This window comes from Pan paniscus, chromosome X (genome assembly GCF_029289425.2).
Source record: "Pan paniscus chromosome X, NHGRI_mPanPan1-v2.0_pri, whole genome shotgun sequence".
NCBI lineage: Eukaryota > Metazoa > Chordata > Mammalia > Primates > Hominidae > Pan > Pan paniscus.
Window position 1 is genome coordinate 93,271,943 of NC_073272.2, and position 72,089 is coordinate 93,344,031.

Genomic DNA, 72,089 nt, shown 5'->3' on the forward strand with positions numbered 1-72,089 from the left:
TGGATCCTATCCCCATGGAGCCCAGCAAACTAAGATCCACTGGCTTGACATTCTTGCTGCCAGCACAGCAGTCTAAAGTCTACCTGGGAAGCTCGAGCTTGGTTAAGGGAGGGGGGTCCACCATTACTAAGGCTTGAGTAGGCAGTTTTCCCCCCACAGGGTAAACAAAGCCACTGGCAAGTTCAAACTTGGTGGAGCCCACCAGAGCTCAGCAAAGCCGCTGTAGCCAGACTGCCTCTTTAAATTCCTCCTCTCTGGCCAGGGCATCTCTGAAAGAAAGGCAGTAGCCCCACTCAGGGGCTTATAGATAAAACTCCCATCTCCCTGGGACAGAGCACCTGGGGGAAGGGGCGGCTGTGGGTGCAGCTTCAGCAGACTTAAACTTTCCTGCCTACCAGCTCTGAAGGCAGCAGTGGATCTCCCAGCTGAGCGATCGAGCTCTGCTAAGGGACAGACTGCCTTCTCAAGTGGATCCCTGACCCCAGTGCCTCCTATGGGGAGACACTTCCCAGCAGGGGTGGAGAGACACCTCATACAGGAGAGCTCTGGCTGGCATCTGGCAGGTGCCCCTCTGGGACAAAGATTCCAGAGGAAGGAACAGGCAGCAATCTTTGCTGTTCTACAGCCTCTGCTGGTGATACCCAGGCAAACAGAGTCTGGAGTGGACTTCCAGCAAAATCCAGCAGACCTGCAGCAGAGGGGCCTAACTATTAGGAGGAAAACTAGCAAAGAGAAAGAAACAGCATCACCATCAACAAAAAGGACATTCAAACAGAAACCCCATCCAAAGGTCACCATAATCAAAGACCAAAAATAGATAAATCCACGAAGATGAAGAAAAACCAGTGCAAAAAGGCTGAAAACTCCAAAAACCAGAATGCACTCCTTGCTGGCAAGGGAACAAAACTGGATGTAGAATAAGTATGATGAATTGACAGAAGTAGGCTTCAGAAGGTGGGTAATAACAAACTCTTCCGAGCTAAAGAAGCATGTTCTAACCCAATGCAAGGAAGCTAAGAACCTTGAAAAAATGTTAGAGGAATTGCTAACTAGAATTATCAGTTTAGAGAAGAATATAAATGACCTGATGGAGCTGAAAACCACAGCACAAGAACTTCCTGAAGCATACACAAGTATCAATAGCCTAATCGATCAAGCAGAAGAAAGGATATCAGAGATTGAAGATCAACTTAATGAAATAAAGCATGAAAACAAGATCAAAGAAAAAGGAATGAAAAGGAATGAACAAAGCCTCCAAGAAATATGGGACTATGTGAAAGACCAAACCTACGTTTGATTGATGTACCTGAAAGTGACAGGGAGAATAGAACCAAGTTGCAAAATACTCTTCGAGATATTATCCAGCAGAACTTCCCCAACCTAGCAAGACAGGCCAACATTCAAATTCAGGAAATACAGAGAACACGTGTCACAAAGATACTCCTCAAGAAGAACAGCCCCAAGACATATAATCATCAGATTCACCAAGGTTGAAATGAAGGAAAAAATATTAAAGGCAGCTGGAGAATAAGGTCGGGTTACCCACAAAGGGAAACCCATCAGACTAATAGCAGATCTCCCTGCAGAAACCCTACAAGCCAGAAGAGAATGGGGGCTGATTTTCAACATTCTTAAAGAAAATAATTTTCAGCCCAGAATTTCATATCCAGCCAAAATAAGCTTCATAAGCAAGGGAGAAATAACATCCTTTACAGACAAGCAAATGCTGAGAGATTTTGTCAAATTGGATAAAGAGCCAAGACCCATCGGTGTGTTGTATTCTGGAGACCCATCTCACGTGCAAAAACAAACATAGGCCGAAAATAAAGGGATGGAGGAATATTTACCAAGCAAATGGAAAGCAAAAAAAAAAAAAAAAAAAAAAAAAAAAAAAAAAAAAAAAAAAAGCAGGGATTGCAATCCTAGTCTCTGATAAGACAGGCTTTAAACCAACAAAGATCAAATAAGACAAAGTAGGGCATTACATAATGGTAAAGGGATCAATGCAACAAGAAAAGCTAACTATCCTAAAGATATATGAACCCAATACAGGAACACCCAGATTCATAAAGCAAGTTCTTAGAGACCTACAAAGACACTTAGACTACCACACAATAATAGTGGGAGACTTTAACAACCCACTGTCAATATTAGACAGATCAATGAGACAGAAAATTAACAAGGATATTCAGGACTTGAAATCACCTCTGGACCAAACGGACCTAATAGATATCTACAGAACTCTCCACCCCAAATCAGTAGAATATACATTCTTCTCAGCACCATATCACACTTATTCTAAAATTGACCACATAATTGGAAGTAAAACACTCCTCAACAAATGCAAAACAACGGAAATCATTCTCAGACCACAGTGCAATCGAATTAGAACTCAGGATTAAGAAACTCACTCAAAACCGCACGACTACACGGAAACTGAACAACCTGCTCCTGAATGACTACTGGGTAAATAACGAAATTAAGGCAGAAATAAAGGTGTTCTTTGAAACCAATGAGAACAAAGACACAACGTACCAGAATCTCAGGGGCACAGCAACAGCAGTGTTTAGAGGGAAATTTATAGCACTAAATGCCCACAGGAGAAAGCAGGAAAGATCTAAAATCGACACGCTAACATCACTATTAAAAGAACTAGAGAAGCAAGAGCAAACAAATTCAAAAGCTAGCAGAAGACAAGAAATAACTAAGATCAAAGCAGAACTGAAGGAGATAGAGACATGAAAAACCCTTCAAAATGTCAATGAATCCAGGAGCTTGTTTTTTGAAAAGATTAATAAATAGATAGACTGCTAGCCAGACTAATAAAGAAGAAAAAAGAGAAGAATCATGCGGACGCATAAAAAATGAAAAAGGGGGATATCACCACTGATACCACAGAAATAGAAACTACCATCAGAGAATACTATAAACAGCTCTATGCAAATAAACTAGAAAATCTAGAAGAAATGGATAAATTCTTGGACACATACACCTTCCCAGACTAAACGAGGAAGAAGTTGAATTCCTGAATAGATCAAAAACAAGTTCTGAAATTGAGGCAGTAATTAATAGCCTACCAACCAAAAAAAGCCCAGGACCAGACAGATTCATAGTCAAATTCTGCCAGATGTACAAAAAAGGAGCTGGTATCATTCCTTCTAAAACTATCCCAAACAATAGAAAAACAAGGACTCCTCCCTAACTCAATTTATGAGGCCAACATCATCCTGATACCAAAACCTGGCAGAGACACAACAAAAAAAGAAAATTTCAGGCCAATATCCCTGATGAGCACCAATGCGAAAATCCTCAATAAAATACTGGCAAACTGAATCCAGCAGTACATCAAAAAGCTTATCCACCACCATCAAGTCAGCTTCATCCCTGGGATGCAAGGCTAGTTCAACATACACAAATCAATAAATGTAATCCATCACATAAACAGAACCAATGACAAAAACCACATGATCATCTTAATAGATGCAGAAAAAGGCTTCGATATAATTCAACACCACTTCATGCTAAAAACTCAATAAACTAGGTATTGATGGAACGTGTCTCAAAATAATAAGAGCTATTTATGAGAAACCCACAGCCAACATCATACTGAATGGGCAAAAGCTGGAAGCATTCCCTTTGAAAACCGGCACAAGACAAGGATGCCCTCTGTCACCACTCCTATTCAACATAGTATTGGAAGTTCTGGCCAGGGCAGTAAGGCAAGAGAAAGAAATAAAGGTATTCAAATAGAAAGAGAGGAAGTCATGTTGTCTCTGTTTGCAGATGACATGATCATATATTTAGAAAACCACATTGTCTGAGCCTAAGTCTCCTTAAGCTGATAAGCCACTTCAGCAAAGTCTCAGGATACAAAATCAATGTGCAAACATCACAAGCATTCCCAGACACCAATAATAGACAAACAGAGGGCTAAATCATGAGTGAACTCCCATTTACAATTGCTACAAAAAGAATAAAATATCTAGGAATCCAACTTACAAGGGATGTGAAGGACCTCTTCAAGGAGAACTACAAACCACTGCTCAAGGAAATAAGAGAGGACACAAACAAATGGAAAAACATTCGATGCTAATGCATAGGAAGATCAATATCATGAAAATGGCCATGCTGCCCAAACTAATTTATAGATTCAATGCTATTCCCATCAAGATACCATTGACTTTCTTCATAGAATTAGAAAAATCTACTTTAAATTTCATATGGAACCAAAAAAGAGCCAGTATAGCCAAGACAATCCTAAGCAAAAGGAACAAAGCTGGAGGCATCATGCTACCTGACTTCAAACTATTCTACAAGGCTACAGTAACCAAAAGAGCTTGGTACTGGTACCTACACAGATATATAGACCAATGGAACAGAATAGAGGCTTCAGAAATAATGCCACACATCTACAACCACGTGATCTTTGACAAGCTTGACAAAAAACAAGCAATGGGGAAAGGATTCCCTATTTAATAAATGGTGTTGGGAAAACTGGCTAGCCATATACAGAAAACTGTAACTGGACCCTTTCCTTACACTTTATACAAAAATTAATTCAAGATAGATTAAAGACTTAAACATAAGACTTAAACCTTAAAAACCCTATAAGAACACCTAGGCAATATCGTTCAGGACCTAGGCATGGACAAAGACTTTATGACTAAAACACCAAAAGCAATGGCAACAAAAGCCAAAACAGACAAATGGGATCTAATCAAGCTAAAGAATTTCTGTATAGCAAAAGAAACTGTCATCAGCGGGAACAAGCAACCTACAGAATGAGAGAAAATTTTTGCAATCTATCCATCTGACAAAGGGCTAATATCCAGAATCTACAAAGAACTTAAACAAATTTACAAGAAAAAAAACCTTCAAAAAGTGGGCAAAGTATATGAACAGACACTTATCAAAATAAGACATTTATGCGGCCAAAAAACATATGAAAAAAAAGGGCATCATCACTGGTCATTAGAGAAATGCAAATCAAAACCACAATGAGATACCATCTGATGCCAGTTAGAATGGTGATCATTAAAATGTCAGGGAAAAAAAGATGCTGGAGAGGATGTGGAGAAATAGGAACAACTTTATGCTGTTGGTGGGAGTGTAAATTAGTTCAACTATTGTGGAAGACAGTGTGGTGATTCCTCAAGGATCTGGAACCAGAAATACCATTTGACCCAGCAATCCCATTACTGGGTATATACCCAAAGGATTATAAATCATTCTACTATAAAGACACATGCACACGTATGTTTATTGCAGCACTGTTCACAATAGCAAAGACTTGGAACCAACCCAAATGCCCACCAATGATAGAGTGGATAAAGAAAATGTGGCACATAAACACCACTGAATACTATGCAGCCATAAAAAGGATGAGTTCATGTCATTTGCAGGGACATGGATGAAGCTGGAAACCACCATTCTCAGCAAACTAACACAGGAACAGAAAACCAAACACCACATGTTCTCACTCATAAGTGGGAGCTGAACAATGAGAACACATGGACACAGGGAGGGGAACATCACACACCAGGACATGTCGGGAGGTGGGGGGCTAGGGGAGAGATAGCATTGGGAGAAATACCTAATGTAGATGATGGGTTGATGGGTGCAACAAACCACCATGGCACGTATATACCTATGTAACAAACCTGCACATTCTGCACATGTATCCCAGAACTTAAAGTATAATTAAAAAAAGAATACAAATATAAAAAATGTACAATTATTCCACGTCAATTATAAATCCAATACAACTAAAGAGTGAAGATTTACATGCACTGATATAGATAGTACTTCAAAATATAATAAATGAAATATGAAAGGTATAAAATAGTAATTATCATGTTTAAAGACATATACATACTTTTTCATATAAAGTGTCAAATTTCAAATAAAGTTTTAAATTATTTTGTACTTTTCAATATATCTTCCAAATTTTCTACAGTGAACACATTTCATAATCAGAAGATTTAATAAAACAATATAACTTTTAGTAAAGCACAATGCAAAGAAAATATGCTTGATCATCTTCAAACTCAGGTAATTAAGCATAATAATTTAAAAATTACAAATATAATTGAAGAGTTATATTGAGAAAGCCACTTGCAAACAGTAACTTTTAATAACAGTACTATGCGAAGTAACAGCCTAATTATTATTATATTTTTCTTTATAAATTTGTGTTATGCAAAATTCAAAACTATAAATAATCTAGGAGAATTTATATTAATGGATTTCTGAAAATTCTTAGCTCTATGTTGCTTTATTCAAGAGGTAAAATTTTGGAATGTACCATTGCATAATAAATAAGTCTATTTTTACAGCAAATTAATGCAGGTATACCTGGTACAAGGTGACTTAAACCCTTCCTACTTCTGAGCTGGAGGCAAACATACACTTGGATTCATTCTTCAAGTGTATTTTTCCTCAAGTGAATATTAGCTTCACTGAAAATTTCTGATAATTTTTACTGTTGCTCTATAATAGCTGTATGATAAAAATATATCATAAGAACTAAACTACATAGCAATAAATAAAGATTTTTTAGAGAATTTGTTGTGTTCTTCATCTCAAAGAAAGGTATACTTCTAAGTACTATGTCTTTTAATACTAAAACATTTCACTTTTGACATTTTGAAAATATAATCTACAAAAAACACAAAATGTAAAATTTTAAGTAATGCTTAATTGTGTTGAAATATTATACTGTAGGTTATACACTCTGCTTCTTCAAATCATGTTGTTTTCTGAGTTCAGATATTCAAAGTATTTTCCAGATATTGAAAACTCAGCTTTTCCATCTTATAAATTGTTGGGCCAAGATCTGTCAGCCTTTCAGTTTGCTGTCATCCTAGGCTCCAACAGACTCTTCTGTTTAGTGTAAATCTCATTTCTGAATTAGAAAAGCATGTAACTTAAATCCAGCAATCACACAGTTATAAATGAACCTGACTTTTTTTCTTCATGGGTTCCACTTTCAAGCACTGTATTTCAAGAGAACTAAAGGAAATAAAGCACTGAAGGAAATAAATAGTCTTTGGGAACTTCTTCAGTTTGGGTTGGAGTGTCAGATTTAAAATGTAATTATCTTACCTTTAGAGGGATGTTTTTTATTTTCCTCTGGTCTACGTGACATTCTTTACAGACCTTATTTTCTGAATATTCAAAAAGGAAGGGATCAGGAAATCTCATTTTAACATCAGCTCCTATCTTCTTCAACACCTTAATTTTGAAATATTTTGTTCAAATAAAATATAAATTATAACTTCAAAAAGTCAGCACATGCTCAGTACTTTAAGGAGTTTTTTCCTAAATCATTTTTCTCCTTTCCCATCTTTGCCCCTCCTTTTGTTTCTCAGCTTTACTAGTTAGCTCAGAATCCAGATTCTCCTTATTCAAAACCTCATCACTTTCAGGACATTCACTTTGCAATCTGTAGGTATAATCCCACATCTTCACACATGGGCTGGTGGGCTCAAACACCTTATAAAGTGAAGATATATACCTTTTCCCAGAGCCTGCAATTCCTGATAAAAAATCAGCTTCTATCTTATCGAATCACCCTGAAGCTTTTTAAGGGCAAATGAACTGGCATTGCCAGATAGTATGGCACCTCCAGGCTTGGAGCACTCCAGGCTGCAGAATAGGACATTTGCATCCTTTGACTGTGTTGTCACTTTCTTTGCTCAGCTCGGGTACCTTCCATTACCATTTCAGTAGTCTCTGCTGCTGCTGCTTAGAGATGTCTCTTGTTATCTGAGTCTGCAACATTAAACAAAAAAGACCTAATATTTAGAATGACTAGGTGGATGCTCAGAGCCCAACTCAGGAGGGAAATGAGCTCATTAACAAGGAGGTGGTCTGGACTGCAAAGGAAGATAAAGAGCGGGTGGAGGAGCAGTCTGGAGGAGGAGGTGACCTTTTCCTTGGGCCAGGGGCAACTGGCCTAGACTTTGAGTCACAGCAACAAGAAACATCAAACCATAAGGAAGGTGCAGAAGATGACCCATTGAACACTTCTCACTATCTCAGCTTCCCTTTAGCTTAGTTCCCAGCGGGCTTCTCCTTCTAACATCATTCATTGTCTGAGCAAGTGTGATGGGCAAACATGAAGCCCAATACATGTGCCATTCCAATGAGTTTTCTGGCTCTGCCCATCTTTCTTAACATGCAGAGGTGGTTGAAGCATCCACTACCGGCTGATTGCATTTCCAGTATCCCAACTTTACTGATGCATAAATCTTCGGCTCTCTGCAAGCCTGCCCCATCCCTAGATCTAACTTTAAAGTTAAAAAGAACAGTAATAAAACCTTACCAAGAGATAAACTGGGAAAAAATACACCAATCCACAAAAGAGCATATCTTAGTATAGTGTGCTTCTGAGTGATTTTCATCTTCTGCATTTCTGCTTCTATTTTGCAAACATTCTATAATAACATGTATTCCTTTAATATGGAGAACACAGAAAGGGAAGGTGCTAAATACTTTTGCTAAGAGTTCTAAGATGCAAAAAGGATATTGCATCCTATGTAGAAGTTTTAAGGGCTCTGCTCTTTGTGATGTCTGGCAAGTACAGTATATATCCTATTTGGACACCTATGCATCAGGAGCCAGGTACACTATATTTGTTACATTCTTCATTTTGGTTTTGGCATATAAGTAAATCTGCCATATCCATTCTTCGTGGATGCAAAAATCTCAGAAATAAAATAGGCACTGTAAAAACAATGTTATGGGCCGGACGCAGTGGCTCATGCCTGTAATCCCAGCACTTTGGGAGGCTGAGGTGGGCGGATCACCTGAAGTTGGGAGTTCGAGACCAGCCTGACCAATGTGGAGGAACTCTGTCTCTACTAAAAATACAAAATTAGCTGGGTGTGGTGGCACATGCCTGTAATCCCAGCTACTTGGGAGGCTGAGGTAGGAGAATCACTTGAACCCAGGAGGCGGAGGTTGCACTCCAGCCTGGGCAATAAAAGTGAAACTGTCTAAAAAAAACAAAAAAAAACCAACAAAAAACACTGTGGTATTGCTAAAAACAATAATTTGCTTCCTGATGTTGTGAAAAATCATAAAGCAAACCTAACTATCTGAACACATGTGGTGGGTTAAATATGACATTGGTTTTAATATTTTTACATTATAGAAATTGGGGAGTGACTATTGTTAAGCAGAATAAAAGAGAGATGCTAAACTATATATGGTAGGGTATGGAAGACTATTATAGATCATTTTAGGCCTAGAGAGTCAGAAATTCTAAAATCCTCTCTTACTTCGGCTACAGTTTCCTATGAGATTTTCAAGGAAAACATTTGTGGACTGGGAAACGGCAAATGTGAAATAAGGTACCACTTTATTATATGCTGTGCTTCTTCCTTTATGTCCAGTGCAAAGCTCCCTGGTAAACTGAGTTTAAGTGTGAGAGAACCTCCTCACACTTATCTCAAACCATCTTAGGATCTCTTTGTGACCAGCTTCATGGTGAAGAGATGAGAGCCTGGTGTCACTGTAAGAAAAAATGAGTCAAGGTAGTGTGACCTCCTTCCAAGTCAAGGTGAAGGGTGGGTCCATAGCTTGTCTTATACATAACTGGTGTTGTGAGTGAGGCACTCCTGCTCTCCTTCCCCTCTTCTCTCCAGTTCCCTTTGCCACCCCCCCCCACATTCCTTCTGTTACCCACCTTCCTCCCTTTCTCTTTTTCACCTCTCTCTTCTTTCTTCTCCACCCCTCCTTTTTCCCTCCTCCCTTACCCACCTTCCTCCCTTTCCCTTTTTCACCTCTCTTCTTTCTTCTCCACCCCTCCTTTTTCCCTCCTCCCTTACCCATCCCCATCCCCTTCTACCTTTCCCTTCTTTTCCCTCCATGCCATGTTCCTTTTCCTTGTTCCATTGCTCTCCAAAATCTTGAATGAGTGTCCTCCAACAGAAAAGCTAAGATGTGGGAAATACATCAGAATGTTAATAATAGTTATCTTTTTATTAAATTGTCCTTTTCCTTGTGATCCTCTACTTTCTTCTATGATAAGCATCCCTCTTTTATAGTCAGGAGAAAAGGCTAGATTTTTATAGTATAACACACTTTAATATTTATTTATTTTAGGTTGCAATACAAGAACATGAAAAACAGTATCAAATGAAGTGATCATTTTCAGTGAAAGGGAAGGTAGAACACAATACAAAGAAAACACGGTATCTTTAGTTTACAATTACACAATATAAGATGAAGAAACTTTTTCAAAAATACTATGTTATATTAACACCTCAGTGGTAAACAATAACATCATTATGATTAAATTTATAGGCCACTATATGTCACATACACAAGGTCTCAGTTGAATCAAATGTGGTCTTTTCACATTAGATGTATGCTAATCTTTTTCAAGCAGTCAAACTTCAAAATACACTGTTTTATTTACTATAAGTACTGGATTTCTATAGCAAACTAATGAAGGCACAGCTAGTGCAAGCAGATTTAAACCCTTAGTCTTATGGGCTGGAAAAAAGAAAAAAATAAAACACTTGCATTGGTACTTCATGAACTTTTTTTTTCAAGCAAATATTTGTTTCAGTTAACAATTCTGACAGTTTCACAGCTACAGTCTAACAGAAACATGACCAAAGGACATCACAAAAATCAACACTGTGTAGCACCAAACTAACATGCTTTAGATAATTGACAACAGCTTACATATTTTGAAGAATATTATACTACAACAGCCTAGATAGAATAAACTGGCACTTAGACACTTTTTAGGACTATTTTTAAAATATAGACTACCAAGAAACCACAAAAACATGACTATAAGGAATAATAGTGTTCAGGTTACAGGTCAGGGTTTTACTTTTTTCAAGGCTGTATGAATCTGCTTCACTTCTTGAGATTTTAAGATTCTTGAAAAATCTTTCAGATTGACTTATTTTCTGTATTTCTTGTTTCCATAATGCTTGCCAAATTGATAGTAGGTACCATTGACTTCTCCAGTATAGTAATAGATTGATTTCAGGATGACATTATCATGTAAAATCTGCCCAATTTCAAAGTCCTCATCCAGGATAGCATCTTCTCGTGGTTCCAGCTTCCCAATCATAGGAATCTCAGGAGGACTAAAGAAGTTGAAGAATGATGCATTAGGAACCACTCTTGGCTGGATTTCAATTTCTCCAGTAGCAGTTGTGCGACTCTGCGTAGTTGTCACAGTAACATCTTTTCCTCTTCTCCAGTCTATCTTGCAGCCTTTGCAATCTTCAATTTCCCATCCCCAAGAAAAGAAGGGATCATTGTGATCTGGTTTTGACTTTATTATATATGTCTTCACCAGCACCTCATTTCTGAAGTATGGGTTGGGTAGAAAATGAAATTCAAAGGTGTAACTTACAGGCTGGCCAGGTTTTGAAAACTTCAGGCTAACATCCGACAAGAACTTCAGAATGGGCTCATCATACTTCTGAATCATAGGCCCGAGCTTGTCAACATTCTTTAAAACAATCAGCCAATAGTCAGGAATGCCTTTAGGGTCTTCTCTTTTAGGCTTTCCCTTCCTAGCTCTTTTAAGATCTACACTGTCCTGAAGCCTTTCCTCAGGAACTCTTTTATGAGCCTCTCTTACTGCAGCCCTTGCCTTAGCCTCTGTTGCTTTAGGCTGTTCTTTATCATCTGCCTTTACCTGGGGGACTTCTTTAGGATCTTCTTTTACTTCAGGGGTTGCCTCCATACAGTCTTTAGAATCTGCTTTTTCTTCAGCCTTTACCTCAGGAATTTCTTTAGGAACTTCCTTTTCTTCATCCTTCACCTCAGGAATTTCTTTAGGAACTTCCTTCTCTTCAGCTTTCACCTCTGGGTTTTCTTTAGGGTTTTCTTCTTCCTCACCCTCTAAGGGAGGCATTTCACTAGGGGTGTTATCCTGCACCTCCTCATCACTGCTGAACTCCTCATCCTCTGAATTCCATTCACATTCTTCTTCTGTAGGCTCGTATTCTGCATTGATGATTTGAAACCGCCTATCATACAGAGGCTTGTTGAGTTCAGCATATTTTCTTTCAAGATCATGAATTGCTTTTAAGAACAGGGTATCTACCTTGTCACATTCATCTTGAATGTTTCTAAGCGCTTGCACACGATTTCTAACTGCCTGAGGCAGCCTATCCACGAAATTTGTTCCCAACGGAGCCCGTCGCGCCCTTCCGGAAGGCTCAGGTACCCTCTTCTTTCTATACAAGCGGCTGCGGCTGCTAGTGCTGCCGCTGCTGCTGCTGCTGCTGCCGCTGCCGCTGCTGCTGCCACTAGTGCTGCTGCTGCTGCTGCTGTCACTAGTGCTGCTGCTAGAGCTACTGCTGTCAGATTCTTCCCCAGAATCACTAGTCGAGCTAGCCATCTCCTCTTCGGCAACCCCACGGGCGACAGGTTCCGAGACCATTTTAAAATCTGCTTCTGCCATCTTGCAAGCCTACAAACTATACCAGGGAGACCGCGCGACCAGAGATGGGCAGAAAATGACTCACGGATGCTTGAGTGGCGGCGGCGGAGGCCCGGGCTGCGGAGGTGGCAGCGGCGATGGCAGCAGCGGCGCAGAGCGGAGCTGGAGCTGGGGATGCAGAGGCCGGCGCTGAGGTGGCAGCGGCAGTGGAGGCCTGGGCGACAGCGGTGGCGGCAAGGCCTCTCCCGGCTGCAGCTACAGAGTGCCGAGATGTACCGCAGCCGAATGGCGCAGTATGAGACCCCGAGATCTCTTCTCGTTTTAGATCGCGAGCCCCCTCCCCTTGCAGTCAGACCTCCCGTTAATTTCGTTCCCAGTGTGCCTTTAGTTCGCTCCTCATTTGCTGGTCCACCTTAATTGACAAACCGTACGCCCAACGAACGGCCAAACGCCACTACTCCTGGCTCCGCCCACCTTCCCAGACGTCGCTCGCTGGCTGAGGTGCGACCCCCTGGAAGGTGTCCCCCTGCCCCCCAAAAAGTCTATATTTATAGTTTTATAATTAAAAAAGAAAAAAAAAGCGTAGACATGAGGTAAAAATACCAGCCATAGTTCCTAACAAGGGCAAAAGAGGCGTGTCTTCCTTCTCCCATCCGCCCACCCTGAATTCCCGTTTAGTTTGTCACGGGTCTCTTGACAAAAAGCTGTAAAAAAAAAAAAAAAAAAAAAAATTGAATGAAAATGGTCCAAATGGCGTCATTGGGTAGTGTGACTATGGACGATTTAAAAACAAAACGATTTTCTCTAAATATTCTATGAGCATGCATTTTTACACTGGATAAAAAAGGGGAGAGTCGGTTATTGGCAGAGGAGGGAGGGACTAGACAGCAGGCGTATTGCATTCCACGAAGCTGATTTAATAAGTGCTGTCTGTGATGTTTGGCAAGCCTGGTTTATATCCATCTACAAGGTTTGCGAACCCATGTTGCCGTGAGTCAGTTACACCATTTTTATTATATTTCTCTTTTTAGGCTGGCATATTATATACCCCAACCTTGCTGCTAACTTGCCACGTAGCCCTTCTCAATGCTTGTAACAACCTTGTAGATAAAACAAAGAGGTATTAAATGTTAGGTAGTATTGTTTTAAAAGCAAATGATTTGCGTTATACTTTTGTGCAGCAGGTTTCAATTCCAAGAACAGTGGGATGGGAGGGGGAATTTGTGCTAATGAATGTGCATCTTCTGTCAGTGTATGCGATGTCATCTGCCACCAATTTCCTTCTAATGTTGTAAAATTCTAGCCATACTATAGTATGATTTACAAGTCCAGTAATATGTGAATAAACTTTTGCAAAATGAAGTTTAAAAACGGGTATTTGTTATTTTTATTTACAGGATTTTTTTTTCTGCTACAGAACAACTCCCTTGGTACAATAAAAAAGACGAGTATTTACTTTTCATTGAAAGGTAAGGATCATATTTAGCACATTTTAAAGAATGACAAAAATTACTCATCTCCATCTGAATAAAAGTTTACAGGATACAGTCATTTAAAGATTTATTTTAGAGAATTATCTTGATAATTCTATGGAAACAGGAAAATCCACAGAGGTAATTTGGCATACTAATGTAGACAATTACATATTTAACTGCATTAACTATCTAAACCTGGTCATAGAATACAAGTGGTAAATTAAAATATGAAATATGATAAATTATTCATTTCAAATGAGGAAATGTATTAGATTAATCTTTATAGAATTTGTGCTTTGTCATGTAATCACGTTTTTTAAAAGTTAGGAAACGCTTTTCTGTTTCATAAATGCATTTACTTTTATTGTTTATCTCTAATTGTCAAAGTCTGTGAACATTACAAAGATAAAACAATATAGAAAATTCCAACAGTAGTAAAAACACACAATCTTAACCACCAAATGATAAGAATTACTAGCATTTTGATGCACTTCCTTCCAGAAATTTCCTTGTGCATATACATACCTGCCTATTTATGTATACTGCTTTATCTATGTGACACCATATTATGTTTTGTAATCTTTTCATTTAATTTATCAATTACTAGTGGCTATATTTTCATGGCAAATGATCGACATCTTATTTTTAAGTAAGTGCATATTCCATGGAAATAATTGCCTTAATTTATTTGACCAGATTCCTGTTATAGGGTGGCCATTTCTATACCATCTCTCCCCTTAAATACGTACTATTTTCCTGCTATAATCAAAGTGTCCCTGGATACCTAAAGCATGTATTTCTATGCACTTGTGAAAATTGGTCATAAGATAAATTCCTAGAAATGGATGGCTTGGGGATGGTCATTTCATATTATGAAATTATTATTGTATACATATTGCCAAACTCTCTGCAGAATTATTATCACAATTTACAGTTCCAACAGTGCATAAAGTTCATTTTTTTGTTATTCAACTAATATATTTTTGTGCCTGTCATATGCCGGGCAAATGTGGTAGAGGATTGTAGTATAATGGTGAATGAAATTTACTAAGTGCATATCCTTTCGTTGAATAATTTTAATCAAAACATATGTTATAGAAACAATGATTTACATCATTGGTGTTATACCATAAATATTGTTCTGAAACTTACTGTTTTTATTTTAAATTATGGAGATTTAAAAAAATGTATGCTCTTATGTTTTAAACTTTGTAGCATTAGGAATTAGTATTTTAGAGTCAGTCACGAGTTAGGGATCCAGATTTTTAAAATATTTATTTTTATTAGCTAGCTAATTCTTCTGGTACCATTTATTTGGTAATCTTTCTATCTCCTGCTTACTTGAAATGCTATTTTGATCACATTAAATAAATTGCTTGGGTCTGTCTCTAAATTCTTTTCTGATCCATTGGTCAGACGTTTTCTGCAAACAACTAATGAGTCGGTTTTAAGATAACTTTACATTTTGTGAAGATGATATGTGTTCATTGATAAAGTCAGACAATACATTGAAATACAAAGAAGAAATTAAAAGTAACTCAAAATACCACTGAGAAGTAATCACTACTTACATTTGTAATCAACATCTCCAAATTAATTTATCAATATTATGTATTCGTATTTCTTAGATTAGTGGTAAGATTGTCTTTTCATATATTTATGTTTTTTTTGAGAATTGTCTATTCATATTTTTTTTCCACTGAATTAAGCAAGAAATTAATCAGTGGTGAAATCCTAAAGGTAAAATGATTTTGGCCTTGACTTACTTAAGACAACTATGATTTCTTCAGGAAATAATGCATGATATTGGGCAAATGTGACTAAATTACTTTCAGTTACTTTCATATTAAAATTTGTTGGTTTTTTTTTTTTGGATACTTGCGGGGTTTTTTGGATGCTTTTCAAGGATTACAGATTACTACTTAACCACTCACACTGATCCTGGAAAAGTTTGGAATGGAACATGGAGATGAAAAATAGAAAAAAGCTTACAAAAACATCATGCAAAAATAATGTACTAATCAACAATTGTTATTTTCAATTTGGAATTATTTTTTCCAGATATAGGCAATGAAAATGGTTGAAAGTAGATGACTTTTTCTAATCACAATTCTCTACTTTAGTTGTGTATACATAAGTATCTTGTAACACACTTATTTTTGTAGCCTTTTTTTTGGTCAATTAGTTTATTTAATTTTATGTAGTAGGTATCTAAAAGAAAATAAGCTTTTTCTTCATAATCAATTTAATTGATGCATTATATCCTATTTGTTCTACTGTGAAATATAAGTATTAGTTTTATCATATCATATGCTTGTTTTTCTTAATAAGATTAGATATAAATTATTTGCATAGTGATATGTTTTTTGTTCAATTAACAGATGATTTTTTGGGGGGGGCTAAATGTTCATGCTTCTACATGAGATGATACATAACACAGAATCTGATAGTATACTCAGACTGAACATAGTATATTAACATCTGTTGATACCTCCCTTAATATGAACATACACACAATCCCTTCCACCACCCACTCCTACCACACAAACACACAAGGTATATAATGACAAGTGTAGCAGCATTATCTTTTTTTGTAGGTATCTAAGAAGCAAAGCATTGCAAGTTCATTTATTTTTGAATGACTTCCTCCTGTTCTTCTTGGACAAGTTGTATCTGAATACACAAGTTAATTCTTTTTTAAAAACCATTTTATTGATGGATAATAGGCACACAATAAATGTGTGTATCTGTGAAAGTATCACCACAGACAAAATAATGAAAATTGTGTCATCCCTGAAAGTTTCCTCATATGCCTTTGAATCCCTCCTCTTGTCCCTAGATATTCACTGATCTGTTTTCTGTTCCTATAGATGAATTTGCATTTTCTAAAATTTTATATAAGTGGAATAATGTAGTATGTTCCTCTTTTTGCCTGTCTTTGCAGACGTATTTTGAAATTTACCCATGTTGTTGTGTGTATCAGGAGTTTATTTTTCCTGTTTACTGCTGAGTAATTATTCATTACTTGGCAATACTACAATTTGTTGATGGGCATTTTTGTTGTTTTGAGTTCTGGGCTACTACAAATAAGGCTGCTATGATCATTGGTATATAAGTTTTGTATGGACATATGTTTTAATTTCTTTTAGAAAAATACATAGGAGTGGAATGACTGGATCACATGGTAGGCATATGTTTCACTTTTTAAGAAATTACCTGTTTTCCAAAGTGGTTGTTTTGCATTTCCACCAGTAGTGCTCACATTTGATATGGGCAGTGTTTTAAAAGTTAGCCATTCTAATAAGTATTCAGTAGTATTTCATTGTGATCTTAATTTATATTTCTTTGATGACTAATGATGTTGAATACCTTTTCATGTGCTGATTTGCCATCCACATATCTTTTTTGGTGAAGTGACCATTTGTATTTTGTCCATTTAAAAAAAAGGATTGTTGTTTTATCATTAAGTTTTGATAGTTCTTTGTATACTCTGGATGCAAGTTCTTTATCAGTTATAGCTTCTGCAAATATTTTCTCTCAGACTGTGTATTTTCTTTGCATTCTCTTAAGGGTGCCTTTTACTGTTTTTAAAGAGGAAACGTTAGTAATTTTTATATTGATACATCATATTTTGGGGGCACATGTGATTTCAATACATGAATACAATGTGTAATGGTCAAATCAGGGTAATTGGGATAAGAAGTTTGCAATTTCGATGAAGTCCAGTTTATCTTGTTTTTCTTCTATGGAGCATACTTTGTGTGTCATCTCTTAGAAATCTTTGCTTAACCCAAAGTCACAATTATTTTCTTCCATTTTTTTTAAGTTTTATACTTTTAGGTTTTGCATTTAGGTCTGATACATTTTTGCAAAAAGTACAAGGTATGGATTGAAGGTTTATTTCTTTTGATATAGATATGCAGTTGTTCCAGCACTATTTGTTGAATAGACCGTCTTTTCACCACTGATTTGCCTTTGCACATTGGTCAAAATTAGCTGTCCTTGTATGTGTGGGTCTATGTTGGAAGCTCTGATCTGTTCCTTTGTGTACTGATTTTAATGACACAATCGGTAGTTATCCATTTGTTAGATGCATTTGGGAAAGAATGAGAACAAAATTGTGTGATAACAGAATTTCATTACAATGGAGACAGTCACAGGAGCTGGATCTTCATCCTTGACCTTTCACTTCAGCTCCCAACTATGTGAGATAAAGGGTCAGATAACAGCAGTAAAAACCTAGAAAATAAATAACAAAAAGAAACATAAATGTTCTTCTATTTTGTGGAGTTGCCAGTGTGTAGATGTCCATAGCCCAGCCACAAGAATGGTAGTTAGCATTATTCAGGAGCACAAATAATGCCCTTGTTTTTCTCACTCCTGATAAAGAGAGACCTGCTTGCAAAAATGGAAATATTGAATAGAAAGTATCTTTAAGCTGTTAATAAATTATAGTTAAAAAAAGAATAGTAATAAAACATTGGTTGTTATGATGTTACTATTATTAATAGTAACAAATAAAACATTGGTTGTTTTATAACATTTCAAACCATAGCAGTGGTTTTCAAACAAAAATATTTCATTTTATACTTATTCCCATAATACGGATATACTCAAATTAACAGAATATGGTATGTTGTTATAGATTTTTATTTTTTAAGGAAACATTTCTGAATTGCGTTTCTAGCAATATACCCTTAACTGCATGGAGTTTAAAAGGGAAGTTTAATGCAACATAAGATAAGGAAAATTGTTTCCCAATTTGGATATTTAACATAGCGCTATTTTTTAAAGAAATTTTAATTGTCGTGTAAAAATTACATATATTTTGCCATATAACATGATGTTTTGGTATATGTATACGTTGTTGAATGACTAAATCAAGCATTTTAACATATATATTACCTTAAATACTTATTTTTTTCTGGTGAGAACACTCAAAATCTCTCTTACCTCATTCCTGTCTAACTGAAATGTGTCTTTTTTTTTTTTGAGACGGAGTCTCGCTTTGTTGCCCAGGCTGGAGTGCAGTTTGTGATCTCGGCTCACTGCAACCTCCACCTCTCAGGTTCAAGTGATTCTCCTGCCTCAGTCTCCCGTGTAGCTGGGGCTTCAGGTGTGTACCACCACTCCTGGCAAATTTTTTTTTTTTTTTTTTTTTTTTTAGTAGAGACAGGGTTTCACCATATTAGCCAGGATGGTCTCCATCTCCTGATCTCGTGATCCGCCCACGTTGGTCTCCCAAATTGCTGGGATTACAGGCATGAGCCACTGCACCAGGCCATGTTGTTTCTTTTGACAGTATCTCCTCAAACCCCCAACTCCCAATTGTCTAGTAACCACCCATTTTACTCTTTGTTTCTATGAATGTGACATTTTTATGCTCCACATGTAAGTGAGATCACATGGTATTTGTCTGTGCCTGGCTTATTTCACTTAGCATATTGTTCTCCAGATTTGTCTATGTTGCCACAAATGACAAGATTTCCCTTTTTAAAGTCTGATCAATACTTTACTGTGTATACATACCATATTTTCTTTATCCATTCATCAACTGATGGACACTTAGGTTTATTCCATATCTTGGCTATTGTACCTAATGCTGCAATGAAAATGGGAGTACAGATATCTCTTCAATGTATTCATTTCATATCCTTTGGATATATCCTCAGTACTGGGATTACTAGGTCATATGGTAGTTCCATTCTTACAGTAGTTTTGAGGAATGTCCATACTGTTTTCCATAATGGCTATACTAATCCACATTACCAGCAACAGTTTACAAGGGTTAACTTTTCTCCACATCCTCACCAACACTTACCTTTCGTCTTTTTGATAATAGCTGTCCTAACAGGCATGAGATGATATCTCATTATGGTTTTAATTTGCATTTACCTGATGATTAGTGATGTCAAGTATTTTTTCATATACCTATTGGCGATTTGTATGCCTTTTGAAAAACATCTCTTCAGATCTTTTACTCATTTTTAAAAAATTATGTTTTTTAAAATTACTGAGTTGTTTGAGTTCCTTATATATTTTGAATATTTAACTCCTTATCATATGTTTGGTTTGCAAATATATTCTGCCATTCCATACGTTGCCTCTTTACTCATTTACTTCCTTTATTGTGCAAAAACTTTTTAGTTTGATGTGATGCCTTTTGTCTATTTTTGCTTTTGTTGCTAATGCTAGTTTTGAATGTACAAACAGCGTACATTTTTCAAAAATGTAAAACCACATCACGGAAGAATACTTTTACAAGGGTAATCAAGAAGTTTTTGCCTGTAGTACTCATCTGAAGAATTTCCATCCTACAGTTCAAATAAAGCAAGCCTTTTTATTGCAAGTTTGAAAGTATTTTATTTAATTTTACTATAAAGGAAGGAAAAATCCAAAGACTTTGAAAAATGGACAATGTTTACAATATATATAGACATATCTTATGTGCATATGATATATATGTATATATCTTATATGATATCTTAGATATATTCTATCTATCTATCTATCTATCTATCTTTGCAATGGCTATTTCCCCATTTTGCAATTTATTTGGACAAAATGGAGGAAGCCCAAAGTGACATTTTCTGCTGATTTTTTTCCAGACTATCCAAATATATTTAATTAATTTCATTAGGTACCTCCTCTCAGAAAAAAATTAGTTGTTCTCCATTCTGGCAGATGTTTCTATGAAAGTATATGTTTAGTAAGTAGTATAGACTAATGCTTCAGCAAATCTAGTATTGATACTTTCAAGATGATGATAGCTAACACTTCACAGTTCTCTAAGAAGTGAGTAAACAAACAAGATGTCAATGAACTAATTGTTGCTTTTGGTTAAAAAATCTGCTTGTCAGAGAAAGAAGAAATAGAGGCCTACATTCTCTAGATTCATTACTTTGATTTAGCAACTGTCTTAAAACAGGTGTAAACAAAATTTTAAAATTATAATATTGACCACTTTTGTCTGTCTTCTCTTATAAGCAGCATTTGTCTATCTAAAAGAATAAGCATTTTTTTGTTTGTTTAGAGGTAACTGGATACCTTAATTAAAACTGTTTCATTATCTACATCATGAGAATGTGTTTAGCCTTCTTTGTAAGAAAGATTAAATATGACATGACAAGAGAATTACATAAATGATTAGACTATCTGACCAATCTGCTTGTAGCAGCCCCCAAACTGCCCCTTAGCCTCTCAGATATGCTATACATAGTTCTTTGAAAGGTCTTTCTGAAAACACTTATATCCTTGCCCTAATCCCAAATTTTTAGTGATACTTCACTGTCTTGAATCAAACCAGTGTATAAGTACAAGCTGTGTCCTTTACCCTCCAGTGACCTTGGGCACATTTCTTAACTCTCTATGCCTCAATTTCCTCATCTGTAGAATGGGGATAATAATAGTACCCATCTCACAGAGCAATGGTGAGCTTGAAATGACATAATACATGTAAAATTCTGATAACATAGTGCATGTCCAAACAGTTTTTACTAAACTTATCTTCTCCAGGAATAGTTACCCAGTGGAACATAGTTCTTTAACTCTTTCTTTCCTTCAGAGCTTATTTGCTTGGAGTGTATTACATTTTTGTGAGCTTTATGATAAACATTATAACAGAACCACATAGGTCATTTATTGTGTGTACACACACATGTTCTTTTCCTATGTATATTTTAAATTTACCTAGGAAAAGGACCAAGATGTTTTCTTATTTATAATCCTCTGTCCTTGCTCAGAGTATTGCTCTGCACAAGAATACATTTAGTACTGTACTAATTAACTTCTTAAACAAATGAACTGGCTTCCTTACAGCAGTACCATTTTTTCTTTTTTTGAGACAAAGTTTTGCTCTTGTTGCCCATGCTGGAGTGCAATGGTGTGATCTCGGCTCACTGCAACCTCCATCTCCCGGGTTCAAGCCATTCTCCTGCCTCAGCCTCCCAAATAGCTGGGATTACAGGCATTCACCACCATGCCCAGCTAATTTTTGTATTTTTGATAGAGACGGGGTTTAACCATGTTGGTCAGTTGGCCTCGAACTCCTGACTTCAAGTGATCCACCTGCCTCGGCCTCCCAAAGTGCTGGGATTACAGGAGTGAGCCACCGCGTTCAGCCAGCAGTACCATTTTTACTTGCTGTTCAAATAAAATTCATTTTTAGCCTTTAGTTGCACTCTAATTTTATTTAACAGTTGTCTCTTAATTGTGCCTGATTTACTAATGTGTAATTGTCATGCAACAAATTACATTAGTTTACTAAATTTTCAGGTTTTAAAGAATTGGTGTTTTACCAACCAACTTCTAAATAGTAACACCTCACAAACTATTAATAGTTAGGAGGACACACAGAGTCTTCAGAAGAAAAATTTTGAAATCTAATGATGATCCACATTTAATATTAAATTAAAATGTCTGTTTATTTAACCCTTTCATTTCATTAGTATTTTCTTTCTAAAGGACAGTATTTTAGATAAGTATTGCAAAATTGCTTTACATGTAATGAGCATTTAAAGGAAAATATAGATCAGATTACCAGAGCTTATTTTAATAAACAGTACTCTATCTCATAAAATGGCTACCCTAATAACCCAGTTACTTTTATTCTTATCAGAATCTGTTGCTTGAATTAAGCATAATCAAACTTGCCACATTGCCTTTTCCTGTCTCATAAATTATGGAAAACAACTTCCCTCCAATTTCTTTATTGTTTGAAAGATGCTTTTCTTTGGAAAGTCAAATCATATTTCTATTATAATCATAAAAATTATGCATGCTTGTTTTTTGAGGAACCTCCATACTGTTCTCCATAGTGGCTGTACTAGTTCACTACTTAAAGTGTATAAGAGTTCCCTTTTCTATGCATCATCACCTGCATTTGTTAATTTTTATCTTTTTTATAATAGCCATCCTAACTGGGGTGAAATGATATCTCTTTGTGGTTTTGATTTGCATATCCCTGATGATTAGTGATGTTGAACATGTTTTCATATATTTGTTGGCCATTTGCATGTCTTCTTTTGAAATGTCTATTCAGATAATTCGCCAATTTTTGAAATGGGTTTTTTTTTGGCTGTTTTGAGTTCTTTGTATATTCTTGATATTAATTCCCTGTTGTATGAATACTTTGCAAATATTTTCTCCCATTCTCTAGGTAGACTTTTCACATTGTTGATTGTTTCCTTTGCTGTGCATAAGCTGTTTAGTTTGATATAGTCCCATTTGTTTACTTTTGCTTTTGTTGCCTGTGTTTTTGAGGTCTTATTCATAAAGCCTTTTCCCAAACCAGTGTCCTGAAGCATTTACTCTATGTTTTCTTGTAATAGATTTATAGTCTTGTGTCTTACATGTAAGTCTGATCCATTTTGAGTTTATTGTTGTATAGGCAGAGAGGTGGGGGAGTCTAGTTTCAGTTTTCTGCCTATGGTTATCCAATTTTCCCAGCACTATTTATTGAAGAGTCTGCCCTTTCCCAATGAGTGTTCTTGGAATCTTTGTCAAAAATCAGTTGGCTGTAGATATGTGGATTAATGTTTTGATATTCTGTTCTGTTCTATTGAACTACGTGCCTCTTTTTATGCCAGAAGTCAATTTTTTTTAATACAAAAATCAGTTATTGAAACATTTAGATGGTTGGGAAAATGCCAGAAACCAGAGCTTAAGGGCATATCTGCCTTGGTAACTTAGAACAAAAGAGCTGGTTCTCAATATGTAAAAAAGATGTCCATAATAGAGTTTCAAATGAAAAAAGCAAGTTGTGAGACAATATCTATTATTTGCTCCCATCTATATAAAAAAAGTATAGATGCATATATGTTCTGTGCATGTGTGTTTGTTTTCATTCACATAGAAAAATGTCTGACAATATATACACCAAACCAGTGAAATTAGATTGAAGGAAAAGCTTTAACTTTGTATTTTCTATTCTGAATCACGTTTTGAATTTTTAAAACAAGCATATATTATTTTTATAATTAAAAAAACATTTAACACAATAATGAATAACATTGTTTGTTTAAATTGGGTCATTATTTGGTCAAAGTTTATATAGAAAGCTGAAATAGTGTTTCAATTACTACTTTTGCAAAAGAGGAACTATCTTTCACTTGAACAGCACTCATACTGGCTGCTCTGAGGTATTATCATATATGGGTGCCATGTAAATTGTACAATTTTTAAAGAGCTTATGCTTTATTCTGATTGGTATTTGAAGCTTTTATGCATCGTTGTTCTTTCCAAAAAGCATGGTATTTTCTTGGGATGACAATAAATTTATCAGAGGCAGTACTGTCCTCCTCTCCATTATGTTCACAGTCTAAGTTCTGTGAAATTACTTTTAATTGTTTCTTCTTATTTCAAAACTTCTATTCTTTTTCTTATTGACTCGTACAGCTGTTTTTAATGGAGAAAAATGACTCTTGCTTCTAGAGACTTTTCTTACCTGAAAAATGAAGATCGTGAGTTGGCTAACCATTCTTCTGAAAAGTTTATTTTTACTCTTGTAGGAAAAAACTTGAGCCAATTTCTACAAATGTCTATCTTAATTTTATGATCTCCTTTTTTCCTGTAGTTTTGTGATGATTTGAAGAAATTTCAACCTATAAAATATTGCTCGATCATAAAATCACTAGGCAGATTGCACTTTTTCTGCAAATGATGTGTACCTAATTTAGCTGCAAATGATCTATGCATGCTTATAAGTTTATAATATGCTTACCAAGAGATTCTGTTTAATTCAGTAAGACTTATGCTTACTGGACTGAAATTTGAAGTCATTGGACCAAAGTTATTATAAAATAGTAAAAAGAAAAATTAATAGGATGCAAATTTCAGAGAGATAGCCATGAAAACTGATAGAATATTCTAATAATTGTTCCCTTCTACACTGTCTTACGTTCCAACCATCATTTCACTGTTTAGACTTCTGTCATTTCCCACATGGATTATTCACCTCACCTTCTTCATTTATCTTCCAACCTCAAGCTCTCTTGCTTCCCTTCCAGCCTACATACTCTGAAATTAACCCTTTTGCCAGGAATGCTAGCTCATGCCTGTAATCCCAGCACTTTGGGAGGCCAAGGCGGACAGATCACTTGAGGTCAGGGGTTCAAGACCAGCCTGGCCAACATGGTGAAACTTGGTCTCTACTGAAAATACAAAAATTAGCTGGGCGTGGTGGCAGGCACCTGTAATCCCAGTTATTCGGGAGACTGAGGCAGAGAATCACTTGAACCTGGGAGGCGGAGGCTGCAGTGAGCCTAGATGGCGCCACTGCACTCCAGCCAGGGTGACAGAGTGAGACTCCATCTCAAAAAAAAAAAAAAAAAAATAACCCTTTTAAAATGTAATTTTCTTTATATCATACCCTTCTCTAAAATCTGCAGTCACTTCTCATTTAAAGCCAGAATGACATAGGGATAAGAACATCAGTTTTGAAGATTTAAATTAGAGTTTAAACCTTGGCCTGACACATAGCCTCTAGTAGGTAATTTTATACAACTTAGATTCCAGAGTCAAACATACCCACATTTACCACTTGCTAGCTGTGTGGCCTTGGGAATTTACTAAATTTCACAAATACAAAGTCTTCTTTTCAGTGAAATGTGGAAAATAATACATAGCTATGTCAATTAGGACTTTTTAGTTACAAGCAACAGAAATAGACTCTGGCTAACTTATGTAATATTTAATTCATTGGAAAAATATCAGGGTCTCACAGAATCAATGGGAGGCTAGTGAGTCAGGTGTGGAAACAGGCAGAAACTGAAGTAGCCCCGCAGACCACGGAAACAGGGAATACAACATGGCCCCATAGCCAGAATAGTCTAATCATGATGTTGAGGCTGAGATAAACTGGAACGTCAGTCATTTTTAATTCAATTACTTGCCACTTGGCTATAGGAGGATGAGGCTGCTGGTCATAGTCTCACTTGACTACTCTCAAAAGAAAACAAGAGTGCCATGAGACAGAGGAAATGGATTTCCAATATCTAATGTACAAAAGATGCCCACTAGGCATGTGACCCACCAGTCACATAATAGTGCTTAGTAAAGGGCTATTTTAACAAGTCTAGACTCATTTATCAGACATTCATGGCCATTCACTGTCTGGCCTCAGCCTACTTTTCCAAACTTAATTTTCCTCTGCATGAGCCCTGAATTTTCCTATCTGCTTTTCTCACTCAGCTCATTCCCACTGCCTGCAATGCTTTTGACCTGTTACTTTGTAAAAGGATGTATGACTGCACATGCATGTTTAATAGCAATGTAATTCACAATTGCAAAAATGTGGAACCAACCTAAATGCCTATCAACCACTGAGTGGATAAAGAAAATGTGGTATGTATACAACAGCCATAAAATGGAATAAAATGGCCTTTGCTGCAACTTGGATAGAGCTGGAGGCTACTTTTCTAAGTGAAGTAACTCAAGAATGGAAAAAGAAATATCGTATGTTCTCACTTATAAGTGGGAGCTAAGTGTGAAGATGCAAAGGCATAAGAATGATATAATGGACTTTGGGGACTCGGATGGAGGGGTGGGAAGAGGTGAGGGATAAACAACTACATATTGGGTACAGTGTACACTGCTCAGGTGATTAGTGCACTAAAATCTCAGAAATCACCACTAAAAAATTTATCCATGTAACCAAAGACCACCTGTGCCCCAAAAACTATTGAAATAAAATTTAAAATGTTTTAAAAATTTAAAAAGATGTGTGATTGACACATAATGGTTATACATATTTACGGGTTACAACATGGTGTTTTGGTACATGTATATATATTATATAATGATCAACTAGGGCAATTGACATATGCATCACCTTAAACATCATTTCTTTGTGATGAACATTCAGTAACCTTTCTTCTAGCGATTTTGAAATATACAATGCATTGTCGATAACTCTAGTCATCTTACTATGCAATAGAACACCAGAATCTATTCTTCCTAACTGTAACTTTGTAGCAATGACCAATCTCTTCCCATCCCCCGACTAACTCACTACCTTCCTCATCCTCTGGTAACCACTAATCTACTTTCTACTTCCATAAGAACAACTTTTTAAATTCTACATATTAGTGAGACCATGTGGAATCTTTCTGTCTCTGGATTATTTAACTTAACATAATCTTCTTCAGATTCATCCATGTTGCTGCAAATGACAGGATTTCACTCTTTTTATGGCTGAATAGCATTCCATTATGCTTGTATATCACATTTTCTTTGTCCATTCATCTGTTGATGGACATTTAGGTTGATTCTATATCATGGCTATTATGAAAATTGCTTCAATAAACATGGGAATATAGATACATCTTTGATATACTGATTTTTCTTTCTTTTTTTTTTTTTTGGCGGAGGGATATACACCAGGCAGTGGGATTGCTGGATCATATGGTAGTTCAATTTTTAGTTTTTTAAGGCACCACCAAACTGTTTTTTCAAAATGACTATACTAATTTACATTCCCATCAGTAGTGTGTAAGGATTGCCTTTTCTCCAAATCTCTCATGTTTTAATATTCAACTTATCTTTTCTAAGACTTAGCTCTCCTTTCACTGGTCCCCAAATCACTGATTTTCTGTTTCCTCATTTTCTTTTAATCATGTATTGCTTGTTAGTATCTTTTTTGAATAGTAGTCTTGTATGTTTGTCTAACTATTTATGTGCCTTACTTTCCCCATATAGATTATAAACCCCTTGAGAGGAGAGATCATGTATCATTTATTTATTTGTTTTCTTGAGAACCCAGTGTTATGTATGTAGTAGATGTTCATTAACTTATAATAAATGTTTTTCATTTCATTTCACTTTCTCAAAATCATTTTTGCCAAATGAACTTATGATGAATGAATGCAAGAATGTGAGTCATTAATTTAAATCAATACTAATTTAATTACCTACTGTATATGTAGCACTATATTGATTGCTTTGTGGGGATAGAAAAAACAAACTTGAAAATTGCTTTAGGAGTAGCTCACAATCTAATTTAGGAGAGAAAAAAATACAAGTATGAGACACCCCCAGAACAATTATATAAATAAGTAAAATAAATACTCTAAAAATTTTAAATATCAGTGCTAAGGATATAAGAAAATGTAAAAGCATGACTTAACTATATATATATGTGGTACAAGCAGATTGCTTTGTCTGACATAAAGGGATTATGTTGGAACATATAGAGATGGTATTGGAGAATACAAGGGTTATAAATTTAGATTTAATATAATAGGTAACAGCAATCTTTTTTTTTTTTTTTATGAGACAAAGTCTCCGCGGCTGGAGTGCGATGGCGTGATCTCGGCTCACTGCAACCTCCGCCTCCCAGGTTCAAGCAATTCTCCTGCCTCAGCCTCCCGAGTAGCTGGGATTACAGGCATCTGCCACCATGCCCGGCTAATTTTTGTATTTTTAGTAGAGACGAGGTTTCACCATGTTGGCCAGTCTTGTCTCAAACTCCTGACCTCAGGTGATCCTCCCACCTCGGCCTCCCAAAGTGCTGGGATTACAGGCATGAGCCACTGCACCTGGCCACAGCAATCATTTTTTAATTAATTTAAAAAATTTTTGGTAAAAGTAATAGTTGATTAAATAAAATAAAGTTCACCTATCCAAAGGAATACTAATCCGCTATCAATAGTGATAAGTATTTATTGACTTAGAAAGATGATCATGATATAGTATTTAGTCATGCAAACAGGTTACAAAATATTATGTATATAAACTTGTTTTTTTAAATAAAGGGTATAAATATGCATTAAAATATCTGGAAGTATAATCAACAAGGTATGTTTACATATAAGTAGTGTACTCCATGGTTATTTTTTATTTGTGTTTTTTTTTCAGCAGATATTTTTGGTTGAAAAAATGCATATGTAAATTTAAAGACACTACAAGTTTTCAAGGACTATAGTGATATGAAGATAGAACGTGAGGTAGATTGCTTTAGCACCTATGCATAAGGATATCAAACGAGCAAGACTTATTTGATGAGACAATGGAAAGGGCACATTTAAGAGATGCTTTGGAGAAAATCAGTTTTACTAGGTTTCTAATTTAATGTGGGATTAAGATAAGGAGACTGAAAACAACACTGAAGTTGTGAGAAACATAGGAAAATATAGGTGCCACTAATAGGTATGGGAAAATTGAGAAGGAAAGCAAGAGGTGGAGGAGTTAACTTTTGCCAGGAGTAGTATAAGAGGTAACCAACTATATGAGATGAAAACTGGAAAAAAAAAAAAAAAGGCTTAGAAGTCAGGGCTGGAGATATAGACTTGGGTGTAAAGAGTGTTAGTATAGAAGTAGAAATTATGAAAATGGGTGCATACGGTGAGCCTAAAAAAGCTAAGTAAGGACTTAAGAAAATCCACTAAATTGTTTTTATTTACTGCATCCCTGTGTGTTTTTTAAAAACCTTTATTGAAATATAATTACATACCATAAATTTCACTCATTATATGTGTATAATTCAATAATTTTAGCAAATTTATAGAGAGTTGTGGGACCATCACCATAATTGTTAGAATTTTCCTGTCTCCCCAGAAAGTTATCTAGGGCCTGTTAGCAGTCAATCCTTGTTTTTACAACCAGGTTTAAGCAAACACTCTTCTGTTTTCTGTCTATATAAATTTGCCTTTTCTGTACATTTTATCTAAATAGAATCATACAGTATATTCCTCATTGTGCCTGGCTTCTTTCACTTATGTTTCTGAGGTCCGTCCATGTTATAGCATGGATCAATAATTTTTCTTTTTAATTGATGAATACTATTCCATTGTATGACTGTATCACATTTTATTCATCCATTTACTAGGTGATGGATATTTGGACTGTTTCCAGTTATTTTTGTTATTATGTGTAATGCTATTATACATGTTTACATACATGTATTTGTGTAGACAAATGTTTTTGTTTCTCATGGATATATTTCTAGGAGTAGAATTGCTGTGTTGTATGGTATATTTGTGATTAATTTGTTAAGAAACTACCAAAATATTTTCCAATGTGGCTGTACTATATGACATTACCATCAGCAAATGCACTGTGGGCCACTTTCTGTGCGTCCTCATCAACACTTGGTATAATTTGCCTTTTTTATTATGGCCATTCTAGTGTATGTGTAGTAGTTTCTTGTTGGACTTCTGATTTGCATTTCCCTAATATATTTTCTTTGAAGAAATATTTATTCAAGTTATTTGCCAATTTTTAATTTTTTGGTCTTAAAAATTATTGACTTGTAAGAGTTTTTCAAATATTCTGGATATGATCAGATGTATGATTTGCAATATTTTCTCTTATGTTCTTTTAATGATGACTTTTGAGTAACACAAGTTGATGAAGTCCAATATATAATTTTTTTCTTCTTTGAAACATGCTTTCAATATTTTACCTAAGAACTCTTTGCCCAACCCCAACTCATCAACATGTTCTCCTATATTCTCTTCTAGAATTTTATAATTTTAGCTCTTACCTTTAGATCTTACATTTAGGTCTGTGATCTATTTTGAGTTAACTTTTTATATATGGTGTGAAGTGTCTAATTTCTTTCTTTTCAAAAAAGATGGATACACAAATGTCCATTTGTTGAAAAGATTATCCTTTTCACCACTGAAATGTCTTTGTCCTTTTGTAGAAAATCAATTGACCATAAATGTATGCATTTGTTTTTAAACTGTCAATTCTGCTCCACTTATTTATATTATATGTCAACACCACATTGTCTTAACTGTGGCTTTATAGTAAGTTTTGAAATCAGAAAGTATGAGTCATCCAATTTTACTCTACGTTTTCAAGATTGTTTCAGCTATTCTGGATCCCTTGTACTCTTATACGAATCTTCCAATCAATGTGTCAGTTTTAGATCAACTTGTCAATTTCTGTGAAGAAGCCAGCTGGTATTTTTATAGGGGTTGGATTTAATCTATTATTCAAACTAGGGAGAATTGCCATGTTGACAGTGTTGATCCTTCCAACCCAAGAGTATGAAATGTCTCTTCATTTAGTTAGATATTCTTTAATTTCTTTCAGTAATGTTTTGTTTTTCGGTGTATGAGTCCTGATAGAACCTCTGAGCTAAATGAGCTAAGGGTGGGGAGTTATGGGAGCAGCTGTAGGCCACAGTTACCTACTATTCTTATCCAAAAGTCAGAGATTTTTCAAGCATAAATGCTTCTTAGATGGAGGTATGTTTTTGGTTAATTTCCAGAGTACCAAAATGGTTGCTTTTGTTAATTTTGTCCAGGCTTATACAGGTTGAATATTCCTTATCCAAAAGACTTGGGACCAGAAATGTTTCAGATTTTGGATTTTTTGGATTTTGAAGTATTTGCATTATACTTACCGATTCTATAGCCCTAATCAAAAATTCAAAATCCAAAATGCTCCAATGAATATTTCCTGTGAATGTCGTGTTGCCACTCAGAATCTTTTGGATTTTGAAGCACTTTGGATTTCTGATGTTCACATTAGGTATACTCAACCTGTAATTCTTCTGTGGGAAAGGATTTCCTGATCTTCTCATCTGGTCATAACTGGAAGTTCTGTCATCTGTGTATTTTTATGAGAATTTATGTTCCAAGTGCTTCTAGCTCCAAATGCTCAGTAACATAGTATGTATTGAGATGCCAATTCAGTCAAAAAACATGTTAAACTACCACTTGTCTTATAAAGACAAAACATTTAGGTTACTGAATAGTTTCCTTTTTTTGCATTGAATAGACTATGTTTAGCATGGTGATGAAACAGTTACTGAGATTGGCTATGTAATTTAAATAAACAAACAGATATATTCCAGCACTTCTTATATATTCAATACCACAGGAAATAATGGGTGAATAAATCATCATTGCTTCCCTAAGGATCCTGTAGACTAGGTAGTAGTTATGTGCTGCTATTGAACCATTATGGCACTGTCATATTTTTAATTATGTAGTTACTTGTGATTTATTTAATATGAACATCCATAAAATCTATGAGGTTAGGAACCATGATTGTATTGTTTACTTCCATGTTGTCAGCATTTCCTAGCACAGTGTTTGGAACATAATAGACACTCCATAAATATTGTTTGAATGAATGAGTGAACAACATGTCATGGAAATACAGGGTAGAAGGAAATTAATTCCTACTAAGAGGATCAGAAAAGTCAGGGATTAAAGGAAAGGTTTCCAGCCAAAGGAAACAATATGATTGTTTAAACTCAAAGAGTTAGAAAAGACCCAGAAATATTTGAGGAACTGTAAGGTATTTTCTAGGGCTGTAGCATAGGAGTTATAGTGATGAGTCAAAAAGAAAAGAGAATAAGAGGAAGAAAGTTAAGGGGAGATGAGTTTGGAGAAGCAAGTGGAAGCCAGGGTCTTTCTGACAAACTAATGACATTTTAAAAAGTCAGGGTTTTATTTTAAAGTAGGTAACTAGAGTTGGCAGTATGGAAGATGGACTGGACAGAGAAAAGAATAAATAATATGTATGCAAGCTGGGCAAACCCAGTGTACAATATTTGTATAGCCATCTGTATTATGTATAGGAGCTTCCTAAAAGCTTGAGAGAGAGAGAGAGAGTGTAATGTCACTGAGATATATATTCTTTAATTTCAAAATTTGCTTTGGAATTTTTGTTAAATAGAGCCACATGGTCCTCCCTTTATATCCTTGTGACAGCATGATAATTCTTAATAATAATAATTCTAACAATATGAAATTACATCAGTATGACACGTTTGCCTTTTTGAAGTGTGCCCCTATTAGTACTATATTTGATTTTCACAAAAACCCACAAGGTAGAGACAGCATTTTTCATTTTACCAATGTGAAGACTATCCTAATAAAGACTAAAAGATCAGCCTATGGTTTCATAACCATTACAAGTTAAGATGCAACATTAGAACCCTTTTTGAAGTCCAAACCCCTTCTAAAGGTAGCATTCATCCATGCATTTTAGTACTAATTTTATTGCTTTTGCTTTTTGTAACTAATGTTTCTTATAGAAGTTTTATAAGAAAGTTTTAACTTTGAAGTAACAACAAGGTTAGCATTTGCTTCTTTCAAATTGCTCTTTTGAACTATTTCCACAGTGTAAAAGGTTGAATAAAGAATTACCTAGATAATAGATTATGAATATAATATTTGTTAAAATTAAAATGTTATTATCCAGTACAATAAAGCACCTGTATTTTAGACCTTTTACAAAACCCAAGGTATATTTTTTTTAAAGGGAAAGAACAAGTGAGCACAGAGAAAAAATAACATTTGGTTGGCAGCACAGGGATCATCTTGTATGTTTAGAAAGTGAGAGTAAGATCAAGAGAAGCAGAGGTAGAAATGCAAAATGCAGATGAAAAATGTCAATATTACTGAGCATCTTTTGAGAAAGATGATATTACATGCTTGTTTATAATATTTTCATATGGAATATCTTTTTTTTTGCAGTAAACCACTTTGAAAATATTCTCCAGTTAATATAACACAATGAAAAACTTCTGCCATGGGATTTTTACAATTAGTAGACTTTATACTAAACATTCTTGAGATCTCTTTAAAAGTTGATTGCTTGTACTTTTAAAATTCGATGTATCGTGTGAAATCAATACAAAGGGGTCAGAAATTCAAGGTGAAATTAGGAAAAATTTAAATCCCCAGTAAGATAAAACACCTGCAAAATTAACCCAAGAGATGACTGGTGAGTAGATAATTCAGTTTGGAAACACCCAGAGTTTTGGTTGAGTCTGAAGGAGACACAAATAGACCGTGATTATAAATTGAAAAAGTAAAATCTAATCATTTAACAGGAGAATGAATTATCAGAAAGAAAACAGCTCTATTAGGGAAAATCAGAGAGCTAGTTGCAGGTTTCCAGCACTGTCTGGGAAAGAGGGTGTCCAGATTAGTAGATTGGAATATTCTAGTCCCTATCTCAATGATGGAGATGGGTAAGTACATCAAATTAAACCTTGAGGCAGTGATCATTAAAAAAATCTACTGACTCTCTTTTTAATGATTCCAGGCTCACCAAGGAAAACTCTGATTATGATTTTAATGTATGATATACATACAAAAGTATGTATATCCTTTAATAGAGATGTAATATGCTGGTTATCAAACTAAACATTCCTGTGTTTATAATATTTCCCAGTATAAGCTATTGCATGGGCATTCTAATTTATACTTAAATATCTTATGACTTTAGACAGGGAGAATTAGCCTCACTACTCTTGGTGCTACTGGGACACTGCAGAATAATAGTGTCTAATTGGAAGGAAATAAATATGTCTATATAGAAGGGCATGTTGGTGACAACATCCATCTGTTTGCAGTTGGTAAAAGAACTAGGTGATGATAGAGAATATGCATATTTTTCCTATTCTCTGTATTGTTTTTATGTGAAATTTTTCCTATGGCAATGGTTTTCAGACTTTAGTTTCTATCATAATAACCTGAAGACATTTTGTTTTTGTTTTTTTTTTTCTGAGATGGAGTCTCACTCTTGTCGCCCAGGCAGGAGTTCAATGGCGCAATCTCGGCTCACTGCAACCTCCGCCTCCTGGATTCAAGCGATTCTCCTGCCTCAGCTTCCCGAGTAGCTGGGATTACAGGCGCGTGCCACCACGCCTGGCTAATTTTTGTAGTTTTAGTAGAGATGGGTTTCACCACGTTGGCCAGGCTGGTCTCGAACTCCTGGCCTCAGGTGATCTGCCCGCCTAGGCCTCCCAAAGTGCTGGGATTACAGGCGTGAGCCACCATGCCAGGCCCCTGAAGACATTTTTTAAATTCCTAGGTCTTATTCCCAGAGATTCTGACACACTTGGTCTGGGATGAAACACAGGAATCTGCTTTTTTTTTTTTTTGAGACAGAGTCTCACTCTTTCGCCCAGGCTGGAGTGCAGTGGCGCGATCTCTGCTCACTGCAAGCTCCGCCTCCCGGGTTCATGCCATTCTCCTGCCTCAGCCTCCCGAGTAGCTGGGACTATAGGCGCCCGCCACCACGCCTGGCTAATTTTTTATTGTATTTTTAGTAGAGACGGGGTTTCACCATGTTAGCCAGGATGGTCTCGATATCCTGACCTTGTGATCCACCCACCTTAGCCTCCCAAAGTGCTGGGATTACAGGCGTGAGCCACTGCGCCTGGCCAGGAATCTGCATTTTTAAACATCACTGTATAATTCTCATCCTGAGGGTTAATGAACTATGAGCAGCACTTTTATACAGAGGAAAACTTTCTTAAAAGGATAGTTCACTGCTGGGCAAAATTTCATGGGTTTCTGTTAGGTTTCTGTTAACTGACTGAATTGGTAACAGTCTAACCAGTTCTAAGCCTGTGATTGGTCAGAGCTGTGTATTCAAACTACAACGAGCGTTGAGGAGTTACCAGGCAGCTCGATAAAAATAACTGATTTGGGTTGGGGCCAGGGCAAGACAAAATGGCTGCCACCTTCACCCGCCGTATGCTTGGAGGTGAAGAACAGAAAATAAAATCCTCTGAGGGGGCCCTCTCTGTTCAATAGCAGAAGCAAACAGGTAAGTGTCGATGCCAAGGAGTAGCTTGGGAGACAGAATCCCATCAAAATCGCCATCATCTTCTCATAGCCACCTCAAAACAATTTAAGTAAAAACAACGCGTCTCTTATGGAAGTGCAAGTTTCCTTTCCAGTGTTCTTTCTCTCAGACCCGGATTACTGCCTCTAAAACTTCTCTGATACAAAATCTTGGAGCTTCTTCAAGAAATGAGCAATTATTTAATTGAGTATATGCAGTTAGAATAGGATTCGGGACATAGGGGGAGGGGAAACTAAGAGCTGGAAATTGCTTAAGAGTAGTATAGGCGGCCGGGCGCAGTGGCTCACGCCTGTAATCCCAGCAATTTGGGAGGCCGAGGCGGGGGGATCTCGAGGTCAGGAGATCGAGACCATCCTGGCTAACACAGTGACACCCCGTCTCTACTAAAAATACAAAAAATTAGCCGGGCATGGTGGCGGGTGCCTGTAGTCCCAGCTACTCGGGAGGCTGAGGCAGCAGAATGGCGTGAACCCGGGAAGCGGAGCTGGCAGTGAGCCGAGATCGCGCCACTGCACTCCAGCCTGGGCGATAGAGTGAGACTCCGTCTCAAAAAGAAAAAAAAAAAGGTAGGGTAGGCTAGGGTTACAACCAGGAAGTGTCCGAACTAGAGTTTGAATTAATCAGACTTCAAAGTCTATATACCCCTTCCCTTGATTTTTCTAATTTTAATGTGTATAAGAATCAACCGGAGACCATGTTGAAAATGTAAACTCATGACAAGTTCCCCCAAAATTATGATTTAGTAGGCATTCTGCAAAATCAAAAATCTGTATTTTTAACAAATATAGGCAAGTTATATATATATATATAATATATCATAGGCAGGTTAATATATTAAAAATAAAATATGTTTTTAATAAAAATAAGACAGGTGGTCAGTGGGTATTATTTGAGAAACACTTTTTCAGAGCAAAGTTTCTCCAACTTTTTAATCTCAGGATTCCTTTGCACTGTTACAAATTACCAAGAACCTTAAAAAGCATTTATTTATGTGGTAAATAATATCTGATATATAGTAGCTATTGATATTTGTGGTATTAAAAGTAAAACTGAGAAATGTTTACAATATTTAACCCGTTTGAAAATACCAAGAATAAACCCATTACCTGTTAACCAGGTAACACTTTATAAAATATAACTGTATTTTCCAAATTAAAAACATTTAGTGAAAACAAGATATACTATTGCATATTTTTTAAAATCTCCTTAATGCCTAGCTTAATAATTTTCTTATCTGTTTCTACATTCAGTCTGTTGTGATATGATATTTTAGTTGAAGTATATGAAGAAAATCAGACCTTACACAAATACATAGTTAGGAAAAGGAGAACCTTGGAGACTCCCTGAAAGGATCTTGAAGATGCCCATGGTCATGGGACCATACTTTGAGTTCCTGTTTTTTAGGAATAGCTGTTTTTACTGTCAGAGTTCTATATTCATCAGTTTTTGTTGGCAATCAAAGTTCAGGGACACTGAGGAACATTAAAAATGAATTTATTTCTTAGATTACTTAGGGTGGGGAAAATTATTTTATAAATATTACCCCAGTCGCTCTTTCATTAATTTACTTTATTAGGTTTAAAGCACTATTGAAATATAAAATAGAAGTGTAGGTGATGGGGAAGAATTTTGTTTAAAGAAATTGGGTTTTAGAACAATGATTAGATTGAGGGTAGAGTGGTTTCAATAGGCAGTGAGGAAGAAATACGTTAGGTAAACAATTATAGGTAGAAAAAGTGGGAGAGCAGGGAGCAATCTATAGTTATTTATAGTAGATAGTTGTTTACAATTGAATAAATAACAATAATGTTAAGAAAGTGCTAATCGTAACTTTCTAAAAAGGGTGATTAATTTGCCTGATAAAACAGTATTTTCTTGTGGTCACATACCTCCTCAAATTTTCTTACATTTTTTGTTACTCTAAGTTTTAGTTCTGTAACCTAAAACTTACTGCCATGTTAGTGCAATAACTTTGACAAACATTATCTTATTTCTCATTTATCTGTGGTAAAAGTGGAGAACCTGAAAAGGAACCTGGAAAGAAGCAGCTGGAAAAGGTGAGAGGAAAACCTAGAGTGTGTGTTATCCTGCAAGCCAACTGAGGTAAGTGTTTCAAGGAAGAGGGAGTGATCCACTCTGTCAAATTATGCTGATCCATGAGGTTAAAATGAAGAATAATCATTGATCATGAGATTTAGTGACATGGAGGTCATTCATAACCTAGAGAGGAAAAGTTCCCATGGAGTGTTTGAAGTGAAAGTTCCATTGTTATGAGTTCAAGAGAGACTGAGAGGAAAGGAGTTGAAAACTTTGTATAAGTAGCTATTTCCAGTTTTGCTAAAACAGTAAGCAGAGAAATGGAGCAATAGATTTTAGAGGAAATGAGGTTAATACAGGTGGTTTCTTTTGGTTTGTAAATGAGATAAATAATAGCATGTATATTTGCTTATTTTTTTGAGAGCTTCAGTGGTGAACTCTCAAGACATGAATCCTTTCCTTATAGAATCCACGATCTAGTGGGGGGAAATGGTATTAAACAAATGATTACACAAATAATTAGAGTATGATTACCACACCTAACTTTTTCAAGGACATCAAGAAAGGCTTCCCTATGTAAATGATACTAAGGTTGCACTTAGGGAGGGAATACTACTTGAAAAGGTCTTGGGCAGAGGGAATATGGCATATCAGGGATACTGAAAGAAAGAAGCTACTGAGCTTGAAGTACAGACAGAGGGGAGAATGAATTTGGCAGAAGATAAAGAGGAAGAGTTAATCAGTGGCTAAATTATTTAGGTTGGAGTTCATAGATTTAGTTAAGGTCTTTGGTTATTATGCCATGTACCTTAGGGATTCTTGACTTCGTGTGTTTGGCATAACAAAAGTAAACTAGCCAAAACTGAAAGGTAAAAGATGGGACAGATAGAAATCAGAAAGGAAAGGTGAATTGCATTACCACTATTCATACTGCCACACACATGACATTAGGCCAAGTCTATCTGCAGCTTCATCATCAATTATTTTTTCTCATAAATACTAAATTTATTCAGTATTCACAGCATTGAGATATTTCTGTCTAACTGATCAAATCATATAGTAAGCAGGTCCAATTTGTTTGTTAATATGATCAGTAACAACAGATTGTCATTCCCTACCTAATATCCTCCAGCGGCTTTCTTTTAATCTCTTAAAAATAATATATTTTCCTCCCGGACGGGGTGGTGGCCGGGCAGAGGGGCTCCTCACTTCCCAGTAGGGGCGGCCGGGCAGAGGCGCCCCTCACCTCCCGGGCAGGGCGGCTGGCCGGGCGGGGGGCTGACCCCCCCACCTCCCTCCCGGACGGGGCGGCTGGCCGGGCGGGGGGCTGATCCCCCTGCCTCCCTCCCAGACGGGGCCGCTGGCCGGGCAGAGGGGCTCCTCACTTCCCAGTAGGGGCGGCCGGGCAGAGGCGCCCCTCACCTCCCGGACGGGGTGGCTGCCGGGCGGAGACACTCCTCACTTCCCGGACGGGGTGGCTGCCGGGCGGAGGGGCTCCTCACTTCTCAGACGGGGCAGTTGCCAGGCGGGAGGGTCACCCCGTCCGGGAGGTGTACCCAACAGCTCATTGAGAACGGGCCATGATGACAATGGCGGTTTTGTGGAATAGAAAGGGGGAAAGGTGGGGAAAAGATTGAGAAATCAGATGGTTGCCGTGTCTGTGTAGAAAGAGGTAGACATGGGAGATTTTTCATTTTGTTCTGTACTAAGAAAAATTCTTATCCTGTTGATCTGTGACCTTACCCCCAACCCTGTGCTCTCTGACACATGTGCTGTGTCCACTCAGGGTTAAATGGATTAAGGGCGGTGCAAGATGTGCTTTGTTAAACAGATGCTTGAAGGCAGCATGCTCCTTAAGAGTCATCACCACTCCCTAATCTCAAGTACCCAGGGACACAAACACTGCGGAAGGCCGCAGGGTCCTCTGCCTAGGAAAACCAGAGACCTTTGTTCACTTGTTTATCTGCTGACCTTCCCTCCACTATTGTCCTATGACCCTGCCAAATCCCCCTCTGCGAGAAACACCCAAGAATGATCAATAAAAAAAAAAATAAATAAATAAATAATAGTAAAGTAAAAAAAAAATAATAATAATAATATATTTTCCAACTTTTTCTTATGAAATTTTTAAGCACTTGGAAAACCTGAAGACTAACACCTATATACCCGCAATCTAGAGTCAAGAACTTTTATCATTTTGTTCTATTTGCTTTCTCTGTTTTGCTGCATAATTTGAAAGTAAGTTACAGACCTCATGACGCTTCATATGCACATACTGCAGCATATATTGCCTAAAAATAAGGGCATTCTCTGTAATCTCAGTATTACCATATTTAAGCTACTTAAAGTATTTTCCTATCATCTAATGCCTAATCAGTATTAGGTATCTTAGAGCCTCCCCCCAGTTTTTAGCAGTTTTATTGGAGTTTTTATACCATGAGAATTATTTATTTTAGGTGTACAGTTTGATGATTTACTGCAAATTTACAAAAGTTGTACAGCCATCATCTTAATCTAATTTGAGAACATTTCTAGAAAGAAGCCTCTGATACATGTTTTTTTTTTAACTGAACTAGGATTAAATCAAGGTTATGTCTCTTTAAAGTTTTTTCCTAAAATAATTTTTCTTTTAGTCCATGAGATTGATTTTTAGAGGAAATCAGCTGTTTTATGGAATCTTCCACATTCTAGATTTATCTGCCTGTTTTTTCATTATGTCATTTAACTTTTTCCTCTATCCATCCCCCAACCGCCACTCCCAATATTTTCTATTAAAGTCCTGGTTAGACTCATTCTGATATATTTGGAATAAAAACCAAATTTGCTAATTATTTTTCTTCTCTAAAATGTAAGCCCCATAAAGCCTTCTCTAATACCAGTGTGTGGTTCACAGTAGGATCTCAATAAAAATTTGTTGAGTGAATGAATGAATCACCTACATTCAGGTTATATATTTTTGCCATCCAGTTTCAATCTCAGCTTAAGACATTTTTCCATTTTAAATTTTCTCCCTCTGACGATGAATACTGAGTGATCCCTCCACATGTTTTTTCAAATCATGCCAGTTATGGAAATATAGTCCTTTTTGATTCCAGTATGATAATTATAATATGAATTTGCACAGTTTTTGATGCTTCTGACCTTTATGTGCTATTATTTTCAGTAGTCATCTATAATTTAGTTACGTTAGCAAATATACTCTGGCCTTTGGATTTTAAGGAAATGTACATATACATAGACATTTCTAATGTGAGAAAATCTAAAACTCATATAAGTGTATCCAGCTTCAATAAATAACATAGTACTTTTGGCTGTTTCTCAGCCAGTATATTTGCATCAAATTCTCTGTTCTGTTTTCAGAAATACATTAAAAAATTTATGTGGGAGTGGCAGTTTGCAGAAGGCACTGATACATGTGAAACCAAGTAATGCTATTTAAAGCCATGCACAAATAGATATGTTTTGAATTATGTTCACTGGGAAAAATAGTAAAGAACTCCCCTGGTATTTTGCTTCCTATGCTTAAGGCCTTATCTTTGATAAGTTGTTAGACGAGATGACATGTGTATCTTGGCACAACTAGATGCTAGGGAAATGTTGACATATTTTAGATTGCAAATCGGTTTGTATGCACAGTGCATTGCCTCAAAGTGCATATTATGGTCCTCTACTATAAAATATATTGCTTTAGTTTAAAGCTAAAATGTAGATGAAATTATAAGAAATAAATGGGAAGTCCAGTTTGATCTCAACCTGAAAGTTTGAAATAATTTTTCATTTGCATACTGGTCAAATCCAAATAAAATTGATTTTAGGTGTTCAGTGCTGAACAACACTGGCTTAATAAGATTTGTAATTTGAGGAACCTTGTCAAGGATTTCTACAAAACTTACAAGACATTTGTTAAATAGGAACTAGGACAATGGGCAGAGAACATAGGGCAAACCTTATTTGTTTGGGGTGTATTTTTATATAAGTAGTCATATCACACAGATGGAAATAAACTAGTATTTAATTAGATTTGTTTCATGTAAGGTGACCCGTGAAAATAGAGGGGCTGGAATTTTCAGGGCTCTAGGACATTTTGGTTACTTCATATGTAGTCATGTCCCACTACATCTGAACATAGGGCTCTAGAGCAAAATCTGTTGTCAAGAAAGAATCAAGAAAGTTGCTAGTGAGTATCCAAAACATATCAAATGCATTTTCAAAACAAGTACCTTCTTGGAAAATGCGTATTTGAAGTTGGTATTTATGTATATAGTGGTTTTCTACAGAGGATTTCCTAAAGTATTGACACTGGAACTATAGAAACTATTGTTATTTAGTTCATGGCTTCTTGGCTAGGGTAAAGTGCTAAAGGGTCAAAGCTTGCGAATTTAGTTTCTCTGAGGGCCTTTACGCTTTTTATTAGACTATACTCTTAGACTTTCAAAGAATTTCAGAAGTATATGCAGGACAGATCCATTCCTACTACTTGAGAAATAAATGGACTTTGTCGATGATGACTCAGTCATATCACCTAGATGTCCATTATAGTAAACACAGTATTCTATATATCATCTTTAAATAATTCCTGTCGCGTGCAAAGTGCTTAATTTAAACTTAATATGTGATCGAATGAATTAAAAACATTTTACATATTTTGTAGCTCTGTCCATTGAGAAGGCCTGGAAGAAACAATATCCCAATAGCGATAAGCACACCCAGTGCCAAGGTCTTGTTTCCTATTATCGTTCTGCAGTAAAAGGAACCCGGGCTCTGTAGAAATAGCTGATTCTAGGGCTAATGCAGGGGTTATACAAAATGGTACTGGAACATCTTGTAAGAGCCAGCAAGTAAGGGAGTACTTAAGAATCAAAATGAGGGAGTTAATGTCAGAGGGACACAGGAGCTAACTAAAAGAGCTTTCAGTGGCCAAAGCTGGAATAGTTTAATCAGCAAAATAAAATTGTGTTGGAATATTACCCAAAGTATAAAATTAATACTCATGAATCCATACTGGTATAAATAAATGACTTAATACATGGGGATAAATGGAAAAATCTCCTGTACAGATGAGTTCCAGAAAATTTATGTAGGCATACCACCATCAAGAAGTTGGAATGTAACTTCCCGTTCTTTAAGTGTGGGCTGCACATAGTGACTTTTTTCCCAAAGAGTACAGTACGGAAATGGGAGGAGAATAATCTTAGAGTGGAGAAAACTGATAAATACTACTTTGGTCAGGTGATCAAGGTTAGTAACCTTAGCGATAAGTTAGTAGTACATACCCTTGATATGATGTGATGAGAATGGTACTTTGCCTTTGTGTTATTTCTCCCAAAAACTTACAATCTAATTATAGCTATGATAAAAAAAAAAAAAACAACAACACTAGACAAACCCAAATTGAAAAGCATTCTAGGCTAGGCACTGTGGCTCACGCCTGTAATCCCAGCATTTTGGAAGGCCAAGGCAGGTGGATCACTTGAGTCCAGGAGTTCGTGATCAGCCGTGGTGACATGGCGAAACCCTGTCTCTACGAAAAAATACAAAAATTAGCCAGATGTGGTTGCACATGCCTATAGTCTCAGCTACTCAGGAGGCTGAGGCAACAGAATCGCTTGAGCCCAGGAGGCAGAGGTTGCAGTGAGCCGAAATGATGCCACTGCACTCCAGCCTGGGCAACAGAGTGAGATCCTGTCTCAAAAATAAAATAAATATAAAATAAACCTTCTATAAAATAAATAACTGATGATTACTCCTCAAGACAGTCACGGTCATCAAAAACAAATTCCTGTGCCACAGTTCAGAGGAGCCTAGGAGACATGATGCCTACTTGTAATGTGGCATCTTAGATGGATTCCTGGGACAGTAAAAGGACTTAGCTGAAAACTAAGGAACTTTGAATAAAGAATGGACATTAGTTAACAATAGTGTGTCAGTACTGGTTCATTAGTTGTGGTAGATGTTCCATATCAATGTAAGATATTAACGGTAAGAGAAACTAGATGCAGGGGATACAGGAATTCTCTGTACAGTATTTGCAAATTTTCTGTAAATCTAAAATATTTTAAATAAAAAGCGTGTTTAAAAATACATATCACTTGATTGGCATAAAAGCTAAACAATAGTGATGATTTGTTTTTCTGAATACAAAATTCAGAATGTCTTACTATATTAAGGTAAATGAGAGGGTGAAGTGCTCATTTCTTTAAAACAAACATTTGACAAACATTTATACTTGGAGCTTCTACCCTGTCACGTCATTCTTTTCTATCTTATCACTTGCATCTACAATATTTTGTTGCTTCTATAAGCTTTCAGATATCATCCTTAAGATGGCAGAGATTGACTGTTTGTCACTTGACAGTTCTGTAGAGGGAAGAAAGAGGAAGAGATATTTTAAATTCTCACATTTTCCTTAGAATGACAAATGCTCCATGACAGAACTATGCTGGAGGGAATATACATGAGAAGAACTGTTTCCACACTGCACAGTTTTCTACCATGTTGATTCCAGTCAGGATAAGAGTGATAATTTCTGCTTCAGAACAGTCATGTTGACAACTAGAATAGGATGTGTTCATGCTTGGCTTTTATTTAGGAAAAAAAGGATATTATATTACACACCCTTGCTGGAGCTATGTATTTCCTGGAAATTAATATATATGATTAAATTTTCCAAAAAAACCTCTTTATTTTTCATTTGTCCTGTGACTTAGATTGCACTATTGTTATTTTCTATATTATCATCCAATGTGAAATGGCCAAACATATTGTGGTAATTAAAGATATTGTTATATGTGAAGATTATTGTCATTTTATAATTTGACAGGCCCATTCCTATCTTAAATCCTTTAAGAAACTTTCTAAGATACATTTGTTTCAGCAGCATGGCAATTTACATAAGCTAGTGTGAACAAAGAACATTAAGGTTTTTTTTTAAATAGGAGCCTCATCCAAATGTCCAGATATTTGCAGAAGAGTTGAATGCTTCAGATTAAGGCTTAGAGGAATTTCCAGCTACTTTGAAAAAGATGTTTCAACTCAAATTTATGTATCTGTGAGAATTTATCTACAATTATACATCTCAGTGAAAATTCATTGGAATCATTTGTAATCTTTAAACGATTTAGAAGTAGCCTTTAAAATAACTAGTTTTAGTGATATTTGTGGTAGAAACTACATTGTGAAACATTTAAATATCTTTTCAGTGATCTTACATTTATATTGACATTTACCTAAGTATGTTTCATAACAGATGGTATAATCACTTTCAAAAAGGAGAAATTGAGATGATTACTAGTTTATAAAAGTAATATGAATATTTTGTACTGTATTCAGCTTTTCCTTTGTACCTCAAGGCCTTAGCATCTGATATTCCTTCTGATTGGGGCATTCAAACAATTTTGGCTCTTTTATTACTCCCATCCTGTTTAACTGCTTTTTCTGGCTAGCTCTGGTTTATACCACAGGTCTCAGATGATATGTCAGTGTCTCAGATGATATGTCAGTATCTCAGACTTGACCTTCCCTTCTGAATTAGGTCTCTGTTTCTTTCATAGCATCCTGTACTTTTCCTTCATCTCCCCAGTCATGATTATGATTATATACTCATTTGTTTCATATTTGTGTAATAACTATTACCTTTACTAAACTGTAATATCCATTGCATAGTATCTTGGCACATAATAGATTATCAAAAGGGAATTGTAAGAATCAGTGAACAAATATTATTATAATATCCAGATTACTAGCATGATTGTCACAATTTATATCTAACCTTTACAGGATTTTAGCATATTTCATGAAAATAAGTAGATGTACAGAAAATCAAGTTACTCTTTGTTCTATAATAGAAACAGAGAAGGTAAGCCACAGTGCTTTTAAAACAGAGTATTTGAGCAAGAGACTTTGTTGGTGTTACTTTTTCTCTTTTCTCAATTTGATTTATCTTCTAGGAAAGGATCATACAGATTCTTCAGTTCAGAAGAACTCCAGCAACACTTACATGGTGACAACACCCTCTCCCATTCTCTGTTGTTACTCCAAATTTTAATTACTGGTCTCAAAACTCCTGTCTTAATCTTAGCAGACGACCTTGGCACTTACCACTGAATGAAAATGAAGGCTATTATGTGAGAAATACTTCATCTTTCTCCCTTTTACCTCCTACCACCCTACAAAAAATCCTGCATCCATTCCCTGTCTTTATTCTTTGCCTCTGCTCTTGGGGGAAGAAATTCTTTCTATCTCTGAATTTAATTTCATTCCTTTCTGTTTTCTCTGTGATATTGCCACATTAGTTATTTCTTCTCTTACCTATGTTTTTAAAACATGTTTTCTTTGTACTTTATCCTTCTAGATGCCCTATGAATATGCTCAAGTTTCTTTCATGTAAAAAAAAAACATAAAAGAATTTTAACTCTGCATCTTTCATGGTTGCCTTCTTATCTCTTTACTTTCCGTATCGACTGTGACTATGTACTCTAGGTCTCTACATTCTCACTTTCAATTCAGTCTTTTAACCCACTGTCACCTGGCTTGTGCCTTCACCACTTAGCTGAGATTGCATTAGCAAAGGTTACTAATGACTTCTTGATAGCTAAGTATAATGGACATTTTCAGATCTGAACTTGACTGATCTTCTGCATTTAATACTGTTGTCTGTAACAAATCTTTTCTATTTTTATGAATTTTTCAAAGGTAAGGATAATACTTGTTTTTGTAGAAAATTTAAACATTACAGAGTCATAAGGATTCTTATGCTCACCTTGAAACTTTATTCACCCTGTGTTTCTTGACTCTTTCTTTTCTGATACTGGTCCAGCTCTTACTACTCTGGCTAATTTCTTAATGCATACTTTGTAGGTTTTTCATTCACTGCCAACCCCTTGCATGTTGGTGTTCAGTTGGATCCAGTCTCAAACTTTTTTTCACTTGAAATTTCCCTGCAAAATAATTTAGTTTTCTCTCATGACCCTAGCTATCACTCAGCGACTGCCAGTTCAGTATCTCTAACTCAGATCACTTTCCAAAGTGCCAATTCCCATACATCCTCTTTCTTACATGGATAATTGTTCATAAATCTCATAGGCACTTCAAACTTCAGGAGTCCAAAATGGAAACTAGAACCTTTTCTCGAAGTCTGTGCCATTTTCTCTGTTACCTAGTCATTGTCATTGCCTTTGGTCTCATGTGTCGAGCCAGAGCCTTACCCCAGATTTCTTTCTCTTTTTCATCCTTTGTATCCAATTTGTCACTAATTTCAATAGAATCTTCTCAACATGTCTCATATATTTCTCATTCTTTTCATTCACAGTGTTGCTGTTTGAGTTCAGACTCTTTCATTTCTTGTCTACATGAATTTTTAAGTGGTCCCATTGCCTTCTGTCTTAACCTGACTTCAATCCGTCTTTCACTGGGCAAATAATTGTCCTTAAACACTTAAATATGACCATATCATTTTTCTGCTTAAAATAGTGTCTCCCCATTAGCTTCACTGTAAATCCCACAGGAGAGATTCCAACCACCTTAGCATACCACCCAAAGCCTTTGTTAACTGGCCTTTGCCTATCTTTCTAGCTGATGTCAGGACTAGGTCTCAAGGGACTGAAATTAGAATGGATTATTCTATTGTAAGTGTCAAGTAACAGAAAGAAGCTGCAAGTTGAATATGAACTGAAGTATTTAAGAGTTTTGAATGGTCAAATCAGAGACACGATGATATTTGAGACGTGGTTAGGGTAAGAGTAAGAATGAAAATTACAGAAAGACCTAAAAGGGCTGCCTATAACTAAAGAGGAAGGAGAATAAGATCAAGAATACAGAAAATAAGATGTTGGAAACTATCACCAAGAGTCACTGAAATGTCTATAGCATTGAGCTTATGATGGGTAGGTATGTTAGGTTGACTTAAAGGATCAGATTTAAGATGGAGATTGATAGAAAAATCTATTATATGTCTGATCGTCTTTCTCTTCTATATAAAAGACTTTATTGGCTCTTGTATCAACTATAGGACAAAATTCAAGATTTTCAGATGACCTAAGAGGGCCTCCATATTTAGGCTTCTTTTTATCTCTGCAAACTTACCTCCTTCCCCCTGCCCTCTTGATCTTTAGGTTCCATCAACTCTAAATACCTGCTGCTCTTTTCTCATGTTTCCTCTGCCAAGATTGTCCTTAATTTCCTCATTTTCTGGGTAAATGCCTGTTCATTCCTTAAGACCCTATACAGACATCACCATCTCCAGGACACTCCCTCTGAATCCTCCTTTCTCTCAGAGTTACCCATCCATCCATCCATGCATTTATTTATTTGTTTATTATTGAGAAAATATTTATTGAGTGCTTAATATGGATCAGATTCTATGTCAGGTAATGGGAACACCATGGTGAATAAGATAGGCCACACATGACCTTTACCCTTCTTGGTCTTACATTTAGCAGTGGATACACATGTATAACGCAATAATCACAAATAAAATAATTACCAATTTCATAAATGCTACAAATAAAATAAACGATGAACTATCATACAGAAAAATGAGGATGAGGGGTAGACAGAGAGGCAAACCACTTTAGTGTAAGGTTGAGCCATAAAAAGTTGTTGATCTTTAAACTGTTTGTGTCCCATAAAATAGTTTTACATAGTTTAACCTAATGGTTGACTTTCTGAGGAATTGACATTTAAGCTGAAACCTGAAGGATGAGGTGGAATTGGCCATGCTGGCTAAGCCTATAATTTGGCATGTTCCAGGAACCAAATGAAAAGAATTGAGAAAAAAGGTGAGTGAAACAAAACAAAAGTAAGAGACAGAAGTAGGGCAGATCATATAGGACCTTATAGGAGATTGGATTTGTTTTTCATTAAAATGTAAAGCCACTGGAGTTTTTTAAGATCCCTCTGTTTACAGTGTGGAACTAGAATAAAAGGGAGTAAGGTTGGAAAAATGCTACCTATTAAGAGGTTGATGTAAGGAGACAATTTGGTGTTGCCTTATTTGTGCAGCTTGGAATCAGGCTGCCTTTGTTTAAATCCTGGATATGCCATTTATTAGCCATGTTACTTCATGTTCAAATTTTGAGTTTTACTCGAATTCTCTAAGCCTCAGTTTATCTATCTGTGAAATAGAGACAATGATAGGATCAACTTCATAGGTCTGGCCTTGAGATTGAATGAGATAATCCATTGCAAACACTAAGCAGTCTTTGACAGAGAATAAACACTTACTAGGTACTAGAGATTAATAGCCCAAGCGAGAGATGATAGTGGCCTGGGCTAAGTTGATGACAGTATATTTGGAGACAAGTGAATGGATATGAGGCCTATTGTGGAGGTTTAAATATCAGGATTTAGTAATGTATTGGATTTGACAGTTGAGGGAGAAGGATTTCTCAGTTATGACTCCTGGGCTTCTGTCAAAAGGAATGGAGAGGATTGTGTTGCACTTTCTTGAGTTGGCGAAGGTCTGTCTGGTACAGATTTTAGTTTTATAAATTTCTCTCTATATACTATATAAAGCAGGAATGAAAGAAAGGAAAAAGTTAAGTATCATACAATGTAAGAGAAAATGGCTATTAAATATTTTAGGTATCTGTCAGAATCTTACATGAGTTATATAAAACACTTTTAGTTTATATTATGTTTATACCACAGTGTCTGTAATATGTAAAATTTTAAAATGTGTATATTGTTTGTTCCCATGGTATAAGATTTTGGAAATTTCTACTGTACTGTGTGATAGGCAGTGAACAATTAAGCTTATATGTTTGTTTGTCTTTATATTAAAGGTGATTTGTAATCATTCCATCTGCTTCTCTTACAGAATGGAGCTTGCTTGATATTTCACTAGATAAAGAATTTAAGGCGAGTATCTATCTTTGTTCTCCTTGGCAACTGAGAGTCTGCCCTTGGAAACATCAGGCACCATGGGGAAGCGGGATAATCGGGTAGCCTATATGAATCCTATAGCAATGGCCAGATGGAGAGGCCCAACTCAATCTGTGGGCCCAACAATCCAAGATTATCTAAATCGACCAAGACCCACCTGGGAAGAAGTAAAGAAACAATTAGAAAATAAAAAAACAGGCTCAAAAGCATTAGCTGAATTTGAAGAAAAAATGAATGAAAATTGGAAGAAAGAACTTGAAAAAAGCAGAGAGAAATTATTAAGTGGAAATGAGAGCTCATCTAAAAAAAGAGAAAGAAAGAGAAAGAAAAAGAAGAAATCTTATCGGTCTTCATCTTCTTCATCAAGCTCTGATTCTTCAAGCAGTTCTTCAGATTCTGAGGATGAGGAAAAGAAACAAGGAAAAAGGAGAAAGAAAAAGAAGAACCGTTCATACAAATCATCCCAAAGCTCTACGCATGAATCAGAATCAGAGAGCAAGGAGTCTGTAAAAAAGAAAAAGAAGTCAAAGGATGAAACAGAGAAAGAAAAGGATGTAAGAAGCCTCAGCAAAAAAAGAAAGAAAAGTTACCCTGATGATAAACCTTTATCATCTGAGTCCTCATCTGAATCAGATTATGAAGAGGATGTGCAAGCAAAAAAGAAGAGAAGGTGTGAAGAGCGAGAACAAGCAAAGGAAAAAGTAAAGAAGAAGAAGAAGAAACAGCACAAGAAACATAGTAAGAAGAAGAAAAAGAAGTCTGGATCAAGTCACAAGTCAAGGTAACATCAAGAAAAAAAGCAAGAATGAGTTTGCCGAGTTCCCCTGTGTTAGTAGAATTATTTCTGGACTTTGAGTTGCCTATCAAATCCCACTGTGCCAGAAAGGGGCATAGTGGCTGCTGGCAACTTCAATATACATTTTTGTTTGTTTGCTTGTCCTTCCTTCTAATGGTTAATTCCTCTGAGAGCTAAAATTCTGTTGTCATACCAGTGAATAAAATGTTTGAAATTAAAGTAAAATGTGTTAGATAATGAATAACTTTGACAAAAAAAAGTGTATCTAAGGTTAAATGTATCTAATTCGAATACATCTTTGAAATATCACCATCAATGAAACATAAATGTAATTTCCAGACAATTGTAGTTGGTATTTTTGATGCAAGGACTTAATATTGATGTCTCAAATTCCTTGCTTTTGTAAATAAGTTTAGTTCATTTTCCTTTTTTCTTTAATGAATCTTTGTTTACATGGGGAAAGAGCATGTGGGGTGGGAAGGGCAAGTGTTTGCTAATCACTGTGGCTAGCTGAATAGTGTGCCTTTGACTCTTACACATCCTATTTTTGCCAGAGCAGCAGCCGTCCTTTTCTTACTTTATGAAATTCTGGGGTGTTGTATGCTGCTTCAAGTGAACAAGAAGGACAGGAGTTTACAGCATAAGTAAGCCCCCATATCTATGAAATTTACCTCTTCTTCAGCACTGTTTACTATACAGTACTGAATAATATTTAGTATTACAATATTACATGATTTGAAATAACTTTATACCCATTTTGTATGGGAACCATTCTAAACAGACCCTGATGTTGTTTGATTAAGAAATATTCTGAAATTTTTTTGCATGTTTTATACTGTTAAGTTTTAATTATCTGACCATATTCTATATAACTGATGATCCTTTTTTAAGATATGATTTATGCTTAGGATATAAGTTTCAAGTTTTTAGTTTCTTAACCTTGCTATATTAATTTCATTACTGTGTTTAATTGCACCCTTGCCAAAATACTTAGCATGTGAAAAGGTTTTTTTAAAAAAATATGTAATGCCTTCATATTGAAGCTGGTTACTGTACGCAAGTTGAGTGCCAGACCTCTAGTACGCCGTATGTTACATGAAACTACTGCCAAAATCTTAGTAAGATTGTTGTTGAAAAAATTGTTGTCTTAAGCATTAATATTGAATTTATATAGAAGTTAAATGTAGATGATAATGACATCATTCATCTTCCTGTGTCCATATTTTCCTACAATTTGGTGCCTTGTATCTGTTGCTGATTCACTTTTACCACTAGTGTAAAAATAAGTGAAAAAATATTTTTACTTTACATTTTTATATATCAGAGTAACATAAATTATAAATTTGTGTCTCAAAAACCACCTGTGATGGAGGATGTGCTAATTGTAATGTCATAGGTACAAAGTATTTTGGCATGATGAAAAGCTCAATAGCTATTGTTTTTCAATAGCAGATTTTATCTCGGCTACCTTCAATCACAAGTAAAATTATAAAGATAAAAAACATCTACATAAACATATTGGCTGCCAAATTTTTTGCATTGGAAATACTGGAATCTCTCATTAAAGTTCTTGGAACATTATAGTGATGCCATGTTAGATTACCTTGGAGCTTCATAACTTTAGCTTTTTCCTAAAAATATATGTTTATGCTGATAAAAACTATTACATTTATGGGATATTTTGTATCCATATAGAGTTTTTCAGAATTGTTCATTAAAATGCTTTTTATAAGCTTATATTATTTGTAGAATATGGCAAAAGCATTTACAGCTCATCATGTACCTATCTGCTCCTGTTCACTTCCAAACCTCTTGTAGTTAGGCAATGCCATTTGACTACTTCAAGCAGAGGGATTGTAAACAGAAGTGATTTTCTATTTCCATGTTGGACTGTAAAAAGTTCTGCATGACCCTCCAGTTTTCTTTTGCCTGTCATGGTGACCTGAAAGCAAGATGTTCCAAATGGCATACTTACAAGACGGATGCAACCTGGGTCCTTAGGTCGCTGTTTAGAAGGGACCTGACTGGAGTGCTGATGGACTTGCAGTAAACTTTTTAAGTGTAAGAAATAAACTGTTATGTGTTAAACCACTGTGATTTGGGGTCTTTTTATTACTGCGGAATCACCTAACCTAATCTGACCAATAACATAGAACTCTAGAACACCTATTTCATTATTTACATAAAATAACTCACCTTCTTCTATCACATTCTTCTGTAGTCTACAGATTGACTCAGAAGTGGTCATTATGCCATAGCAGAAGGAAATACTCATTGTATTTGCACTGGTTTTTATGTAATGATTGAGGGAGAGAGTGGTCTACCATATTTCATGCTTATCAGAAATGCTGCCTAGGAAATAAAACTACATTATTCTGTTGATTGTAGTAAAAAAGTTCCAGTAAAGTTTTTGAGAAGGAAATTTTAAAAGTACTCATGAGCACTTGATGAAGAAGAGGAGTGCTATTTTTTATATTAATTATAGAACTTACAGCAGAGAAAAGTGCTATAGAAATATGGAGGATAATACACTAAATAGATTTAGTTGAACATTAATATGTAGCTTCTAAATTAAAAGCAACATAATTTTGTCCCTATTTGAAAAGCACTAAAGTTGTTATTAGTGATCTGCCTATGTGCTTAGTAAGGAGTATAGCTTTAGCTATAACATTCAACTCACTTTGGCTATGGAAAGGGCAGCAGTGAGAAAGTAAACAAGAAAGAAGATGGGAGATGGGAAAAATTGATACACTCTAGACTCACAATTTAATTTTGATAACAAAAGGAATTTGAAAGATCTCAGGCTTCAGGTGAAGATTTAGACTGGAGATAAGGAAACAAGAAAATTTAGAGTTCTTGTTTTTTATCTTGTGACAACTCTCTTGATAATTATAAATTTATTTTGAAGAAAAGTTTCATTTGACATTGTGACATTTCTGTAGTCATTTCTGTTTGGCCCTATTTATTTTACAAAAAAGACATATTTAATCTAAGATGTAGGTTTGTAACTATGTCATGTCTCATGAAAATATAGACAATCATTCAAAATCACCTATGTAATTTAAAGTTGAACTGACTTTCTCATTCCTGCCTGAGCTGCAAACAAGGTATGTTCTTTGATCATAGGCTCCAGCACTTTTTCTTGACTCTTCATGCCACTTAAGTTTAATTTGCTTTATATTATGTATTTTGTAGACTCATGGACTCTTCGTGTTATGAGCCTCAGCTCTCAGCTCAGCACTAGGTTGAAATTTTCATTCTGCCATTTCTTGACATGTGACCCAAAATAAGTTATTTCACCACCTCTATGACACAATTTCTTCATATACAAAATCAGAGAAAATGGTATCTGTATTAAACCATTTTTGCGTTGCTATAAAGAAATACCGGAGCCTGGGTAATTTGTAAAGAAAAGAGGTTTAATTGGCTCACGGTTCTACAGGCTGTACAGCATGGCACCAGCATCTGCTCAGCTTCTGGTGAAGGCCTCAGGAAGCTCACACTCATGGTTGACGGTGAAGCAGGAGTAGGCACCTTACATAGTGAGACAGGCAACAAGGGCAGGGGGAGAGGTCCCAGACTTTTAAACAACCAGATCTCTTGTGAACTAACTGAGTGAGAACTCACTTGTCACCTAGGAGACGTTACTAAACCATTCATGAAGGATCCACCCCCATGATCCAATCACCTCCCACTAGGCCCTACCTCCAATATTGGGAATCACTTTTCAGTATGAGATTTGGAGGGGACAGACATCTAAACTACATCAGTACCTATATCTAGGATTGTTATGAAAATAAGATAAAATAACATTTAAAGTATTTAAACATTCCTGGCACATAGTAAATGCTCAATAAATGTGTTTTTTTCATCCTCCACCTCCAATTATCATCATTATCACATATGACATGATGATTACATTATTATGATATCGCCACCTCCTATGCTGCATTTTAACTTTTTTAAAAGTAGCGCCTGCTTCATCTTTTATCTCTTAACAATGATAATACATGGTGTTTTGCATATGATGGGTGTCTCCTAATTTTCATTAAATTGAATTAGTTGAACAAGATTTGGGAGAAAGGAAACTGAATGAATGTAGTATACTAGATGTTGTGTGTAAGCTCCTTGCCTTACGTTTTACAACAGCTGAATTGAGATATAATTCATATACCATAAAATTCACTTCTTTAAAGTATGCAATTCAATGGTTTTTAGCGTATTTACAAATACATGGAAACATAATCAGACTTTATAAAAGACATACTATGGCGATTAAACAGTCACTGCTCCTGCTTTATGGACATATATTTCTGGACCTAACCAAGAATTCCATATAACCACAATGTTAGAACATGTAAATCATCTCAAAAAGAAACTTTGTCACTTTTATCTTCCCTACTCACCCCACCCATCCTCTCAAGCCTTAAGCAACAACTGACATACTTTCTGACTCTGTATATTTCCCTGTTGTGGACATTTCATATAAATTGAATTATATAATTATGGTTTTTGTGACACTTCTTTCACTTTGTATAATATTTTCAATGTTCATTCATTCTTTATCATGTATTAACAGCATTTACATCAAGATAAAAAGAAAGAAAATCTAGTGCAGTCCATAGAATTTCTGCTAGAACCAGGAGAAAAAAATCTTCCCTATTTAAATATGCCAGACATCATTAATCCGATTTGCACTGATTGAAAAATACTGATTATACAGAAGGCTATTGAGTGTTTATACTTCTTGGATGTAAAAATGTTTGAATATGAATTAATAGAGAAATTGAGCCAATTTTTATGATAGATGCGGATAACATTAACCCAGCACGAGCATGATTTGTGTTCAGAAACTTGGCAAGTTGAAATTGTTTTAAGGAAAGCATGGATATGCTTGTTTTCCTTCTAATAAGCTACTACTCTGAATGATTTAATCAATAACTCTAGTGTTTTGAAATGTCTTTTCTCAGAAGCTGTTTACAAAGATCAACGATACAGATTATCTCCCTTCAAAGAAGACGTTGTAATCTGCTTTTCTTTAGTGCCCCCACATAGCTTTATTACTTATTTATCTATATGGTATCTCATTTTCAATCCATCCACCCACCTTCCCATCTTCATTCAATTACTTTACCTAAATTTGTTTTTAAGGTGTGTCCCATTTACCTGCTACTCAAACCTTCACAGGATTAATTTATCTAGACACTATTCAGATATAATACACAAGAATATATTTTCTCTATTGTAGTCTCTTTACTGACATAAATATTTCACCAGTACAACAAACATAATACGAAGTAAAGAACCACAGCTAAAGCCCTATTACATCTGTTACAAATGAACAGGGGGAAAGCAGTGGATGAAATCCATGAGCTAGTATAACTCAAAATGATCTTAATAATGTTCCAGTACATAAAAATAAGATAAAATAGAGATAAATATCAACAAAAAAAATGGAGACTTTTCAAAAGACATACTATGGTCATTAAGCAGTTACTACTCCTGCTTGATGGACATGTATTTCTGGACCTAACCAAGAATCCTATATATATAATTTCCATAAGTCCAATGATCTTTTGCAATACCACATAGATCTTTATCTATCATATTCTAGAAGTCATTGCAATCAATTAGCAGGGCAAGATGTGATTATCCCCAATATATAACCATATATGCACATGTATAGATTAACCCTTTAAAAATTGCTTGGAAATATATGTCATATACCTGCCCAGCCACTGATAGTAGGCTGTACCAAGAGCATTCCCTGGAGGATTGCATCAATCAGAGATCCAATCATTTAACAGATGGCACACTCCAGATAATTTGAAAAGGGTTTATTTACAAAAGGGCTATTTACAAAGGTGTTGGCAGAGTATAGAAGAACCACAGGGCTAGTGAGTACAGTAACCTTGGGACTAGTAACAATGAGCTATCACTACTTTTAGGCCCAAAGAGACTAAAACTAAGAAAGAGAGTTGTGTATAGAAGGTCACTTTGAGCTGAGCATAGTCAAATCAACCTGAGCTGTCATTAAACAAATAAATACTCTGAGTTCACTTCTTTTCTTCTGATCTTTTGTCCTGCTTCCCCATTAACTGAACCCAACTGGAAATCAGAAGTCATGGGATCTCACTGATGTTATCTATACAGGTCAGCCTCCTCAGGCACAGGGAAGGTGAAAGAAGGATAGACAGTGGAGCTGGAGGGGCAAATGAAATATATACCCAGCACTGCACACCCTTTTTGCACGTCAGCATTCATTCTTGTCCTTTGACTGAGTGAACATTTTATGTCTCCATCCAAGAAGTTTCATGAAGTCACACAAGTTTCATATCATCTCAAGGTGATGTCAGTTTGATCACACTGCAAGTAAAATATTAGCCACCACTGACATTATTCATTAAAATAGTGATGGGGTATCGGAAGGTGAGAGGAAAAGGAACATAAAACATAGTGCTACATCTTTCTCTTCTATAACTGTTCATGAGGCTAAATCGGTTTCCACAGCTACCTTTCCTCTCCATTCCATGTTCCCCTTACCTGCTGCCAGCACCTGGATGGATGGGGTTCTTTACCTACTCAGGTGTAACAAACTTTTATTCCTGATGGATCTGAGTCCTTGTGGTCCTGCCTTTATTGGGTTGTTGCAGTTTTCAGTTGACGAGGACAAACTGGACAAGGGAGTAAATAACAAGAGGCACCCCAGTGAAGTACTTGGATTCTAAACATAATCCTCTTGGTGCCATTGTGTAGTGACAACCCAATTTTCCCCTAAAATTACAACCAATTACCTAGTCCGATGCAGTGACTCCCTTCTGTGCCTGTTGATTTAGTGGCATCAGGAGCTCAAGAAAAGGCCACTGGGGTAGTCTCAGCTTCCTACTCATCAAACCCATGATCTGTTTTTTCTTTTTTTCTGGTGGAAGTATTCTTCCCTTGTACACTAGGATTTCCAAATATACCAAGACCAAGACTGTGAAAATGGGAAAAAAAATGTTCAAGGAAATTATGAACTGTACTATTAAGAAGAGCCACTCCCACCTACCCTTTAATTCTTTGTTATGAAAGAAATTGCACCACTTATTGGCCACGTGGTTTAAGCCACATATTGTATCGTTTACCACAGCATCCTAACCTTCCAGGTTTTTTTTTCTATTTCAAATAACAAATTAATCTTTAGTAGGCCATATAAGTCCAGTTAATTCTGTGGGTGTGAACTTATTACTATAAATGTGTCCTATGGTTAGAGATAATATTGTGTGGGATGCCACAGCAATGGATAAAGGCATTCTATAAGTCCAAGAACAATTGTGCTGACCTATCGCATCAAAGACAAAATTTTCTCCTTAATAAGGGTAGGGGTCCAATATAATAAATCTGCCACATGCGAACGCATGGAAAATTATACCATATTAGGAGTTCAACGTTGGCCTTTGCTATTAGCAGGTTGGGCAGTCAGAAGAGGTGGTAGCCAAGTTAGCTCTGGCAATGGAAAGACCATATTGCTGAGTCCACACGTAGTCTCTATCTCTGCCACCATGTACGCATTGTATGTTAACCCACTGAATAAGCATCAACGTAACTGGGGAAAGGTTGACTCATTGAAATAACAGGTTATCTTGCCCAGCTGATTATTGAGAGCCTCCTCTGCTATGGATACCCCCTGGCTGGCATTTGCATGGGCTATGAATGTGTTTACACTATTGTAAGAGGAACCATTCTAAGAGTTCCATCCAAGTACCTTCCCCCATTCCCATGACTTCTTTTTACTGATTTCCCAATTATGATTTTTCCAAATTCCTAACCAGCCTGTTAGCCTTTGCTCATTAATTGAGCTAGATCTATATGTCTAGCTATCTTTCCTTCCACTGATGTGTAAAACCACATATACTGCCAAATAGTCTGCTAACTGGAAGGGTTTCCTTTCACCACTGATTTTCACAACCATTTCTTCTTGGTCATATTGGCATAGCATGCATATCCGTAGGTAAATCAAGCCCACATTTTCTCCTCCTCGTTAACTACTCATGAGGAACTCCTCATGGGGTAACAGGTGTGGTTGAGGGCAAGTGATAAAATAATATAATCAAGTAGCATAAAAGCCTGAGATAATTGTCCATAATTTTAATAGACTATTTTTAGAGTAATTTTAGGTTCACAGAAAAGTTAACCAGAAAGCATAGAGAGTTCTCATATACCTTTTTTCCCATACATACACAATCTCCCTCACTACCAATATTCCATAGCAGAGTGGTACATTTGTTACAATTGATGAGTCTTCTGGAACCAACCCAAATGTCCAACAATGATAGACTGGATTAAGAAAATGTGGCACATATACACCATGGAATACTATGCAGCCATAAAAAATGATGAGTTCATGTCCTTTGTAGGGACATGGATGAAATGGGAAATCATCATTCTCAGTAAACTATCGCAAGGACAAAAAACCAAACACCGCATGTTCTCACTCATAGGTGGGAATTGAACAATGAGAACACATGGACACAGGAAGGGGAACATCACACTCTGGGGACTGTTGTGGGGTTGGGGGAGGGGGAGGGATAGCATTAGTAGATATACCTAATGCTAAATGACGAGTTAATGGGTGCAGCACACCAGCATGGCACATGTATACATATGTAACTAACCTGCACGTTGTGCACATGTACCCTAAAACTTAAAGTATAATAATAATAAAATAAAATAAAAAAAGAAAATAAGAAGACAATGCTAAATAACTAAAAAAAAAAAAAAACGATGGATGAGTCTTCATTGACAAACCATCATCACCCAAAATCCATAGTTTACATTAGGGTTCACTCTTGGTGTTGTACATTCTACTGATTTTGACAAATGTATAATGGCATGTATCCACCATTATAATATCATACAGAATGGTTGCATTGCCCTAAAAATTCTCTGTGTTCCATCTAATCATCCCTTGCCCCTCTGTAACCACTGACAACAACTGAAATTTTATTGTTTTCACAATTTTGCCTTTTCCAGATATCATGTTTTTGTAATTGTACAGTAATGTAGCCTTTTTAGGTTGGCTTCTTTCACCTAGTAATATGGATATTTAAGGTTCCTTCATGTCTTTTCACAACTTGATAGCTCATTTCTTTAGAGCACAGAATAATATTCCATTGTCTGGATGTACCATAGTTTGTTTGTCTATTAACCTAATGAAGGGCATTTTGGTTGCTTCCGAGTTTTGGTAATTATGAATAAAGCTACTATAAATATCTGTAGGCAAAGTTTTGTGTGGCTATCAGTTTTCAACTAATTTGGTTAAATACCAAGAAGTGTGATTGCTGGATCATCTGCTCATAATATTTATGTTGCCTTTCAAATATATTTAGGCCAGGTATACACCACTTCTATTTTATAATGAAAAGTTTCTGTGCACATCCAAATTCATGGTTATCTGAATCAGATATCACCAGTTAATGATGAGCAATACAATCTCTTCTAGGGCCCATTCATAAAGCAGGAGCTGCTTTTCTAATGGAAGTAGGGTAAGACTTTTCTCTTAAACCCAGGAATTCTGTGCTATTTTTCTCCAATTGGAGTTTCCAGAGGCTGCATGCAACATCTCTTTCTCCCACAAAACTTTGCATACCTTCAGGACCTTTGGCTCATAAAGCCTTAATAGTCAAGCATGTTGCACTGCAGCCTGGAACTCAGGGAGACCCCATTCTTTTCAAGCACTCACTTAAAATTAGAAGCTCTACAGATCACCAAATAGGCTGTCATAGCAGCATGCCAAGTATATTATATGTTGCCTTCCAAATCCAAAGAGGTCTGCCAAGCATTATGTCTCGTGTGTGTGTGTGTGTGTGTGTGTGTGTGGTGGGTGGTAAAAGGTAAAACAACTTGTGTCTCATTTTGAATAAATTTTCCCAATATACCCTAGACCACTGGACTCTTCCCTAATGTGGCAGGTCTTGAACTTCTGTGTAATGTATCTTCCACTCTCTGGCATTCACATGTCTTACTAAGGCATCTATGGCAGTATTATTGAAAGTAATGGATTCATGTCGGTTCAGGAACTGTTTGTCATTAGTCTACGATAAGATAAATAAGAAAATTGACATTTTAAAACAATCATACAGAAATAATGACATACTTGCAATATCCAAGTACATAGATATTTTTCTAGTACTTTATGTTTATTATATTTTACAAACCAAATACCACAGATTCTTACTTATAAGTGGGAGCTAAACACTGAATACACATGGACACAAAGTTGAAAAGAATAGACACTGGGGACTGCTTGAAGGGTGAGGGTGGCAGGGGGTCGTAGATTGGAAGGCTACTTATCAGGTACTATGCCCACTACCTTGGTGATGGGATCATTTGTACACCAGGCCTTAGTGTTATTTAATTTACCCATGTAACAAACCTGCACATGTCATGTAATCCTTGAGCCCAAAATAAAAGTAGAAAAAAGTGTCAATCTTTGATGAAATTAAAAATAATTAATAATTTTTAATTGAAAATTTTAAAAGATATCCTTTGCTAATGAAATTTGGTAAGAACTGATCTATAGTGCTTGTTGCTATTTCTGACTCAGTAGGTCCAATTAACATAATTTAATCCAATTAACATCACTCTAACGGGCCAAAGTGATAGTCTGTGGGATATCAAGATGATCAAAATCTCTTTGGACTACATTTGGACCTAGAGCAAGAGAGCTTTCAGTCCTGAGGTGATACAGTAAATAATGTATTATTGTCCATGCTATGGAAATATACACTGTTTCTGATAGTCATTACGGATTGGAAGGTTAAGGGAAAACATTCTACAGGTCAGTAGTTGCGTACTTGAATCCAGGAGCTGTGTTGCTTTGCTTCAGTAAAGATTCCACATCTGAAATCATGCCTGTAATTGGCATCACATCCTGGTTATTTGCAATAATTTACTGTCATTTTCCATCATCCATCTGGCTTTTGCACCAGCCAAACAAGCATAATAAATGGAAATGTTATAGGAATCATTTCCTCTGCATCTCGAAATTCTGATAGCAGCACTAATCTGCAAATTCCTTCAGGGTTTTTGGTTTGTTATCTTTGAAGGATCTCCCCCTTCACATTTTCTACCATAATAGTCCTTACCCCATGAGAAAAGGAAGCATTGTGGAGATCTTGTAAGTTACTTTATATGCCTATTCCCACTATATACTTTGCAGCCAGTGAAATAACCACGGAATGATCCTACATTTCAAATGAATATATTGTAAAATAAAGCCAAGACTCCATCTATCATCTGATTTTACTAAGCCCATACTTCTACCAGTGGAATACAGTGGCATTTTCAAGTATCTAGGCATCAACCCAAATTCCAGGTAAGTAACTATTAATCCCCAGAAGCTAAGGCTATCTTTCATCCCCTAGTGCAGTTACTCAGACTAATGGCTGCAGGGTTCACTGGAGAAGAGCTGAGGAAACGTTTATGGTATAAGTCTGTGACCATATTGCAAGATCCCTCCTCAAAAGTTCACAGTTTGCCCTCAGTTGGAGGTCTTTGACCTGACTGACCCTGAGGAATTGGAGAAGAAGCCATGGATTCACACTGTGGTGAATAAATTCACACTGTGGTGTAAAAATTAGGATTCTAATTGTTTTAGAATTTTTCCACCTTTATTATCAACTAGCAACTTAGTAGGATACCAATCTACTGAATTTCTAAGGACCCTGTGATCAGGTGGCCATTGCCACAGTTTGTTTTAGGTCAAAACACTCTGATTATCATTACAATCCCTGGGTTTTTGAGAAATTTCACAGAACTTGATAGTTAAATGCTGCTACTTCATCTCTACCACACCAGGATCCCATTATTTCCATTGATATTAGGGAACCCAAGTCCATCACATTTCATATTCTTCGCTGGTTTACAGAGTTCGGCCACTACAGAGTTAAGATTTTACATAATTGATGCACCAGTGTTTCCATTTCCCTGGGTCTTTGGCCTTTTTCCTCTAGTGCAGTGGTTCTCAAACATCAGTGTGAATCAGAATCACCTGTAGGGTTTGTTAAAACACATATTACTGGGTGCTGCCGCCAGTGTTTCTGATTAAACATTTCCGACTACCCCGGAACTAATAATTTAGAATGATAACAAGTTCCCAGGTTAGGCTGTTGATGATGGTCTAGGGACTAATTTTCGATAATAGTTGCTCCAGTGTATGCCAGGAAAGTACTAGCATTTTAACCTCATTAACTGTAGTCCACTATTGAACCCAGAATTTAATTATCCAATCTAGCAGATTGTTATTAGCTAATCCAAGGTTCTTGAGCTGCCACATCAACTACTGTATCCTAGGTGAATATACTCATGTCAATGCATTTAGTTCATTGAGTCTTAAATTTCACCTGCCTTGCTCAAACATTCTTATAATTCACTCCCAAACATGCCCTCCACACTCTCTTATGGGCCCAAAGACAATGAAAGATGGTAACTTACAAAGAAGAATAATTCCAATTTGTGAGGTAACCAGTCCTGGTCCTACTAATGAAAGTGTTTTATGCAGAGAGGCTGCCTTTACAGGCAAGAGAGTTGAATGGACACAAGAAACCTGTACTGACCTCACTGGGAGAATGCCAAGAGAATAAATATGCTGGGCTCACAGTGCTCCCTCTCTCTCCTGTCTCTTTCGAGGATTCTCATTTCACTAAACCCAAGGGGAAGCTAGAGAGCACAGGAGCCTATTGATGTAACCCATAACTGTTAGTATCCCAGGGCAGAAATCAAAGGGTAGAGTAGAGCTGGTGGGGCACATAGATATTGAGAACAGGAGGAACCCATCCATTGGTGATCAGTCTATTCCTGTGGAAACTTGAGCCCTAATAGGTCTTCTCTTCAGTCTGCTCTCAAATCTTATTCATCTTGTTGCCTATGTCCTGAATCTGACTTGACACATTATCAGTTCACAACTTGACTGTCAACTATATAAAGTGTTCAACCTACTAGTTACCTAATATATTTCCCTTGGCGTGGTAATCATTAATATTATTCAATAGATAGTAATGGTTCCCCTTCTGAGCACATGGTAAGATTACACCTGTGTACCTCCTTCTAGTTTGAGGTCACCATGTCTATATGCCAAAACAGATGCTCTCTCTATCCCATGTATATTTAAAAGTATTCATAAACAAAGATTTAGAATAATCTCAACTTTTAAGTATAGAAAAATTATTTGCATGCCTATTTTGAATGCTCATTTTAATTGTAAAAATGATTATATAAATTAGTATTTAGAACGAGCTAAGAAAATTTGATGGTAGCGGTAGAGAATGGGACAAACTTGAGCCACTAAAGTTTGTCAAAGGAAACCATACAAATTAGATATTAGATAACATTTTAATATCTTGGAGCTAAGAGGTTAAAACTGAAAAGCATAAAAATTCTACATTGAGGTAAGAATGGCAACATTAACATGAGAAAGGAAAAATAAATTGTAGTACAGGCATGCAAAAAATAATATAAACAATTTCATATTTTGCTCATTGATAAATGCATATCTGATAAAAGTAGAAAGTTATCCTTAGGAATGATAACTACCAAATTCAGGATATTGGTTACTTTTGGGCATGAGGAGGGAAAGTTGATTGGACAGTGGTATACCAGAGTATAACTGTATTTGTAATGTTTTATTTCTTAAACTAAGTGGTAGGTACAAGAGTAGGTATGTGGTATCATTCTCTCTACCTTCTTATATATTTAACATATCACATAATAACAAGATGGAACTGCAATCATGAAAACTTCTTTCTTTATTTTATTTAATCAAATAGTTATAAGTGTTTATGAGCGACTGAAAAAAATTTCTGATATTTTGCTGATTAGAAAATTAACTGCTTCCACTCTTGATTCTTGGATAAAGCTGTGGAAGAAATCAAAATCCTGTCATATTGGACTTTTGTTTTGAATTATGGATATAGCTATATTTTCCTTTTGCGCAAGACACTGCTATCAGCATCTCCAATTTTATTTAGAGATACTTACAAATCATTCTTATAAAACTAACTTTGACATGACTTAATCACAGTTAATTGTGACAAAAATCCATGGCAGAGATGAAAAATGCTAAAACAGTCATACCAAATATGTCTTTCATTACATTCTTTATAAATCACTAACCTAACTTTATTTCAAGCATTTAACTTAAGGAAATGTTTTTCAAAATATGATGCTCAGACTACATGTATCACAATCACATGGAGTGATTGTTAAAAATAGATTTCTGAGCTCTGAGCTGCATGCTAGACTTTCTGAATCAAACTTTCTAAGTATAGGTCTGTGATTCTTCATTTTGAACGAAGTTTTAGGACAAAACTTGAAGACTGACTTCTATATAAGAAGTGGTTTGTGAAACAAAATGGAAATTAATGGTATTGTATGTTACATATTGGGGTTTTTACATGAGAGTAAGGGAAGTAAAATCTTGATAAAATTGAACTTAACTAGAGAGAACACTCATTCAACACATATATATAGGGGGCCTACTATGTGTGTGACACTGCTAGGAATTAGGGTTAGAGTGGTTATTATGATATAATCCTAATAGACATGCAAATGCATCATTATAAAAATTATTATTAGTGAATTTATAGTGATAGGCACAGGGGAGGGACACATAACCCAAACTGAGGAAGTCAACAGTGTCTTTCTGGAGGTGGTGATACCTTCGTGGACTCTTAAATAATAGATATCAGCTGACTTAGTGAAGAGAGAGATGTGTGGGGTATATGCATTCCAAGCAAAGACATGGGGGCATATGACTTATGGATAAGAGAAGCTGAAATTTTTTCTACCATTTCTGTTTTCTAATGTCTCATTTGAAGATGCCACATTTTCCCAACCTTCTTCCTAGATTCAGGTTTCTAACTAAATCGTGGGTTCTCCCCATCTCCAGAAAGGGATTTGGAACTTCATTCACAGTTTTCCCATTCATTTATTCTCCTGTAATCCTGAGAAAATTTGTTCTTAGCAAATTCAAGATCATGGTGATGACTCATCTAACAATGTGGTTTTTCAGTTCTGATATCTATCTTATACTCCACCAAAAATTACCCTCAACACTTCTGTAATTCCCTCTCATGGGCCCACCCTAGACGTAGTAAACATCTGGGAAAATGCAAGCATTGAATTCTTGAATTCAGAAATGACTCTTTCTTGTATCTTTCCACTTCCACTCTCTACTTTCCCACTCTTCTACTTTCTATATCTTTAACCTGTGATCCCTCCCAATTCTCCCAGGCTGGCAGGCCCCTCCAGCCTTCATTACCTTCCCATTCTCTTCTAGATATCTTGTCAACTACACCTTCAGGCATGAAGCCCTTCAATTTCCATTTTTATTCACCTTCAAATGTATCTTCAAAGAGTCTTGCCTTTGTCCCTTCTCATTCTTTGTTCTCTACCTGAGAAATCGTATCTATTTATGAATATGATGCCATTTTTAACCTGAATGAGCTCGGACTGTCATTGTAATAGAAATTTGTAAAAACAAATTGATAACACAAAGAGAGGTAAATTGTTTCAGCTATTAACTTGTGGGTGATGTTCCCCAGCTTTACAACTCAAGCCATGATCTATTTCTCCTGAGCTTCAGACTATATATTCAAACTCTTGCTGGATAACTCCATTTTCATGTTCTCTGGGGTTTTTAACTCAAGATGCTCCAACTGAGCCTATTATGATCCTATAAAATTTTTTGTAGGTCTCAACTTGATGGTTCTATCTGGATAGTTACTAGTTGCCTTAACTTGGCTATTTAAAAAAGGCTTTAAAGTTAATTAATTTACCTCTGAATACTTCCTTGACTGTATATCTCCACTGTAAAATAATAATTATTATAATAGTTATACACACATAAATCCCATAGGCTCATTGAGAGGAAGAAAAGTGTTTATGTAAAGATCTTTTTTAAACAATGCTTTGTGTATAGTAAATGCTATATCGCTATTATTATTTTCTAAATATTATTTTTAGGTAATCAGATATTTTCAATTTGTCTTTGAGTTATTACTTAGGGTGCACCATTTTTGTTTCTAAACATTTACTCTTTTTTATATTACTAACTTAATTGGATATTCTCACCTTTTTGGGCAGCTTGATATATTGTCTGTTATTTTATAAAAAGACATTTGAAAATGAGTATAATTTCAATTAGTGAGTTATAGAATTTAAAGCACATCTAATTCTATGTTAATAATTAAATTTTTATTCCTTTGCTATTTAATTTTTGTTTAGTGTTATCTGTGGTAGATTGACATTAGTTAAACATATCATGCCACTATTGCTTTCCTCATTTTTTCTTTGTTTCTAGTAGTTTCTAAGGACTTTTGATTTACAGATTTCAGCCTTTCTTTTTAAATTTTTTACTAAAAACATGTGTCTTATAAGCAACATATAATTGAATTTTATTTCTAATTCAGTCTGAGGTGTTATATGATTTGATGGATGAAGCTAGGCCACTTACATTTCTTGTGATACTTATTGTATTTTGCTGCCAAACTATATAGATTATAGCTTGTTCATTTATTTATATATTTGCATATGGACATCCAATTGTAGCTGTAGGCCCGTGGTCCTTGTTTCCTCGTTGCCTGTTAGCTAAGGCAGGTCTTTGCTCCTGGAGTGCAAGTGCACATGCATTACTTCTCATGCTTTCCATGTGTTCCCCTCCCACTACAGTGGATAGAGTCCTGGTTATGCTTTGAATCTTTCTCACAGTCCCTGATACTACATCTCTGTGACCTCAGCTGGAACAAGTTCTCTGCTTTTAAGGGTTGATGGAATTACATTAGGTCCACATGGAGAAGCAAGAATAATCTCTTTATTATTTTAATGTTGGTCACCTTAATTACATCTGCCAATTCCTTTTTGCCATGCCATGTGACATATTAACAGGTTCCTAAGATTTGGATTTTGAACATCTTGGTGAGTATTCTATCTACCACAATCCACCCTCTGGCCACAAAAGATTCATGTCCGTTCCAAATAAAAAAGAAAATACTCACTTCATTCTAAGTTCCTCAAAGATCTCATTCCATTACAATGTCAAAACAAAGTCCAAAAATAGCATGTAAATCTCATCAGCTCAAAAAACCTAAATCTATTAATCTAAATCAGTTGTGGATGAGACTGTGGCTATAATTCATTAGATACAAATTTTAGGGCATAATTCCTCTCCATCTGCGGGCCTGTGAAGCTAAAGAAACAAGTGAACTGCTCCCAAAATACACTTGTGGCACAGATATAGGATAGCAGTTACAGTGTAGACATTTTATTTCCAAAAAGGGAAGATGGATAGTAAACAATAATCAATAATCTAAAACAGTTTTGAAATTAGTCATTCAAACTCCCTTATAGTTCAATACCTGGAAATGGAAATAATTTTCTGTGGTTCTCAGCCTTGCCCTCGGTGCTCTAAGCTCTGTCCTGTATGCTCTTGGCTCTGTCCTCTAAGTCATTCTCCCTTTTTCATGGGAGGAAGCATGTATTTGCAGCAAAATAACTTTATCAGCCTGCTTACTGTCAGCAGCATTTCACAGGTTCTCCAGCCTTCTTTAATTACTTACTTTCTCTGTCCTTTTCAATCTAAGCTGACAGTGTTCTGATTATATACGATTCTCAAGAAGTTTGTGGATCTCATCTTGATGTCACAAGTATTCATTAGACAGAAGTTAGGTCTACAGATCTTTTTGGATGATTCTCTACGCTTGGCTTCTGCTGGGATGTCTAAGGCATGATTCCCTTAAGATACCTAGAGGGTCCCTGATTTGTTTAAGGGGATCTGTGGGCCACACCTTTAATGCATTTTGTGTGACTGAATACTCTGACTTTTTGGCATCTGAATAGGTTGGAAAATTTCCAAATCATTAATTCCTGGGTATTTTTTTTTTAATTTCACAGTTCTTTCCTTAAGTTCTCTTTCTTCTCTTTATTTTTACTATAAGCAGTGAGAAGAAAACAGAATGCACTTTAAAATTTTGCTTGGAGATGTGAGGTAAATGATCAGGACTTTCATTTACAAGTTCTGCTTTTCATATAACTGCAGGATGCAATTTCCCCAAACTGTCTGACAGTGCATAACATGGGTCTCCTTTCCTTCAGTTTACAGAAATATGTTCCTCACTTCTCTCTGAGCCTTAACCAGTACTATCATCCAAGTCTAGATCTCTATTAATAGTCTGTTCAAGTGATTTAGGCTTTCGCTAGTGATTTACAATTTCTCTCAAGTTATCTTCTCTTCCTTCTGAACCCTGACAAGCAGCATCAGTATTTCTACTGACAGAGTGTTAAAGTCAATTTAGTCTTTTTATGTCATGCTCCTCAAAGTCTTCCAACCTTTATTCACTAACCCATTCCAAACTCACTTCCACGTTTTTTGATATTTGTCATATAAATGCCCCACTTCTGGTACCAAAATATTCATTGTTTTTCTATTGCTGCCATAACAAGTTGCTAGAAGTTTAACAGCATAAAACAACAGCCATTTATTAGCTCGATTCTATGAATCAGAAGCCAATCACAACATGACTCACTGGGGTCTTTTGCTCAGGGCCTCACAAAGCCTAAATTAAGGTATCAGCAGAGCTGTATTTGTTTATTACTGGAAGATCTGTGGAAAAAACCGACTTCCAAGCTTATTCAGGTTATTGGCCATATATATTTTCTTTCATCTGGAGCACTGAGGTTCCTCTTTCCTTGCTGAATATCATCAGCTGGGGCCAGTCTTTGCTTTTAGAGGTTGCTCACATTCCTACCCATGCTTTCCATGTGGCCTCCTCTAGCAATGGCATGTCAGGTTCCTCTCATTCTTTGAATCTCTCTGACTTCTTATTCTTCTGACTCTATCTGACTCCAGCAATAACCTTAATTACATCTCTACCGTCTCTTTTGTAATATAATAAAGAATATTCACAGGTTCCCAGGATTAGTTCATAAACATTTGGGGGGCCATTCTTTTACAATATTTTAAATATGTTTAAACAGAGAAAAATAGGCATTTTTTCTCCTGTTAACATACCTTCTGATAGTTTATTTTTATACTTTGTCCAGAGGTTTTAGTTGTAATCAGTGGAAGAAATAGGCTATAGTTGACTTACTCTATCTTGCTTGGGACTTGAAGTCCTTATATTAATTTTTAAAAGTGTTTATTGAGTGCTTTTATGTGCTTGGCAATGTGATATACAAGGCAAAAATATAGAATGTTGTTACTTCAACATCATTCAAGAACTTATAACCTTTTAAGTAAAAAATCAAAGCTCATTAAATTCTGAGATTGTGTAAACCTGGGCTATAGTCCTTTCTTAAAGAATGGATTTTCTAAAAGTTCATTGACTCTGTCCTCCTGTAACTGATATTTGTTAACAGAATTTCATCAGAAAGAGAGAACAATGCAGCTCTTGAAATACCAGCATATTCAGGAATAGCTAATTTAGTTTTCTGAATGACCTTAAAAGCCTGTACCAATTAGAGAAAAATTCAAGATATTTGAAAACTGCTGCTATAGAAACAGCCTTATTTCAGCATTTTCAAAAGGTTATTTGTATGAGTTTGACAATGAATGTTGGGGAGAGAATGAGTATCTAAAAAGGAAGAGAGCACACATACCAAAAGAAATTTACACACGTGTGTGTGTGTGTGTATGAGAAAAGAAATATGAAATAAAGAAAAAGATGGAAACAAAACAATGATAAACTGAATGAACATGTGAGGAACTCTTCCAAGGCTGTTATTGTCGTTAATAACAGAGTCAATGGTTTAAAGGAGACAGTATTAGTTATTTGGTTAGCAGTTCACAGAAGTAATTAGTCAGTCTAATCAATATTGCAAGCATAAATTGCCACTGTTTGTTACAAGTGCTTTAGGAAGATTTCTCTCATATTGAGTTCTTAGGTAATTATGTTCCTTTACATAACAAAGAATCACTAGTGCATTGGTTAACAGCACAGTTTCTAGAGATGAATGGTATCAATTTGAAGCCTGATTCTGAACCATCTGTAAACACTTGGGCAAGTTATGTAACCTCTCTGTGCCTCACTTTCCTGATTTGTAGAATATGAAGATTAAAATAGTAGTACCTGCCTCATTGGGTTATTGTAAGAATTAAATGAGTTTTTATGTGTGAAAAACTCAGAATAGTATTTGCCACATAGGAAGCACTATGCTAGTTATTATTACTGCAGCTATCAACAATAACAAGTGGGATGTGAAGTGTAATTGTGTGTCTTTAGGGCACAGGCTCTTGAAGAAGCCTATAAGTCTAGTATTAGGAGACAATGTAAAGGTAGCAGGGCCTATTCTCCATTTTAGTCATGATTTTGGGGGGCTTTGGAGGTAATTTTTAAAAAGATATAGACTCTGTGAAACATAATGCTAAAATATTTTTTTTAATTTCATAGCACCTTCAATGCTATAGGTTATGAGTCAAAGTCTAGTTCAAGTCTGAAAGAGAGAGAAAGAAAGAGACAGGGAGAGAAAGATGTAAGTTTTCATCAGGATTCGCTAGAAAGTATACTTTATAGATAGTAGGAATTTTGTTTTGTTTTGTTTTGCTCATCGATATATCACAGGCTCCTAGAACAGTCCTAGAACAGTACACAGTAGATACCCACTAAATATTTGTTTAAAGAATAAATGTTATCAGCAGTTGTGAGTAACCCCCCAACTCCAGTCCTCCTCCAACATAATACTAAATTATTCACATTATATTGGGGCAGGGAGGCGATAGGGGGGATTTATATGAGTGAAGATAATAAATTGGTAACTTCCCCCATTATTCTAAGATATGTCAAATCTTATCTTATCCAGATAGTCCAGATAGGCCATGACCACACCTCCAAATATTAATATGTAGCCTTTTTTTGTAGGTGAATGTGAGTGGTATTCCAATTTAATTAACTATGAATTAAAGAAAAAAAGGAAAGTCATTATGCAAATGTCTGCCCTTTGAAAGCAATCAGACCTAAATACATTAATTCTTTCATTTTTCTATTAGTGTTTTTCAAAGGCATGGATCAGAATGTCCTGGAAGGCATGTTAAAATATAGATTGTTGGTCTTCACTCACTGCATTCTGAGTCAGTTGGTCTGGGATGGGGCCTGCTAATTTGCATTTTTAGAAATTTCCAGGGTGCTGCTGCTGCTGCTGATATAGAGATATACCAGATACTCTTCTGGGTGTTGGGGATACATGATAAACAAAAGTAAGGTACAAGCCCTCATGGGGTTTATACTATATCGAGGGAAATAGACAAACAAAAATATAATATCAGGTATGGAAAGTGCCATGAAGAAAAAAAGTAGGATAATAAAACAGAAAATCATGGGGTGCTTTTATAGACAGGGTAGTCAGGGAAGATCTCTGTGTTGAGTGATATCTATATAGATATATTAACCAATAGAAGCCAATGGGAAAGGAATAAAATTTCTTAAACTATTTGAGACTTGATCAGTTTTTTTATAATTTTAATATACTATTTTATGAATTGATTGTCATTTAAAAAATAGGGGTTTGTGACAACCTTTTAAAGTATTCTGAGATAATTAGCAGCTGGATAAAATACTTCACATTTTACATATTCAAAACGAAGGGAAAGCACATTTCCTCTCTATCTTTAAGATGGAAGTTAGGCTGGGAGAAGTGGCTCATGCCTATAATTCTAGCACTTTGGGAAGCTGAGGCAGGCAGATCACTTGAGCCCAGGAGTCTGAGACCAGTCTGGGCAACATAGCAAAATCCCGTCTCTATAAAAAAAAAAAAAATACAAAAGTTGGCTGGGCGTTGTGGCATGTGCCTGTGGTCCCAGCTCCTCAGGAGGCTGAGGTAGGAGGATCACTTGAGCCCAGGAGGTCGAGGCTGCAGTGAGCCGTGATTGTGCCACTGCACTACAGCC

The 72,089-nt window shown here is 36.0% G+C and overlaps 2 protein-coding genes across 8 annotated transcripts; one reads left to right on the forward strand and one right to left on the reverse strand.

The window, feature by feature from the left end:
• Nucleotides 1–10,070: 10,070 nt before the first annotated feature.
• On the reverse strand, nucleotides 10,071–12,704 carry NAP1L3 (nucleosome assembly protein 1 like 3). The gene has a single exon (XM_003810373.5). It carries the CDS (start codon nucleotides 12,443–12,445, stop codon nucleotides 10,925–10,927), a length of 1,521 nt encoding a protein of 506 aa, XP_003810421.1. The 5' UTR covers nucleotides 12,446–12,704; the 3' UTR covers nucleotides 10,071–10,924.
• Nucleotides 12,705–12,789: 85 nt separating this feature from the next.
• Nucleotides 12,790–52,269, forward strand: FAM133A (family with sequence similarity 133 member A). Of its 7 annotated transcripts, none has more exons than XM_034950565.2 (4): nucleotides 12,790–12,925; nucleotides 13,822–13,893; nucleotides 37,475–37,563; nucleotides 49,313–52,258. In XM_034950565.2, the coding sequence occupies exon 4, from the start codon at nucleotides 49,416–49,418 to the stop codon at nucleotides 50,160–50,162; it is 747 nt and encodes a 248-aa protein (XP_034806456.1). In that variant the 5' UTR covers nucleotides 12,790–12,925; nucleotides 13,822–13,893; nucleotides 37,475–37,563; nucleotides 49,313–49,415; the 3' UTR covers nucleotides 50,163–52,258. The 7 variants fall into 7 exon arrangements, with proteins under 7 accessions (XP_034806456.1, XP_034806461.1, XP_014198987.1 ...); XM_014343501.3 differs by lacking the exon at nucleotides 12,790–12,925 and adding an exon at nucleotides 13,263–13,394; XM_003810375.3 differs by lacking the exon at nucleotides 12,790–12,925 and adding an exon at nucleotides 13,288–13,414 and having other exon boundaries at nucleotides 49,313–52,269.
• Nucleotides 52,270–72,089: the final 19,820 nt, after the last annotated feature.

Excerpts from the sequence above, each read along its gene's own strand:
- FAM133A (XM_034950565.2), top strand. The coding sequence starts at position 49,416 with ATGGGGAAGCGGGATAATCGGGTAGCCTATATGAATCCTATAGCAATG.
- NAP1L3 (XM_003810373.5), bottom strand. The coding sequence starts at position 12,445 with ATGGCAGAAGCAGATTTTAAAATGGTCTCGGAACCTGTCGCCCGTGGG.